This window comes from Dipodomys spectabilis, unplaced genomic scaffold (genome assembly GCF_019054845.1).
Source record: "Dipodomys spectabilis isolate Male_0828 unplaced genomic scaffold, ASM1905484v1 ptg000092l, whole genome shotgun sequence".
Taxonomy (NCBI): Eukaryota; Metazoa; Chordata; class Mammalia; order Rodentia; family Heteromyidae; genus Dipodomys; species Dipodomys spectabilis.
Genome location: NW_024870769.1, coordinates 14542900 through 14593994, shown reverse-complemented (window position 1 = coordinate 14593994; position 51095 = coordinate 14542900). Strand labels below are relative to the sequence as shown.

The 51095-nt window shown below is 46.1% G+C and overlaps 1 long non-coding RNA gene across 9 annotated transcripts; it reads right to left on the bottom strand.

Annotated features, from left to right (window-relative positions):
* Nucleotides 1–9473: 9473 nt before the first annotated feature.
* Nucleotides 9474–38782, bottom strand: LOC122112086. 9 transcript variants are annotated; one of them, XR_006148101.1, is made up of 7 exons: nt 38697–38782; nt 20751–20791; nt 19658–20013; nt 16291–16357; nt 13822–13928; nt 10417–10524; nt 9474–9826 (listed from the first exon to the last, which is right to left on the bottom strand). It is a non-coding gene; the product is annotated as an uncharacterized LOC122112086 (long non-coding RNA). The 9 variants fall into 9 exon arrangements; XR_006148102.1 differs by having other exon boundaries at nt 38647–38779; XR_006148100.1 differs by lacking the exon at nt 38697–38782 and adding an exon at nt 38446–38499.
* Between the last annotated feature and the right edge of the window lie 12313 nt (nt 38783–51095).

The window sequence follows — 51095 nt, the reverse complement described above, 5'->3', positions numbered from 1 at the left end:
ATACCCTGGCCTCTGATTCCCATGAAAAAGCCCCCGCCATGGCTCCAAGTCGAGCTGAATGCATAGACCTTCTTGGCCCTACATGCACGAACAATGCCAGTGAGTATAAGTTGCCATCATCAGAGTCTTGGGCACTGACTGTGACATCTTTTTTTTTTTTTTAATCAGTCTTGGGGCCTGAACTCAGGGCCAGGGCGCTGCCCCTCAGTTCTTCAGCTAAAGGCTAGTGCTCTACCATTTGAGCCACAATGCTATTTCTGGCTTTCTCTGATTAGGTGGTGCAGAGGAATGGAACCCAGGGCCTCACACATGCAAGGCAAGCACTCTCCCACTGAGGCACCTTCCCAGCCCTGACTGTGACTTCTTGAGCAAGGGAGATGTGGACCTAGGGAAGGAGCAGACAGGGAAGGGCACACCTAGGAATCTAGAGGCAAAGGATGCCAAGGTTCTCCTTTCCCTGCCAGGATCCCCGTGGTGGAGGCACCTGTCCACTTCCCTGTCCCTTGACAAGTGAAGGCCTCCCATCTCCACATTTCTCCACATCAACAAACTCCACGTCCAGGCTGCTCTCACAGTAACTCCTCTCCCCATGCGCAGTGGCAGCAGAAAATTCTCAGCCCTAAGAGCTGAGTTGTGTTCATTCCATTCCAGTAGCCCGATCCCTTTGTGCCCTTTGCACCTCTACGTCAGTGAACATGGTGCAGAAATCACTGGCTGTCCATGCCCTCACTGGTCACTCCATGAATCCACCAAGTGAGCCCAGAGATTAGCCTCACATTCTTTTGGATCCCAGGCTGCTAACCTTTCTGATTCTCCAGAAGAGTGGAGAGCTGAGGATACAGGACACTGAGCAAACACCCCACCTCTCACCCACCCTCTCTTTAGCACACAGACCTTGTGGCAGGCAAAGCTGAATTCAGCATCTCACTTCAATGCGTGCATGTGAGGAGCCATATGCGGGAATACAGATGTGTGCCACTGTCTGTGTGGATGAATGTGTGTCCCCTGTGTGTTTCACAAGGGACTCTGTCATGGGTAGGCTTCCAAATAGAGAAGACCTCATCTATGTGTGCACTTGTGAAATTCTCATCCCCATATAGAGCTCAGGTCTTGTTTTTCCTTTTTGTTTTGTTCATAGTTGGCTTGCACGGATTTGAGACAGTATCTCTTGCCTAGGTCAGAGTAGCCTTGAACTTGGTATCCTCCTCCCAGAAGTTCCCCATGCAGGAATGGGAGACCAAGACAAGTGGTTTGCAGTTTGTTCTCTGTCTAGACACAATGTGCAGGGAATTGATCTCTACAAGAGTGCAGTGAAAATGACTAAAACCAGCTCTCAGGATTCTCAAGCATTGCATGGATACAGGGTCCTATGCAGTGTATGACATGCTCAAGCAGGTACTGGGTAGAAGCACTAGGAAAGAGTGGGTGACTGGGGGAGGCAGGCAAGCACAGGCACTTGTACACGGGGTGACATTTAAACCGGAACAAGGGGTCGGGTGTGAACTCAGTAAGTGTTTCCTCATAACCACAACATGAACTGGACAGAGAACAATTGGTTGTGGTTGTGGAGTGTATCTAGTTTGGCTCCTGACTTGCCATTTGGCCCAGCCAGCACCCAGGGGACATTTGCAGAGGTCTGGTCTGAGGCTGAGTTCAGAAGAGGGGACTTCCCGCCATTGATGATGTCCTCTCCAGAGATGATGTCACAAAGGGCCAGGCAGGAGTTGGTGCTGGTTACCAGCACCAATAAAGCTGTGCGGCTGAGCCAGCTGAGTTGTATGCAAAGCTTAGGGGCAGCAGGATGTTCTCCTGCTGTTGCCGGCTTTTCCGCAGAACAACCACACAAAACGAGTTTGATATAGTACAAAGGCGCTGGGTCATCCCTTGTCCCAGTCACCAGAGCAGAACACCACCATGCAACCCACAGGTGAATCAAGGAGGAGGGAAGGTGTGGAGGGGGGAGGGAGAGTCCCCTCACCCACTACCTTCTGGCAGCCTCAGACCCCATATGTGTTGACATTCGAGTGGGGTGTAAATACGTGATTGTGTGTGTGTGTGTGTGCGTGGCCTCAGGTTATTTTCATTGTATGGCCCTGAGCCTTTTCCCGATGTGCTGCTCTTTCATGTTTGATTTGTGTATCATTTCTTCACCCAGTTTGGGTGGGTTTTAGCCCCAACCCTTCCTGATCCCTGCATGGCTGGATACCTGCAGGGAGGCAAAGTGGAGAAGCTAGTAGACCACTTAGTGCCTTCCCTGCTCTTCGGAGATGCTGTGTTTATCCCAGTGTTTCTGGGGACATACCGCACTTTCACGACTGCCCATCACGTATTGAACCTGCTGTTCAATAGGTAAGTGCCACCTCTGATCCTAGGGATGGGCCCATTGGCTAGGCCTTGACATGTGCTGCACCAGTGAGGATCTGCTCGGATCCTGACTACTGGCATCCTAGGACCAACATCCTCACTGCCTGAGGCTGGAGCGTGGGATGGGTCCTGAACAGGCCTGGCCACATCATGACCTTACACACCAGGGAGCGCAGGGCTGTGGGCGGAGCTGGGAGATGCCCCTTCTCTCATGAAGGCCCCCTTCTCTACATCAAGGGCTCCTATGAATAAGACCTCAAGAAAAGCATTTTCCAAATTGACAGTGGTGATTGATGTTCCATCTGGGCATCTTGACCTACCTGAACCTCACTAGGAAGCCTAAGGGAAACACTGAGAGATCCCATGCCCATTGAGATGTGTGTGTGGGAGGAAGCTAGTGGGCTCTTCATCTTGTGTGGGGATGCATTTCCAGACACTTGGCACCACTCAGTGAAAGAACAGGGAAATCCTTGTCATCCTGAGCTCGATTCTCTGCTCAGAGAGACCATTGGGACTGTAGAGGTCACCTATAGACAGTGTGTGTGACATTCTTACGGTGTCTCCTAGATATTGCCGGTTTGATGCTTATGAGGAGGAGAAGGCAGGCGCGCAGGAGCACCTGCAGCAGTGAGTGTGCCTGGGGGAGGAAGGAGGGCATGTGTTGAGGGTGGGTGCATTGGAGAGCTGCCTTTGGGGAGGCCTGGACCAAGGGAAATGGCAGTCACTTGGCTTGAGATTCCTGAGGGAGGGCTTGAGTCCAGGTAGAAATGTGTGCATGCAGAGAGCCAGTTTGGCTTGTTCTGTGCCTGAGCAGGGTGGGAGAAGCTTCTGGCACCATGACCAGCCAGTCCCATTTGCCTACCCTGGGATACCTCAGGGCTACACAGAACAGGGAGGCCCACTCTTCCCCATCATGGACAATCCCCTGAGATTCCAGGGGCCTCAGGGAGTGCTCAAGGGCCAGGATGTGCTGTTTGGGTTCAGTCAGGACAAGACTGTTCACACCTGGCTCAAGACATAGAGGCCACTAGAGGCTGCCCAAGTGAGGAGATTCTGGGTTCTGGAGATAACAAGCAACAGGACAAAGCACTCCAAAGATGACTCGGGAGCATGCCCAGGGACACCATGCGGTGGGTGTGGGTGGGGTGGTTTCATCTGTGATGTAGGTCTAGTCGCATCGCTCGTGTAGACAATGTGTGTAGTGCAGCCAGGTGACCAGGCCCGTTATGGGCTATGGGCATGGGCAGGCCCAGGAGCCCAATTCATACACCTGTGTTTGAGGGGGTCTGAAAGGAGGGTAGGCCCAGCCTCTGACTCTGCTGCTTCTCCCTCTGCACCTAGAGCCTTCTCCTTCATACTGGGCTCCTGGATGAGGGAGTACCCAGAAGACTTCACTGGAGCACCGGACACGTCCTGCCTGCAACACCTGGTAACATATCTACACCTCAATATGCCTGGCTCTGTTGAGGAGCAGCAGGCCCGCCTTCTGCTCAGCCAGCTGGAGCACATGCTTCTCAAGAAGCCAGAGCTGGAGGGTGAGTAGCATGGGCTGGCAAAGGAGAGAACAGGTGTGGGATTCCAAGCTTTGTTCACCTGAAGGCAGCTCCCATGCTACCATGGGGCCATCAACAGGACAGCCAGGGAACCTGGATGCCTTGGCATGAAACCTGTCCTGGCAGGGCTTCCTGGGGTGGAGTCCAGGGACTAGGGCTTCTCAGCAGGCAGGGGTCTCGTGGCTGTAGGAATGACTAAGGGGAAGGAAGTGCTGTAGGGGATCTTTTCTTGCAGCTGTTCCACCAACTGCCAGGCTTTATCAGAAAACCACTGTACACCCACTGGATCCAACACCCTGCGTAGAAGCAGTACTACCATGTCAGTCAGAGCTGGAACTAGCTGTAGCCTCAGAGGCCCCCTCAGCTCCAGGAGCTGCAGTGGAGCTCCAACAAGAACCCCATGTAGACGGATGGTCTGACTCACCCCCATCATCTTTGCCCGAAGAGATCAATCCACCTGCAGGTCAGCCAATGGCCCACAGCCTTGCACCATCTCCAGTACCAAGTCTGGATCTTGACCTGCAATACTCAAGTCTTGTTCTAGTTGTATCAAATGAAGAAAGAGTGGCTGATCCTTCAGTGCCAGGGGCACTTAGCCCAATGGTAGCAATGGCTCTAGAGCCAGCCATTGATGCACCAATACATGCCAGTGATGAGGGTATGCCAGTGCCCACTCCAGAAGCCCAGCTGCCTGAAGGCCAGTGTGACCCAATTCTGCAACCCGCCCAAGAAGGAGACGCATCTGCAGTTCAACCAGAGCCCTCCAAACCTATTGTAGTGAGCAGCTCAGGGCCAGAGCTAGAGGCTCCAGGAGATGAAAGCCTGGAGTCTGTTCTCGGTCCATCTGGGGAGCAAGTGGAGTCTCTGGGTCCATCTGGGGAGCAAGTGGAGTCTCTCGGTCCATCTGGGAAGCAAGTGGAGTCTCTCGGTCCATCTGGGGAGCAAGGGGAGTCTCTGGGTCCATCTGGGGAGCAAGTGGAGTCTCTCGGTCCATCTGGGGAGCAAGTGGAGACTCTCAGTCCAGCTGGGGAGCAAGTGGAGTCTCTCGGTCCATCTGGGGACCCAGCTCCCTGGGAGTGCGTGGAGATGGAGGATGTGCAGATTTCCTCCAGGGGGCCAGCCCGGATGTCCATGCTGGAGTTAGACAGTGATGAGGAGACAGCTCGAGTGCTAGATTGGCTGCCCGAAGAGAAGGCGGATCAGTTCTCCATCATGGCCGTCGTAAGTAGCTTGGCAGGGCTGGGCGTGCGGGCTTTCCTTTGCACCTCTACTGCCACACCTGCCTCAGGGCAGAGTCATGCTGACCATTTATTTCTTCTTTTCAGAAACTGTTCAAAAGACTCATCCCTTACCACCTTTTGAGTTATGTGTATGTACAACCTGACCAGGAGGAGTGTCTGGAGCGCCTGGCACCCACTCTGCTTCCCATACTGGAGCACTGTGAGCAGGTCTCCAGTTGTGTGATCACCACGTGCCTCGGGGACCACAGCATGGAGGCAGCAGAGAGAGCCCAAGTGGTGCAGCACTGGATAGAGGTGGCTCTGGTATGAGCAGGAGGGGCCCAGGGACCCTTCTTCCCTTTCCCACTCCCACCAAGTGGCTGCCTGCTCACTCACAGCCACTGCCTAGCCTTAAAGCCCTCCTCCTACTCTGCCCTCACTTGGGCTGTGTGCATTCCTGCCCTGCTTCCACTGCCATTCCCCTCCCCCAAGCTGTCCCAGTTCAGCCTAGTAACAAAGGCCCAGCCCCAGGCCAAGCAGGGGAGCCCAGGAGTTTCCTCCACAGCTCTCCTCACCCATTCTTCACTCCTAGGAGTGCCACCTACGAAAAAATATCTGTACCTTCTTTGGAATTGTGTGTGCTCTGCAGAGCAGCCAGCTCCAAGGCCTGAAGAAGACGTGGAGATTGGTTTGCAGGTGGGTGCACCTTTCTCCTGGGCAACCCTTGCTTCCTCAGCTTAGCATCCATCTTCTGGGAGCCCAATGGCAGTGCCCCATGGCAGAGACCACAGCTCTATGGCCTTGCCTAGGATTTGCCTACTAGGTTGGGATTCCTCTTCTGCCATACATTGCACAAGGCCCTTGGGGGCGTTTTCCTTCAGAGACATCACAGCTACACCAGTCTGTGCAGTGCTCTTCCAAGCAAAACCACTCTGGGAATTGGGGTGGAGCTGGAGGTTTCCCCTCAAGACTTTGCTCCTAACCATGTGACCTTAGGGTCACAGTGGCTCTCCCTGCACAGCCCTGTTCCCATTAGCATAAAGTCCTGCCTCAAAATGGGAAATCCATTCACACTCCTCCTCTCCCTCCCTCTCCCATCTGTCACCTTGTATCTGCCCATTGTCCAGGGAGAGAGTAGCTGTCTATCAGGAGCTGAGGAGGATACACTGCCAGGAGCAAGTGTACAAGGTTGTATGAGCCCCGGAATAAGATTTGACGCTTGGACGGAGGGGAGGGAAATTTTCTCTCTGATGGAATTCAAGGAGCATATCCAACATAGCTAGGAGAAGCGTCGGTTGTAGACTTGGGTTTGGGACAGATTGTATGGGGAACAGGAGGTCCCTGGGGACCCCGTGGAGTGAGTGGAGGAGGCCACCTGGGTGTCTGAGGAGGGTGGAGAAAGTGACAGGGTTGGGTTGTCAAGGTTGCTGCTGAGATTTCCTGTCAAGCTTCCTCCTGAGTGTGGCCTGTGTTGAGGCTGCCTCTCTACACCCCACCAGCCTGGCACCCCCAAGCCATGCCCTGGCTCTATTTCTGGGTGGCCTTCCCGTACCACGAGGGAAGCCTAGCCAGTCACGTGAGGTCAGGAGGTCCCTTCAGATCAGGCAGCCACAGAAACATCTTTCAGGGGATGCAAATGGCCACATCCACCATGGAGACAGGCCTTGGCATATGCTCTGGCCTGCCCAGGGATACAGTGCTGATGGTCACAGGGAGCCTGAGATCCTAGGGCCCAAGCCATGGCTGTCACACCACCTGGAAAGAGGGGACTCTGGAGGGTTGAATGGTTAGAGGATGAATATGTTCATCATCCATGCTAACTGCTGCCAGGGGCGAGAATCCAGATACAAGACCTTCTGGAAGAAACTCAAGAGAGGCCACAGAAAGCCTCAACAATTGGTGAGTGTGCATGCCTGAGGCCAGGGGCTTTCTAGAAGGAGTAGTTGAGGGGGGTCCCCCGACCCAACCGACCTGTTGGCCCACTCCCTTAATGCCCCATCACACCTGGCCTCTGCTCAGATGGCATGTTGCAGCAATGAGTTGCAGCCACTGCACTAAGGCCTGCACCAGAGTAGAGGAGCAGGTGGAGGGCAGGGCCACAGACCTTGCCCGTGTATCAAGTGCCAGCCCTGGAGGGGCCCAGACCCAAATAGATTTCCCCATTCAGGGCTGTGTCTTTGGTATGGGGTAGAGGGTAGATTATTGAGTAATGAGCCTGTCTTGCCCCAAGTTCTGCTAGATAGATGGCTCCATGGGGTGGGGGTAAGTCTGGGGTTCTTGGAAAGAGATTAACAGGACTCACCTAATGCCACAGGACTATCCCGAGGGCACAGTCCCTTACCTGGGCACCATCCTCACACACCTGGCCTCACTGCACAAAGACCAAGATTCCAAGGATGTGAGTGAACAGGGCCCCAGCCCTGGGAAAGCAGATTGGAGACAAAGAGCCTCTCCCTGCCCCTTGACCTCCAGCAAGAGCCCACATCCTCCCTAGCCCCAGAGTGCCAAGCACCACAGCAATCCTACTTGTGATGCCCTATGCCCTCAGACCTCAGTGCTGCTGATGACATGGGGCCATCTCTCAGAGGGTGGTGAGCAAGGGTGGCAGTGTAACAGCAGGTGCTCAAGCTGACATAGCATGTGTGAATAGCATGGCCTTGTCACTGAAGCCTCAAGTCTCTGCCATGTCCACAGAGAGTTGAGCAGTGAGCTCCCTGTCCTCAGGACCTAGGCCTCCCTGCCCTAGACTGAGAGCAATCCTAGTCCAGCTGTGCACCCAGCCTGCCCTCTGCTGGAAGGACTTGGTAGGGCGGCAAGTGGCAAGGCAGCCTTCATTTCTTAACAGATTTTTTCTTAACAGATTGATTCTTTGCTTTGCAGGGTTCTTGGCTCAATATGAAAAGACGAAGAGAGGTGAGAAAATGACACCTTTCACCGCAGGCAGCCAGCTGTGCGGGTGGTTTAGGTCCTTCCTTCCCTCTGAGGATGGTCACATCTCTTGTCCTCCAGAGTACAGGAGATAGGGCCCTGAGCTGGGGATCTAGGGCAGTTTGCTGGGGATGGGCACTGGACCTCAGTAGAGAAAGGCATGTGTGTTCCGGAGAGATAAGGGTGAAGCCAAGTGACGACCCGAAGTAAGCTGCCTGGCCTACCTTGCCCTGGTCCAGGTCCATCACCACTGTGTCCTTTCTCTCAACCAGGAATTCAAGGTGATGGCACTAATGAAGGAACTAAAGGGCTCATGTCAGGAGCTCCAGGTGGTTCCTGACATGAACTTTGTATCTTGGTTTAACAACATGAACCGCCTAAATGAGTTGGAAAGGTGAGCTGGGGTAGGCAGTGGGGGCAACAAACATGGGAATCCCCAGCACCAGTCCATGAGAGCCTGTTGTCTGAGTCAGCCTCCCACCAGACCTGTTGAAGGAAGGGTGTATGAGCTCCTGAGTCCCCAGGGCCCCTGGGAGGGAACCCTCAGGGTGGAGCCTGCTGTCCAACCAGCTACTTCTTGTCTTAGTTCCAAGCTATCCAGGGAGCTGGAGCCTCCCCGCTGGGTAGTTGTCCTCACCAGGAAAAAGAGGAGCCCTCCCCTGAGGAAGCCCTCCGGAAAGTAAGTACATTGGCCCAGGGGCCAGGGACTCCCCAGGGTCTGGGTGGTGGGACAGGCAGCCTGATGAGCTGGGGCTGCCATCCCACCACCTGCCACACAAGCCTTTGTCTGGGTGGTGTGGCCTGACCTCTGCCCACCTCACTTCCTTCATTGGGGTCCCACGGTGGTCCTCAGAGGATTGGGCATAGGGCTACTTGGAATTGAGCAGAAATGAAGTCTGCCTCAAGCCCAGGGGGCAGTGGGTGTGGGACAGCCCTGTGTGCTCAGGGAAGCCCTGGAATTAAGGCAGTCCCTCCATTCAGTTGCCAGGCTTCAACAAGAGAGCTCAGTGACAATGGCAGCTCCCAGTTGGAGACAAATGAGCAGCTCAGCGGTGGGAGTGGCAGACATGTACCCAGCGTGCACTTGGGCTGCTCACCCAAGCCTCCCTCACACAGCAAACGATTATATCGGTCTGCCCCAAATATCTGCATGGCAAAGATGACAGAATATGAGGGAATCTTGCCGTTCCTGAGCCCCCAGCCCTCCAGGAAAGCTGGGCATGGGGCTCTCTCCTAGCCTGTCCTTTCTTCAGCCCAGATGCCTGGACTCCAACCACAGAAAATCCTAATCTCCAGTGCATGATGGGAAATGCATTGCACAATGCACAAAGACTCAAATGTCACAGTTTACCCATTGGGAAGGGTGGGTGGGTCATTTAGATTAAAAACCTATGTGGAAACACTAATAGTCTGTTAAAACCATTTCTTTACAAGAGCAAGGATTTGGTCGGTGCTTTTCTTTGTCTTTGTTAATGGCAGGGACTTCTGCATATCCTATTCTAAGATGAAATCCTTTCGGGCTTTGAGGTAATTTTTTTCTCTGCAGAATGAGCAAGAGCAGGTCCCGCTAGCAGCTAGGCTTTCAGTCAGTCAGGTGTTCTCATGAACTGTTCCACAAGCCTTGAAATCTGAGTGTTGAAAAGTCTCCTTTGTAACAGCCATCATCTGTGTGGGAAGCTGCTGGCTTACTTCCATGCAGGTAGGGAAGCCTCCCTCAACCTGCTGGGAGGGACTGGAGTCGCCATGCACAACTGCAGGACCCTGGGGGAAAAACAACCTGATGCCACACCAGACCCAGGGCAGTGCTCCAGGGAGGGAGACACTGCTGAACTGCCAGAAGTGCTAAACTCAGTCAAACCAAAATCACAATTCTTACAACCCAAGTACATTCCTAAATCCATAAACACACAGATGAAGCAAAACACAGGGAAACATGCAAAGGAGAAGATACAGATCACAGAAAGCACATCAGTCAAATGCCAGAGCCACTCACAGATTCCTAAGGGAATATAAACCCTCTTCCCTCATTATTTCATTGTTCAAATAATTCTTGAATAGTTGCCCCCCTGGGCTTTTATGCCTGTTATAGGAAGATATATTATCTTTTCTCCATTACACAGTTGAAGAAAGCCATGGCAAGAGCACTTCCCCTTTGTGTTTACTTCACAATACCAGAGTTGCAGTGGACAAAATGTCCATCCGGCCAAGCAGACACACATGACCAGGAAGGAAAATGGGGACTATGCTCCTAGAATCCTCCACAGCAGTAGCAAAGGTGCCCAGCAAGAGATCAATAGAGGTTAATGCACAATAGAGGATAATTGTTGTTTCAATCCTCCACTGTAAATTACCTGCCAGGTGCTTGTGACTAATATCTGCAACTTCAGTGTCTCAACAGCCTGAGATCTTCAACCTTATACAACTGAGATACACGCTGTCATTCCAGATATCCTTGTAGACTGTTGAAACCAAACACAAAACGGTCAAAACTTAAATCTTCATATCCATGGCCATACAGTGATAGATTACATGGTCAGAAATCATGTAGAGTTCAGCTTTTGCATGAAAGCTACATTTCACAAAATGGTAAATTCTATCAGATGCAAGAATAGAATAGTCAACCCAACTTCCTAATGGAATCACTGCCCAAATGAATGACGTAACAGCATCAGTGGTGGATGTGATGAGAGGGGAAACACCTGAAGATACAATGTTTACTTGTAAAGAGAAATGTTTCCTTTCTCCTGTGAGGAGATTTCAGATAGCTTTCCGCTCCTTTCTAATTTTGTCTTCAAAATCCTCTTTTCAAGTGGATATTTTGGTTCAACTACTTATCGTGAATTTCCAGTTTTATTGGATGTTAACCAGAAAATGTGTATCACAATTTACAATCTTTTGGTAGAGTTTTCTTTATAAACAGAAAATGTATTTTGAGATCTATAGTGTATTGCTATTGCATCTACTACAGATGCCCTGTGATCCACTGCCTATAGTAGATGAATTTTCTATTCTTATTTTAACATAAAATATTTTTCCTAATAATTTACTCTTATATACTTTTATATGAGGTTAGTTGTGTGTGTGTGTGTGTGTGTGTGTTTGTGTGTGTGTGTGTGTTTTGATAATGGGGCTTGAACCCAGGGCATAGGTACTGCCCCTATACATTATGTTCAAGGTTGCCACTTCTGGCTTTTTGGTGGTCCATTTTAGATAAGTCTCTTGGACTTTCCTCCCTCTATCACCATTGAACTGCGCTCCTCAGATCTCAACCTCCTGAGGAGCTAGGATTACAGGCATGAACCACCAGTGCCCTGCATGATATCAGTTTTATCACTGTTGTTGACACACCACACCAGTAATTTACTCCCTACTCTTCTCTCAGGCAAAATTGTCATAGCACCTCCTGGTTTGTCCTAGTTCAGGTTAGACCAGGATCCTTTAAATCTGCAGTCAACCATAGAGCTACACTCGCAGGTGCTTGTCACCACACCCAGCTTACTGTCTGAGATGGGGTCATGCTAACAGTTTTATTCAGCCTGGCCCTGAACTGTGCTCCTCCCAATGGTTACCTCCACACTAGCTGGGACTGCATGCATGAGTCATGTTTCCAACCTCATGTAATGTTTTTCGGGCACAGGGTAGGTAGAAGGAGGATGTGAGGAGATGGATAAGAGATTGGTTAGGGAGGGATAATGCATAGCTCCAATCCATGCCTTAGGACCAAGGCCATGAGACTGAAGGGCTGGGTCTCATGTTCACAATGAGAAGCAGAAAAAGCTCTTCCCTTTCAAATGTCCTTGGGACAACCCTAGCTTTTCTGAAGACACAGCTTCAGATGGACTGGAAGAAATACTGGGGTTTCAACACAGAAACCTTTGTGCTTCAGTTGTGAGATGGGTGTGGGCCAAACACTTCATTGACTCCTTCCACACTGTACACAATACAGGAATTCCTGCTTGGAGCTACCTGTCCCATTTCTTCTTTATCATTCTAGGTAAGGGCTGAGCTTCACACTCATTCTGAGATTCAGATGATTCTTTTAATTGTAAAGGTGAAATACAGAGGGATTACAGTTAGGCCCTGAGTCCATTTCTTTTCAAAAGTGTCACCCCTTCCCTCCGGTTCTCCCAGTGTTTGTCCTCATGACTCCCCTTACCCCCCAAGTGATAGAGTTCATTTCCTTTCTTTAGCTTGCACCACTGAGAAGTAATCTCCAAGGAATTTTCACCTACTGTTCCCATTGAAATCACTAGAATATAGTGGGGGCCAGAGGTCATCAGGGACAGAGACATCAAAGTCAGGCTGCAAAATAAAAGGACAAACTGCTTCCTTCAGACTCTTGATTTCAGTGGACTACAATGGCAGCTACAGTGAAAGGCCTGTGAGATCCCTGCCTCACCGTCTTGGGCAAGAGGATGTTATCCTTAAACCGTGTCCTGCTTTGAAAAGACTTTGAGGGATCCAGGCTCACAGCTCACAGACACTGGAATTTCAGTCTGTCAATCACTTTTCTAGCATTGGGAGGTTTACATCTGCAGGGAATGTTAGCATACAACTTTCTGAGCTCCAGCCAGTATCTATGAATACCTGCAACTGAAATTGCTTCAGAGCCCATGTGCTCAAGGCTGGCCACTAGCTTCTGGTGTTACTTAGGAGACAGAAGGAAGTAAGTCATGGGGTCCCCATGGGAAGGGTTGTTGGGACCTTGGCTTTGCCATTATGTCGTTTCTGCTTCCTGACCATCACCAGCTCAACAGCTTTGTCATGATTTCTGCCTCCACACAGGCTCAAAGAAAGGTGGCCAAGTGACCATGGATGGAAATCCATAAAACCTTGGACCAAAAGGATCCTTTTGTCCTTTTACAGGCTTTGGTCAGGTGTTTGGTCACAGCCACAGAAGATGACAAATTAGTTTTGGCCTGGAGTCTGTGAGCTGCTTTTGTGAGCTACACGTGGAAACAGGAGGTAGAAACAATAGGTTGAGGAGGCTAGCCAGCTCTTATCTGCACACTGCTGTGCAGTAGGACTTTCTGTTGTGACTAACATCTCCCAATGCTCTGCAACCCCATAGTCACAGGTGGCTACTGGACACTTGGAATGGGACTGGAACAATTGAGAGAATATTTACCATTATTGGACTTGAGCAAATTTAGTGTTCATAACCCTATCTGGGAGAAAGGACTTGGATAAAGAATGGGTGGAAGCATTCCTGGGACCTTGACCAGAGAGCCTTTAGTCACAAAATTATAGGAAATATCTGACTGTTCCCTTGCAGAAGACAAGAAGTCTGTCACAAAGCACAGAGCCACACATTCCGTTTTATCAGGGTGTCCTTACTTCTAACAGAGATCTCCCCAGAGCTGCAATCTGCTCAACACCATAACATGGATAGGTTCAGAAACACCGGAGGCTCATTTCTTTCTTTTTTGGGAGGAGGAAGGTCCGGTTGTGGGGCCTGAACTCTGGGCCTGAGCACGGTCCCTCAGCTCTTCAGCTCAAGGCTAGCACTCTACCACTTGAGGCACAGTGCCACTTCAGGCTTTTTTCTTTTTGCTTATGTGATTCTGAGGAATCGCACCCAGGACCTTAGGCATGCAAGGCAAGCGCTCTACCACGGAGCCACCTTCCCAGCACCCCCCCCCCCCCCAGGCTCATTTCTTTGGCCATACTGTTTTGCTTTTCTGTCTTAAAGATGGAGCTCCTAAGAATCCCTGGCTATTTCTGAATATACAATAGCTCATTTCAAAGCCTCTTACCTCCTCTGCCATTTGATTGAAGAAATCTTTCTTCCTCTTCCCTGAGCATCTTTGTCTCCTCTGCTTCTATAACTAATCTTGCATTGGGCTGTCTTGCAGAGGGCTATCTATAGATGTGATGTGAGATCACATGAAAAACAAGTAAAAGCTCGTTATGTACAGGCATGACTAAGTCACTCAGGTTTACATGCACATCATGGAAGGACCCCATCAATTCCCTGGGGAAACTAAGCATATGGGATACACCTATAATCCAGGATGTATGGAAGGCAGAGGTAACTGCATTGTATTTGTATACGTTCCTCATTCTTGGAATCATTCTTTGGAATGGAATTTCTCCAATTGAACTTGATGAAATCTGTGTGTGTGTGTGTGTGTGTGTGTGTGTGCGCGCGCACGCGCGCGCGCGCGCGCGCGCGCGTTTGTAATGCACATTTCAAGGGTTATGTCGTTCTTTTGTTTTCCTAGTGAGGTGATGAACCGGCTTTGTTCCATAGCTGACAGACAAAGCAGCCATGGAAATAAAAAGAGCAGCCCCCAGGCAAAAGTAATTATCCCACAATTCCAAAAAGAGTAGATGAAAACAGGACATAAGGTAATATTCCATGAAATAAGATATTAGTTATGATGAATAGGAATGAAATTTATTGGAAAACATAGTACTTGAGAACAAAACTAGGCAAAGAAGAAAAACAGGAGGATGTACAGGAATAAAGTTGATAGAAAGCAGGGTGAGAAGAAGAGAATAGAGAAGATCCAGATAATGTGAAATAACAGCGAAAATAATATGACATACAGCATAACAAAATCAAGTTAAAGAATTTTAGGTTAAAAGATAATGAAGAAGCAATGTAGGCACAAGGCTCCTCAGTTCAAATTCCAGTTCAGACAGATAGAAAGATGAAGCAAGGAAGGAACGAAGGCAGGAATGAAGGAAGGGAGGGAAGGGAAGAGAAAAAGAAAGCAAGAGAGAAAAAGGGAGGGAGGAGAGAGGGAGGAAGGAAGGAACGAAGAAAGATAGGAAGGGAGGAAGGAAAGGAAAAGAAACAGGAACAAAGCAAAGAAGGAAGGAGGAAAGAAGAAAAGGAAGTAAAGGCAGAGGAAAGGAATGATGGAACAAAGGAGGAAGGAAAGATGAAGAGGGGCTGGAAATAAAGAATGAAAGACACCAAAATCATCTTTTGTAGTCACAGACCTAAGGCACAAAGAATCAAGCAAGTTGATGTGAGCTGACAATTATTAAACAGAAATACTATTTGTTACAATCCACTGTATGGTAGATAGTTTTTATAAGTGATATAGGTTGGTGGTTCAAGCAATGTTATTTAGTAAGAATGGCTAGAGTGGTCAGTCAGTTGTGGTTTTTTAAACACAGAATGTCCAAAGCATTTAGAGGTACCCCATACATCACTGCATTTGTTTTATTTTGTTACAAACAAGCTTGTCTCCCAATTATCCGTAGTATTGTAACTTCTCAAATAAATGAAACTATCGTGAGCAAATGTGACTTTCTTTTTTGTTTTTGTTTTGTTTGTTTTTAATTTGCAGAGCTTTTCTACTATTCACATCATCAGGTTTGATCACAGTAACATTATACATTTCTGGGGGGGGGGGGGGAACAATAGAATGTCACTGTCTTGGCTCAAAATCATGATAATGAGAGGTGTGGTGTTTAGAAAGGCCTATTTTCTGAAGTGTGGTGAAATTTGATCACTGAAAGCTTTGTGTGTTCTGTGGTATTTCCATTCCCCAAACTTCTACTTAGAAACAAAGCATGCTTCTTATATGTACCCACAGTGGAAGCATGACCAAGTTTTTAGGATGGGAGCAAAAATAGTGCATAGTTCAGCATAGGTGATCCTGACAGAATTCACATGCATCGCAATTGACATTCACGGCTCATGTAGATCTGAATGACCAAGGAGAGAAACTTCAACCACATCCTCTACAAGATTCAAAGGACAAAGTTACCATCTGTGACTTCTTCTCTATCCATAAGACACACTTCATGGCAAGTAGCTGGATGAGGATGGGTATTTGTCTCAGATGTCTTTCTGAATGAACACACATCCACAGACATACAAACAGAAACCCAGACAGGCAAACAGGCACAGGGAATCCAGTCAGGGCATAAAATTGTCCACTGTTTTCAGAGAGGAAATGATTTTCCTATGGCTTTGGAAATGGATGATGGATGAACTGGAAGTCTACTGTTCCGGCTAGTTGTAAGAGTCATTAGTTCATGGTTTGGGATAACCTTTGAAGACTCCAGACCCAGAGACCAAAGCTACAAGATGGAGGAACAGAAAACAGTGACTTTCAGAGCTGAGATATGCAAAGAAGGAAACATAATCTGAACAGTCCTTCGTTGTCTAACATAAGGGATAACCAGTTGTTTGTAGCTACAAGTATTGTAGTAATGAACACCACTGTACAGGAAAGCTTAGCCAATACTATAAAGATACTTACCAACATATTCCGAATTTCATCCCCCATCATCCCCTCTTAAGGTGTCGCCAGGTACAATTTTGTTATACTGTGAAAGAGAAACACAAATAAAGTATAAATGCACAGGAATATAATAATGAAAGTAGACTTAGAAATTTTGTTTCTAGTAAATACTCATGCCTCAAAAAACCATACAAGGTAAAGGAGCAAAATGTCTTTGATGTCTGAGGCCAAAATGTTTCTGAGAAGTATATATTATATTATTCAAACACCCACTTTGTTCTCAAGGGGCGTGGTGTGAACGAATGTTTCCCAAAGGCATGTATAAAATTGAGATTTGGTGCCCAGCCCTGGTGCTAAGAAGAGCTCATGAAGCTTTTAAGAGGTGAACCCCAGTAGGAGGAAGTTACATCCAAATATTATGTGTGGAGGGAGGCAAGGAGGACATGTGTGCGGGCGGGGTGGGGGAGAGCAGGGAGGCAGCAATAGTGACCGCCACCTCTCCACTCTTTACCCTTCTTAGCTCCCATGAGGTGATGAACTGTTTACCATAAGACACCCACCACCATGTTCTGCCCACCACAGCACCATAGTCAAGAGCCAAAGGACTGAAACCTCTGGAGCCACAACCCCAAATACACCTTTCCTCCAGGTGTTATCTCACAGTGATAAAATATGGTTTAGTGAAATCACATAAATGCAATCATTTTTGGGGGGGGGGAGGGGTCCGGTCATGGTTCCTGAACTCTGGGCCTGGGCGCTATCTCTCAGCTCTTCAGCTCAAGGCTAGCGCTCTACCACTTGAGCCACAGCGCCACTCCCGGCTTTTTTCTTTTTGCTTATGTGGTGCTGAGGAATCAAACCCAGGGCCTCATGCATGCAAGGCAAGCGCTTTACCACTGAGCCACCTTCCCAGCCCTAAATGCAATCTCTTTAAAATGTTTTTTAGGTAACAATTGACAGCATTACATGACCTGAGAACAAGCTATTTCGCCATTATTTCCCACTCTCTGTTGACCAAGCTAATGACTTTTCTCTTAACAAGGAGCACATTTGCACCCTGCACTTTTGCAATGGTTTTGCCATTTAACAGGAGAGAGGAAAATATGAAAGACTTTATTTTCCGAATAAATCAAGGATTCATACTGAATGTGGACCATTCACCATTCCTGCTCCTTATTTTATGCATCTTCTTTTGGCTACTGTCAACAGGATATTAAAGTAAGATGATGATGATGTGAAAATTTGTAAACCCAACTCTTTGGTTTCTTCTTCCAGTGTGTATGTCTTCCTTCAACAGAAGGTGTGGTGGCATCCCCTAGTACCTCAACGAGAGTCATCACCCTACTGGAACAGTCACGGGACTCACCTTAGTCACCCCTGCTTTAAATCTGAGGACACAGTCACCACTGACCTGTATCTCAGCAGCACAAAATGACAAACAACTAAAACAGTCACTTTCTTTGTCATCACCTGGCTACATGAATGTCAAATTCTGGGAATAAAGAGACAAAAATCAGATTGAAGGAGTTAAAGGGTTATAGGATTAAAGCATTAAAGGATTATAGGATTAAAGGTTAAAGTGTCTTAGTCTTTTATAGAGCATCCTGTTTTCATTCCATCCTCATTTTCTACCTCTCTGAACATATTAAAGCAGAATGGAAGGTGGTTGGTGGCACATATGTGTCATGTCTATGTTCTCAGCAGATCCCATATACGTGTCACCTCCATGTATGCCATTAATATGACATAGATGGTATTTTCATATCCCTTTCCTCCCAGGGAAGGCTACCACACTGCACAGTCAACCATTGCCCTGGGGAATCTTCTCTCCACATAGTCATCACCCACAAATACAGTACTAGGGAGTTTGCCCCAAATGTGAGCTGAATGCTAATCCATTCTGGATATTTCCATAAAATACTTGAGGCACAAAAATCAAATCTCACTTCTTGACTAAAGAGTCAAGTAAGTGACACTGGTGTAGCTGTACGAGCTCAATCATCTGGCCTCTCATACATTATATTATCTTGTAAGGAAAAAAATCAACAAACCAATATAATTTGCTTGGCTCACTGCCTGGTACCCAGTAGAGGTGCTCTGCAAATGCTAGATTCCCATTCTCCCATTAGAGATCTTTTGGGTACTAAATTTCCTTGCTTCTAGGTCCATTTATAGTCTTTACAAATCGCTTCTCATAACCGGGGCGCTGGTGGCTCACGCCTGTAATCCTAGCTACTCAGGAGGCTGAGATCTGAGGATCGCGGTTCAAAGCCAGCCTGGGCTGAAGAGACCGTGAGACTCCTATCTCCAATAAACCACCAGAAAACGGGAAGTGGCGCTGTAGCTCAAGTGGTAGAGCGCTTGCCTTGAGCTGAAGAGCTGAGGGACAGCGTTCAGGCCCAGCGTTCAAGCCCCACGACCGACAAAAAAAAAAAAAAAAAAACAAATCGCTTCTCATTCAAGCTTTCTTTCTTTCTTCTTTTTTTGGGGTCCGGTTGTGGGGCCTGAACTCTGGGCCTGGGTGCTGTCCCTCAGCTCTTCAGCTCAAGGCTAGCGCTCTACCACTTGAGCCACAGCACTACTTCCGGCTTTTTTCTTTTTTCTTATGTGGTGCTAAGGAATCGAAGCCAGGGCCTCAAGCATGCAAGGCAAGCGCTCTACCAATAAGCCACCTTCCCAGCCCTCATTCAAGCTCTCTAAAGAATGTGAAGATCACCCAGGAAGAAAGTTGGTTTCCAACAGTCATAAGCAAGTGACTACACAGTGCCACAGCTGAAAAGATTTCCTGTCCCTGTTCTAAGCTCTTAAAAAACTAGTAACACAGGGGAAACTGAGTGCTGGTAGCTCACGCCTGTAATCCTAGTTACATCATGTTTCAAAGCCAACCCAGGCAGTGAAATCAGTGAGACTGTAATGGCCAATAAATTACATAAAAAAAAAAAACACAGAAGGAGAGCTGCAGCTCAAGTGGTAGAGCACTAGCCTTGAGCAAAAGAAACCCAAAGACAGCACTTAGGCCAGGACCAGGGGGAAAAATTACAGGAGAAATTACAAGCTGAGGCAAGAAAACTAAACTAAGTTATCCAGTATCAAGTAAATTCTCTAACCCAGCAATACTTAATTGCTAAAAAGGAAATATAATTTGCTAACAGGATTCAGAAACATACTTAGTCTTGAAAAGAGTAACTATCTTCTTGTAAGAAGTAGTAGGGTTTTAGTTTGCTGGTTTTTTATTTGTTTTTTATTTTTTATAGACCCTATTATTATGGACAGTGAAGATATAAAACTTAATGTAGCATGCTAGGCCCTACATAGAAGAAATCCTAGACTCTATGTACCGTTCTTCAGTGTAAGTATCCCAGATTAAACAATGTGGCTGGCCTACCTTTTCCATGATATACAAGTTTGAACTGTCAGCATGTTGCAGTGCAAAGCATTCATGGTTGGCAAGACACCACCTACAAAACATAGCATAAGTGATCAGAGAAACAAAAGTGTTTATCTTCATTTTTATTAATTGTTGGGGGTGAGCTGAATTACATTCACCATGATTTGAATAGAGCCAGTCTCAAATAGGCACAATGGGGAATCTCTAAACAAAATGACTTTAACTCACCTATTACACTGAGACCAACAGTGCTTTCCTCTTTGAAGTTCCTAGACCAAGGCTACTGCTCACCTTTAAGCATTTCATCTTCAAGGCTTGGGTGGGGGACTTAAACTGTGAGTGGCAACATTCTTCTTTTGAAGAATTGAGGCAGAGAAATGATAGCAAGGCAAATGGCAGCAATTTAAACGTGTGAGAATTAGTACAATGCCAATTGTCACTGAATTCTCTAACTCACAATCAGTCCACTCCATACAGATACTCCATACATACACCAACTAAGTCTTCTCTAACATCCTCATGATATTCTGTTCACAGTTCTGCTTTACAAGTCAAGAAATACCATGCGACTTTGCAATGTACCCTTCCCCAGGATTGTTAGGACAGCCCCGAAGAAGGGGAAAAGCCATGTCAGTCAGTGAGAAAAGTCCACAAAGCACACAATTACCCATGGACTTGTCTGTTAATTCTGCCATCTTCCACAGGGGCCTGAGGGATGCTTTCAGTGTATGTCAGATAGTGTGTATTTAACTCTCAGGAACCTTTAGTCAAAAGGTTCCCTGTTTGGAAGGACAAAAGGAACACAACTGTTTAAAAGAAATAACACCAACCCACTGTACACATGGAGCCAGCCATTCCATGCTTTCTAATCTTCGAGGAATAGGGGAAAGATTTTGGTGGAAAAAGAAGGGTAACTCTCACAAGGTAATTCTTTGTGACTAGGTAGGTCACATGAAGAGTTATGAGTAAGATTTATGGTTATCATTCATTTACAGGATTATGGATAATATTTTATCCCTCCAGTGGAAATACTCTATGTTCCTGCCAAAGTATGGACTGAATGCTTCAGAAGAATCTTTGCAACACTTACCCATCACACACCTCCTTGATTATTGCAGACATGGTTTTTTTCTGCAAAATAACAAAAAAAGGAAACATTGTGAAGTTTCATCTCATCATTTTACATTTTAAAAAAACCTAAAACTTAGCAAGGAGAATTTCCATTAACTCTTCTTAGTTGTGAGTGAACTCTTACATTCTCAGGGTTCACAACCTGCTAGCAAGTCACTACCTAATCTATTAATGATTTATTTCCTTGTGGCCCTTTTTTTCCTATACTTAGCATTAATTGTACAAAGTATATAATGTATTTAATTTTGCCTTGTTAATGTTGAGACAAAAATACATGTTATTCAAAGATCTCCCAGGCAAACAAAAATTTGCAAGTTCAAGGAATAACCAGAATCAAGCAAGCAGCCAACTGGCTTTATAAAGACAAGTTTGGATTCATGAGATTTTTATGAAGAGTGTGGCAAATGGGACATGAGATGTTGCAAAATTGTTCCTGCAGAGTGCACAGGATTCTTCCCCCAAGTGTGGCCCCATTAAATGCCAATCTCACAGCATATTTGGTCTAACACACTGGAGTAATGTGAGCAGGACTCCATGTGCCACCGTGTCAACTGGCGCTGACCACAGCTGTGCTCCGGTCCTCACAGCCACACTTGTGCTCGGCCTGTCCCCCCCGAGTGAAGGAATGCAGCAAGGAAACATTCACTTGCCCAGAGATCTCCAAACTCTTTCTGTTTGGGATGTGGACAGACACTGTCTCCAAGTCAGGGAGGACTGTGTCCACCAAGAGAACTAATCACAGATGAGAAACGGATGGTGAAGACAGGAAGAGAAAACCAAGAAATATAATGCATAGTCTTGGATTTTCAGATATGCCCACCAAGAAAATCATATATATATATATATATATATATATATACATATATATATATATATATATGTATATATATATATATGCATACATAGATACACACATATATGCATATTCCTATCTATACATATACATGTGTATGTATGTGTGTGTGTGTGTGTGTGTGTGTGTGTATATATATATATATGAATGTATCAATGTAGAAGCATGGTCTAACACTGCCTCTCTGACAGTAGGGTGAGTTCACTTCCTAGTTCTGTCAACTTGTCTGTATGTCATCCAGCACTTCCTTACTCTGCCCCACTAGCAATTTCTGTCATGCAAACCGAACTTCTGCATTGCTCAAGGCTGTTGGGAACATAAATCGCTGTAAATTAAATAGGAATTAATTTGTCAAAGTGAAACATCCCAGAAAGGGAGAGGCCTCCTTTTTCCTCAAAGAGCTTTTTATCCCCAGAATCTACTTGTGTGGACACAATGTCACTCCATCTGCTCTACTGGAGAATTCTGAGCACTGTCCATAGAGTCTTCCCCCAGTACCCCTGTAGCTCCTGTGCAATTCCTCAGCTCATTGTGCAGCAGGTGACCTACACTTCGCTACCTCAACATAATCAAGACAGTGTCTGCCTCTGCCCAGAGCTTTGCTAAACACAGTTCCTGAGAGAAGAGAAAACAAGAATATCTGTGTTTTCACATTTTTAATTTATTTAAATATTTTTGTCTGTGTTTGTTTTGTTGCCAGACCCTTTACCTATTCTAGGGTTAAGACACAGACAGGGTACAGACCAGAGGCACATGAGTGTCTAATGTTTAATTATCCACTCACAGAACTGGCCTGTCCACTGGCACATTTATGCTAGCTATTTTCAGACAGTTAATAAATCATCTTTACTTTTTATTCTCACACATGTGTATAATACAGGAGGATTTCATTACTATATTCCATAGATGGACACATGCACTTAGAACAAGTTTGCCCTTTGTTTTATTATCACATTTCCTTAACTGCCTGTTCACAGTGTTGAGAGGGGTTCTTTATGTTATTTTCATCTATAGTGTATGTACATATATATGTCTACATATATAGATATGAATGCATCTATACATAAATGTGTGTATATATGTTTGTCTCTATCTTTCTGTCTATCTGTTCTTCATCTTACACATTAACCCATACTCCCCATTTACATCCCTGCCCCACAACCAATCACCTTTAACCATAATGGGTTAACTTTCATAGATATTCCTTCTAAACTGGGGGGTCTTGCTCAGTGGTACAATATACACTTCTATGCATGAAGTCCTGTGTTCAAAACTCAGCACCAAAAACAGTTACCTATTTAATCCAACTTCACTCTTGTACCCATAAACCATCTTCTATTCACTCACCCCACCCCATTTTCATGTTCTGGTAATCATCAGTCTATTCCCTAGTACTTCAAGACTAACCATTTAGCTTTTACAGGTAAGTGAAAACATGTAGTATGTCTTTTTTTTTTTAAGGGGGATGATTTATGTAATTTAACATACTGTCCTGCAGAACTAATCACTGTAAGTGGGAAGATTCAGGACTGAGGGTTGGAGGGGGCATTCTTGACATCCTGAGTTGGTTTCCTCTACAACAAGAATGGAAGTGGTGACAGAGGTCTATAATGGTACACTCCTTGCACAAGTCCTTGGTCTTAGCAAGGACTGGTCAGCCTGTTATGGCTCTCACTGTGAGCAAAGTGGCAGACTATTAAATGACAGAGGAGTTTTAGGAACAAAACCTCTCCCAGGAGACAACAGTTTTGTACTCCTAGCTTCCAAAGACCCCTTCAGATCACCAGTATGTGGTAAGGTCCATCAACGACTCTCCCATTGCCAAATCTGACTTCTTACACCCTCAAAAGTAAAGCATAAATAAGCAGGCTGGGGTTTGATCTTAAAAAACATGGAAGCCACAGATCAGAAGAGAAGGAGACTGTTGCTGAGGTAGGACAAGACTTTGAATGCAATTGTTCTCCCCAATTCAGCTTTTTAGGTGAGGCTTTCCAGCGCATACTGTGAATTTTAATTAAAGTCTGATTCATAGATACAGAATCAAGTATAAAAAGATGATGTCAGGGCTGGGAAAGTGGCTCAGTGGTAGAGTGCTTGCCTTGCATGCCTGAGCCCTGGGTTCGATCCCTCAGCACCACATAAGCAAAAAGAAAAAAGCCAGAAGTGGTGCTGTGGCTCAAGTGGTAGAGCGCTAGCCTTGAGCTGAAGAGCTGAGGGACAGCGCCCAGGCCCAGAGATCAGGCCCCACGACCGGACCCCCCCCCCCAAAAAAAAGTCAGATGTCTCTGGAGTTCTATTGTATCTAGAATATTCTGAACTTGAATATATAACATGAACAAAAACCACCAAAGTACAAACCTTAGAGACTCAATACAGAAAGATTAAAGAAAAACCACCACAAGGAACGGCAGCTATCTGAATACCTACCATGCAGCTTAGCCAATGAAAATGACGTTAGGGACAGGGCTTGGCCTTAGGGTCCATTTTCTGGTACTTCTATCTGCTCCAATCAAATGTGTGCCCCTCAACCACCCAGACCCTAATCCCAACAATGTTTTCAGAGCTGACCTTGGATTTCCATTCTTGTCTTCTTTCATCAATCAGTTCGTGGATCTCATTGTATTATTCTACGTCTGTGGTTCTGGTTCCCAACACTCTTAAACATCTCACTGTTAGAGCATTTGAACTCTCCTCCATTAACTGATGAAATGTACAAGCATAAGTCATCACACCCAGTTCCCTGGGCCTCCATATGCCCCAGTAGTACAGCAGGTTCTCCCACCTCCCCACCCCACCCCAACACCTTCGCTGGCTCTCTGTGTCTACACTGCAGCCCAAGAGAAGCATGGACTTCTACTTCTATCTTCAATCTCCCCATCCCTTGTCTTGTTATCTGATTTCCTGCCTCTCTCATCTCAACATGGGATGACCATTACAGTACACACGCACACACACACACACACACACACACACACACACACAGCGACTCTGCTGGAAGATGGGGATGCTTCAATTAGATAACGTTATTGAGGTAGAATATTAGTGATTTTATAAGAAGAGAAGATCAAAAGACATCCATTCAGGCTTTCTAGGGACCACTGGAAAGTTCCAGAAGACAAAGCATTACTGTGGCCCCAGAGAAAGAAGGGCTTGTGAGGGGAGGGAGACAGTGGGCTTTGGGATCAGGTCTGTCTCCAGTTTCAGGATGCATAATTAGAACAGGATGGATCTACAGGATGGATAATTACCACATATACACCCTCAGCCACAGCAGCACCCCCAACCCTGAGAGAGCAAAAGGCCCTGGGAGAGGCAGGAGACCCAAGGGCCCAGATTTGCTCTGCTTCCAGAGTGAACTCAGAAGACTCAACTTTGCGGTTGGCTGTGTGTGCTACTTGGCTTCAAAGAGATGCGCACAGCTCAGCCACTCAAGCATCAGGATAAACCATAGCAGCCTGGAAAAAGCCAAGATCAGATCAAGTTTCCACAGCTCCAGTTTCCATAACTCACTGAAGCTCTTGATAGCAACTAGGAAAATAATATGCAATTATAGCTTAGAGACATAAATGACTGAAGCCATGTTGCCCTCCATGTGGATAACCACGTTTAGAACCCTTGCCCCCTCCTGCCCCCGCCCCCTTCTCCCCTGGTGTGGTCAGAGATGCTGTGGTCAGAAGCTTGGGTGGGGGGAGGGAGAAACAAGCAGGCTGGTCAAGGGTGGGGACCCAGGGTACCGATGTGGGCTTGACCCAGAAATGCCTCTGTCCTCTGGAGCCCTGGTCTTCTGGTGTGCATGGTATGCATATGCAGGGCCTGTCTGCCAGCTGTAGACGGGGCTGTCATGAAGACCTCTGCTCTCCTCCTCTGGGGGCTCCTGATGTCTAGGACACTGGGACACAGCAGAGTGACACCAAGACAGTGACAGAGGCCTGTGGGAGATGAGGACACCAGGACCTCTGACCTGACACAAACTGGCCCACAGCCTGAAGCTCTCCCCTGACATGGTGACTGTAGGCAGGGTGTGTCTTCAGCAAAAATGGGGACAAAGGGCAGTCACATGGCAGGCAGGCAGGCAGGCAGGCCTGAGAGCAGAGGAGTGTGCATGGGCCCCTGCCTGGCTCTCCTGGAAAGGCTCTCTATTAATGGTCACAGTGCCTCATACCTGGGCATCAGTGCTTCCTTCTGCAACCTTCGCTGGCTCCACAGGGCACAGGACACACTTGCCAGTCCTCCAGAACACTGGGAGTCACCAGCCATGAGCCTCGGGGTGAGACAGCATGACAAGGCATTTGGAGATCAAGTATAGAGCACCTAGAAATCCTGGAAAGCTCCCAGGAGGAGACCACTGAGTGGCATGCCAGATAGTAAGAGGAGCTGTGGGTCCTGGCTCTTCACTTAAAAAGGAACTTGTTCTCTTCTGCTAAACTGCTTGCTACCTTCCTGATTAATTTTAACATAGGGTGTTGCTTCCTTCCTGGGTGTATACCTGGGCCTGGATCCTCCTATGCTAAGAATCTCATTGTGACTGAGATGACAGCCACATACCACCACAAGTGCTCACTTGAAATGGGTTCTTGTGAATGTTTCTGCCCAGGCTGGCCTCCAACTGTGATCCTCACAATCTTGCCCTCCCACATCACTAAAATTACAGGCATGACCTGCAGTGTCCATCTGCATGACTTTGCTGCCCTTGCTGTATTTTTGCCATTAATATTCATTTTACCCTGCTTTCACCCAACTAGAAATTCTGGGCTCCCCATACTGACTTGCTAGGGAACAGCCTGAATCTCAGCCTTACCACCACACTTCTAAGACAAATATGGAGACAATCAAGGGAACAGGGAAGTTAAAGAGAGCTGCCCCTCCTCCCCCCGCAGAAAAATTCTCCCGCTTTCCTGGGTCCTTGGGATCTCTGCAAGCAATTCCCTACTGCAGCAATTCTGAGCTGAGCTCAGCCTCCTGCTCCAGACAGTAAAACAGAGCAGAGCCTCCCTATCCCACTCCTCATCAGACTCCTCCTCCTCCTCCTCCTCCCTGCCTGCCCAGCTCACCCCTACTCACAGAGAACTGCTTCTCCCACAGAGGTGGCTAACTAAGAAGTAAAATATCTGAGATGCAGCCAGGGTGAGCCAAGGAGTCAGGAAACCTGCAGAAGAAAAGGATTAGAAAACAAATTTGAAGAAACTCAAAAGGTCTTAGAATGGATTCCAAGTGCAATGGAAGAAAATCCTGCCCAGAATTGGATGCGCAGGTCCAGCTTCAAACCCAGGCAGCATCAAGCTTGCACCCAGTCCAGGCCACCTGCCAAGGCACTCCCTGGAGACTCACAATTCCCTTGAGACCCTTTCTGGGTGATGCTTTTCAAAGAGGAGGCCAGGACCACCCAGACACTGGTTAAAACCTGGGTCTCAGTGATATCAAGGTGTTCTGAAGTTTGAGACCCAGAAACCAGGCCCATCATCATTCCTGAATGGTGACCGGGCCCCTCTAAATCACTCTTTTAAATGGCTACTGAAAATCCAAAGAAGACAGGAATGGCTAAGCCGACAATTGTTAAGGCTCTCAGAATAGCAACTCTTCAGTCACACTGTTACTGATGGAAGACCTGGTCAAAGCAGAGAGGTGATCCTATCACTGCCCCTACAAAGAAACACCAGATTCCCCAGGGTCCTTCAACTGAGACCTTGGCCCATGGCCTGAGCCTCCCCTCCTGCCCAAGCCAACTTAGGGATGAAGTTCCCTCACAGAGCCCTCTACAGTCCTGAAAAGCCAAGGCCTGTCCCTCAGAAGCCAGTCACCCACATACATGCCCCTCTCCCCATGAAACCCACTTGCCCTCTTCCCAGACATCCTGAGAACACATTTCCTCCCGCTGCAGACCTTCCTCTCATCAATGCCTTTTCTATAAGGACCCCAGCCTTGAACTTTTATCAATAAGCAGAAGGGGGTGAGGGGCAGGCAGGTGCCAGTGGTTTAAGCCTGTAATCCTAGCTACTCAAGAGGCTGAGAATTGAGGATCCTGGTTCAAATCCAGCCCAGGCAGGAAACTCTGTGAGACAATTAACCCCAGAAAAAGCCAGAAGTAGCACTTTGGCTCAAAGTGGTACAGCACTAACCTTGAGCAAAAACTGAAGGACAGCACCCTGGAAGAAAAGAGGAACTAGAAATGTGTATACTGGAAACAGTGTGTAAATGTTAGTTCCACAGAGATTTACATACAGGGCTCAGATAAATGGCTTTTCAGGACCATAGCTGTGGGAGGAAGACAGAAATCCACCCATTCCACTCTCCAAATATACACCAGGACAACACCTCCCATTTCCATATCTCTTTCTCTCTGTGGCATCTTAGAGTCTGCAATGAAGCTTTTTCTTTTCCCCAACCATTCCACCATAAAAGCCATTACTAAGGAACAAGTGCAGGAGGACATGAACTGCTGCACCAGGAGCTGCCGAGCCTGTAAGAAAAAAAGAATGGAGAGGAGGGGGACCAAGATGGGGACGGGGCAGTAGGGAAACGCCACAGCTCTCTCCAACCAAAAAGAGAGTTCGAGTTCCAACGCTTAATCTCCCCAAGAGACCGACAACAACAAAAAGACGAACACTCAGAGAAAAACCAGAGGTGGAAAATAACAAAAAAAGAAAGAGAGGAAAAGAAGAATTTCAGAACAGAGAAGAGCGAAGACCCCTCCCCCAACCTTTACTGGCCGCGCGGCAGTGCCCCAAGCCGCCGGCCAGCCGGCCCGGCGGGGGCTGCCGGAGCCACAGAGACACAGGGGGCTGCTTGCAGATCACCAGGTACCGGATTGCAGAACAGCGGATCCCCAGGAACAGAGAAACCTACCAGCCGGGAGTCTCCACGAGGATCCCACCCCCACCCCTCACTCTCCACCGGAGCGGAGAGGCTCCATCCCGCCAAAGCCGCCCGGCACCAGCAGCACTACGAAGGGACCTGTCCGCAGACCACCCGCCCAATCACGATCGCAACCACCCGGCGGGGGGCCGCCCAACCCAGCCCGCAACCACCCCAACTGAACTCGGATTGCAACAACAACTGACGACCTACAGGGTGAGTACCCAACAGGGGACAGTGAATCCCTCAAGGGAGACCAGAGCTGGAGGGAATCCCCAGACCCTGACCTAGACTCCCTACCCCAACACCCGGACCACAGGACCCACTAAAACTGGGAACTGTTCGAGAGCTCCACCAGCCGGTGGAGCACACTCTGCTGGCCAGGCCAGAGCAAGAGCGCCCCTGGAAGGGAGCTTAAATGCCCAAGCCAGGAACAGCGCCCCTGGGTCAAGACTACCAACAGTAGAAGAAATTTGAACTGTGTCCTCCAGGCTGCATAACCTAGGTGGTATACACATTAGCACAGGCCTAACGAGCGCGCTCCAGGCTGGGCCCGGAACCAGGCCCGGGGACTGGCGCCTGAACAAAGCAAAAAGGGTCAGAAGTGGGGCTGTGGCTCAAATGGTAGGGTGCCAGCCTTGAGCTGAAGAGCTGAGGGACAGCACCCAAACCTAGAGTTCAAGCCCACAACCAGCCCAAAACAAACAAACAAAAACACATCAGGAGCCCATAGCAGACTCCAGTATTTGGGAGAGTGCATCCAGAGCATCTGATCTTCCCAAGAGCACCCGCAGGAGCAAACACAAGCAGTCTAGGCTGCTCAACCCTTCCAAAGGCGGGAATTGCTACAGCAGAGAGCTGAGAATCCTAAGTAAGTCAGAATAGCAGCTGGAAATAGGCTCCCAACAGAATCCAGATCAGGCACAGACTCTCTCTACCAATACAGAATCAGCAACCAAGCAAAGACAGACACACCAAAACAAGATTGAAGAGCAGTCTCCTGAACCCCCATGCGAAAATCACAGAGAAAAATCACAAGGTTTACCACTACCCAGGACAGCAAGCTCACCTCAAAAGCCAGCAGCCACGCAGGGGAGAGCCCCAGTGGGAGCAAAGCAGGAATGGAAGACAAAAACTACATCCAAGGGTTGCTGGAGGCAATGACTCAAGAAATAAAGCGAGAAATGGATCAGAAATTGAAAGAGCACAAGGATGAACTATCAAAAGATATACAGGACATCAAACAAAAGTTGGATGCAAAAATAGAAGCTGCACAAACCTCAGTAAGAAGTGAGATAAACGCCAAATTAGAGGTAATGCATACTGATCTCACCTCATTGAGAGGTGAGATCAGTACTCTGAGAACCAACATTGAATCCATAAAGGGATCCATTTCCACCATGCAAACCACAATAGAAGCCACGGTCAACAGAGTGAATGAAATGGAAGGTAGAGTGTCAGATACAGAAGACAGAATACACCAACTGGACCAAAAAGTGACAGATATGGAAAAATCACTCAAATTAAACCAAAGGGAAATTCAAGAGCAAGCAGATAATGCTAAAAAATTTAACCTTCGCATAATCGGAGTGGACGAAGGTGAGGAATTCCAGAGCAAGGGAATGCAACACCTATTTAACAAGATAGTCAATGAAAATTTTCCCCACCTCAAAAACGACCATCTTAACTACATCACAAAAGCTTATCGAACACCCAACAAGCAAGATCCCAGGAGAAACACTTCTAGGCACATTATAATAAAAATGATGGATCCGAATAATAAGGAAACAATCCTGCATGCAGCAAAAATGAAGAAGGAGCTATACTACAACGGGAAAAAAATTAGAATCACTGCAGATCTCTCCACACAAACAATGAATGCAAGAAAAGCCTGGGAAAGCACCATACGAGCCCTGAGAGCCAATAACTGCCAACCCAGACTGATATACCCGGCAAAGCTAGCATTCACATTCGATGGAGAACTGAAAACTTTTAATAGCAAAGAAAAACTAAATGAATACATAAACATTAAGCCAGCATTACAAAGAATTCTAAGAGGGGGGACACAACCTGAAGAAAGCAACCAGGAACTGGGACCTGCCCCAAACAGGCATTACTCAAAGTCTAACTGAGCAAGCACAGGAGGAAAGGAAAGAAGAAAAACTTAGGAAAACGGAATGGCAGGGACAACAATGCATCTCTCTATACTTTCTCTTAATATAAATGGGCTGAATTCGCCAATTAAAAGAAAACGAACTGAGGACTGGATCAGAAAACAAGACCCATCCATCTGTTGCCTTCAGGAGACCCACCACTCAGCCAAACATACAAACAAACTCAGAGTGAAGGGGTGGAAAAGGATCTACCAATCAAATGCCCCCAATAAGAAAGCAGGTGTAGCTATCCTGATATCTGACAAAATAAACTTTTCATTAAAATCAGTACAGAAAGACAAGGACGGACACTACATATTAATAAAGGGAACAATCCAAGAGGAGGATATAACCATCATCAACTTATATGCCCCAAATATTGGTGCACCCAGATATGTTAAACAAATGCTCTCAAACTTACAGAATAAAATAGATCCCAATACGATAATACTAGGAGACTTTAACACGCCACTCTCACCAAAGGACAGGTCTACCAACCAGAGGATTGGCAAAGAAGCTACCGAATTAAGTGAGGCCATACTTCAAGCGGAATTAACTGACATCTACCGAGTATTTCACCCTAAAACAACACAGTACACATTCTTCTCAGCAGCTCATGGAACTTTCTCCAAAATAGACCATATCATAGTTCATGCAAGGAACTTAAGCAAATACAAAGGGATCGACATAATCCCCTGTATCCTATCTGACCACAGTGGAATCAAGCTAGCTCTCAATAACAAAGCATACCGCAGAAATTTCTCTAATACATGGAAATTGAACAGCACACTCCTTAACAAGGCCTGGGTAACAGAAGAGATCAGAGAAGAAATAAAGCATTTCCTAGAACTCAATGAAAATGAAAACACCTCACAAAGAAACTTGTGGGACACAGCAAAAGCAGTCCTGAGGGGCAAATTTATTGCCCTCAGTGCCCACATCAAGAGAATGGAGACAGACCAAGTAAATAATCTCATGTTGCAACTAAAACAGCTAGAAAAACAAGAAAAAATGGGACCTAAAGCTACTAGACGAAGCCAGATAACCAAATTGAGAGCAGAGATTAACCAATTAGAAAATCAGAAAACCATAACCAAAATAAACCAAACAAAAGCTGGTTCTTTGAAAAAATAAACAAAATTGATGGCCCGTTGGCAAGATTAATTAAAAAAAGAAGAGAGGAAACCCATATTAATAGGATTAGGGATGCCACGGGAAACATCACAACACGTACCCAAGATATCCAAACAATTCTAACAGACTACTTTCAAAAGCTATACTCTCTAAAGGAAGAAAATCTGGCGGAAATGGATGCATTTTTAGAGAAATACAAGTTACCCAAACTGAGCAAAGAAGAAGTTAACCAATTAAATAAGCCAATATCCTATAATGAGATACAGGAAGCTATCAAAAGTCTTCCAACAAAAAAAAGCCCAGGACCAGATGGATTCACAGCAGAATTCTATAAGACCTTTAAAGAAGAACTAATACCCATACTCCTCAAGCTCTTCAGAGAAACAGAGAAGGAGGGAGCTATCCCAAACTCATTCTACGAAGCCAATATCACACTCATCCCCAAACCAGGCAAAGACCCAACCAAAAAGGAGAATTACAGGCCAATCTCCTTGATGAACACAGATGCAAAGATCCTTAACAAGAGTCTAACTAACAGAATCCAGAAACACATTAAAAAAATAATACACTATGATCAGGTAGGCTTCATCCCAGAGACACAGGGATGGTTTAACATACGTAAGTCAATAAATGTAATCCAGCATATCAGCAGAGCCAAGGTCAAGAATCACATGATTATCGCCACAGATGCAGAAAAGGCCTTTGATAAAATTCAACATTCATTCATGCTAAAAGCTCTGGAGAAAATAGGAATAGAAGGAACATTTCTAAAAACAATAAAAGCCATTTATGACAGACCAATAGCCAATATTATACTTAATGGGGAAAAGCTACAACCAATCCTCCTAAAAACAGGAACAAGGCAAGGATGTCCACTGTCTCCACTCCTCTTCAACATAGTCCTAGAACCCTTAGCCAGGGCAATAAGGCAAGAAAAAGACATTAAAGGGATCCGCATAGGGAAAGAAGAAGTGAAACTATCCCTTTTTGCAGACGACATGATACTATACCTCCACGATCCCAAAAACTCCATCCCCAAACTTTTAGAAATCATAAGTCACTTCGGCAAAATAGCAGGATACAAAATAAACCCACAAAAATCAGTTGCCTTCCTATACACTGATAACGCACAGGAAGAGAGGGAAATAAAGGGAGCAACCCCATTCACAATAACCTCCCCAAAAATAAAATATTTAGGAATTAACCTAACCAAAGATGTAAAAGAACTATTTAATGAGAACTATAAAAAGTTAAAGAAAGAAATTGCAGAAGACACTAGGAAATGGAAAGACCTCCCATGCTCCTGGATAGGCCGACTTAATATAGTAAAGATGGTGATACTTCCAAAACTAATATACAAATTCAATGCAATTCCTATTAAAATCCCAATGACGTACATCACTGAAATACAGAAAACAGTCCAAAAATTTATATGGAACAACAAAAGACCTAGAATAGCCAAAACAATTCTAGGGGATAAAGACAATATGGGAGGGCTATCCATGCCGAACTTCAAACTCTACTACAGAGCTATAATCACAAAGACAGCATGGTACTGGCACAAAAACAGACCCGAAGACCAATGGAACAGAATAGAAGATCCAGATATAAATCCACAGGCCTACAGCCAGTTGATATTCGACAAAGGAGCCAAAGACATACAATGGAAGAAACACAGCCTCTTCAACCGCTGGTGCTGGGAAAACTGGGCAGCCACATGCAGAAAACTAAAAGTGGACCCCAGCCTATCACCATGCACCAACATCAACTCAAAATGGATTAAAGACCTTAACATTAAACCTGAATCTCTGAAACTACTACAGGACAGAGTAGGAGAGACACTTGAACTAATAGGCATAGGAAGGAACTTCCTGAACAGAGTCCCAGGGTCACAACAAGTTGGAGAGAGACTCGACAAATGGGACTACCTTAAAATAAAAAGCTTCTGCACAGCTAAATCTATCGCAACTAAGCTAGAAAGACAACCAACGAATTGGGAAAAAATATTTACCAGCAATATATCAGACAAGGGGTTAACATCCTGTATATACAGGGAACTCAAGAAACTAATCCCTCCCAAACCTAACAAACCAATTACTAAATGGGCAAGGGAACTAAAGAGGGACTTCTCAAATGAAGAAATAAAAATGGCAAAGAAACACATGAGGAAATGTTCATCATCCCTGGTGGTGAAGGAAATGCAAATAAAGACAACCCTGAGATACCACCTTACCCCAGTCAGAATGTCCCACATCCACAAATCAGCCAACGACAAATACTGGAGGGGATGTGGAGAAAGAGGAACCCTATTACACTGCTGGTGGGAATGTACACTTATACAACCACTTTGGAAAGCAGTCTGGAGGGTCCTTAGAAAGCTAAAGATTGACCTCCCTTACGACCCAGTCATACCACTTCTAGGCATCTACCCTGAACAACAGGAACCAATATACAAGGACACGTGCACCTCCATGTTTATTGCAGCACTGTTCGCAATAGCTAGGATATGGAAACAACCTAGGTGCCCCACCACAGATGAATGGATCCAAAAATTGTGGTATCTATACACAATGGAATATTATGCAGCCATTAGAAATGACAAAATAATGGCATTTGCAGGGAAATGGATGGAGCTAGAAGGAATCATGTTGAGCGAGGTAAGCCAAGAACGAAGAGACAAACGGTACATGGTCTCCCTGATAAGTGGATGCTAAATCCAAAAGGTTAGGTGATACGACAAAACTAACAGGACTTAAGAAACAAAGAACTCCCGCTCATCTGGTTGAATCACTACTAAATATCCCCATGCTGCTGATCACAAATATGGTATATAACATGTGAACACTGTTATATATTACAGACTGTGGTAGACAATTTGCTCCAGGGAAGTTAGAATGAACTTGTGACTTTGAAATTATGTAATCATTTAATCACAATCAAAAAAAAAAAAAAAAAACCTCGGGGAAGGGAGGGAGGGAGGGGATGGTAGGGGGAAAACAATGGAGGGGGTAACAATGTTCAAGAGGAAGTGTACTCATAACCTCACTCATGTAACTGTAACCCTCTGTATAGTAGCTTTACAATAAAAAATAAATAAATATTAAAAAAAAAAAAGAAAGAAAAGAAGAGTGGAAGGTGGAAAAGTAGCCCAGCCAAATACCAATAATCAGAAATAATGACCAGAAAGGGAATGAGGTCAGCCTCTAGCACAGGGCCTTTTGCAAAGTACAAGTTGGTATAATTCATTAACCTGGGCTAATGAGCTAGACAAGGTCTATACACTTAGAGCCATAGTCATCCTCCTTTTATTTCTCTATTTTTTATGCTGAGAGTGATTTCTAATCTGGCTGATAATTTGATGAACTAGCTCAAATGAGGGAAGAAAGACTAACACCTTATCCCCACCCACAGTCAATTTCAATAATCTCCTACCTACTGGAAAGTTCCAAGTGCTTCAAAGTGTAATGGTACACCAGGCATGGGTGGCTTATGCCTATAATCCTAGCTACACTGGAGGCTGAGATCCTTAGATCTCAGTTCCAAACAGGATAGGCAGAAAAGACTGCAAGACTCTTATCTCCAATTTACTAGCAAAAAGATGAACATGGAGGTTCCGCTCAAATGACAGAGCACCAGCCTTAGTAAAAACTAAGCAAGAGCATAATGCTCTGAGTTCAAGCCGAGTATTGGCAAGTACAGGTGTGTGTGTGTGTGTGTGTGTGTGTGTGTGTGTGTGTGCATGCGCGTTCACACACACACTCACAGAGTGATTATAACACCTGAGAACAAGGGAGAGTATCTTACCAACATCCATTCTCTCCCTCCAAAGTAAAACTACAATAAAACAGCAGAATCTCAGGTTGTTTCAAGTAGAAGTAGAGGTAGGCCTCAGTTTACCAAGGCTTTTACCTGAATACAAACCAACTGGTAACAGAATGCATTACTCCAGTTCTTTTCATTTAGAAATGACTGTAATTTATCCTGGCCTATATGTCAGCAGGAAACTTCTGCATTCTTGAAGGAATTACGTAGCAAAAATAATGAGTTGAGATTTTAGGAGGAGTGATGAAATAACCAATGTGGATCTTTAAGTGATTCTGGCACCATATCTGAATTAAGAACCTGAGTAGAAATTACAAAATGATTAACAATAACATCAACAGAACTGGCCAATAGGATGCATTTGGGGCACTCCATTGGATTACATTAATCCACCTCAGCACCAAAAAGTACACGGCTCAGACCACCTCTGTCTGAGAAAAGTAATAGCTTAGGTGGAGGGAGATCACTGAATTACCCCAATCATCCAGCTGGTATACTCAGAAACAAACTTGAACCCTTATTTAGCTTTGACTTCAAAGACTCCTTCTTTTCCTATTCCCAATATCCAATCAATCAGCAAATCCTTTAGTGTTCTTATCCATACTTGGTTGTGAATATCAGGAGCAAATGTCTGCCTCTCCTGACCCATCCAGCATCAGCACATGGGGTGTCAGATGGGCAGTCCGGGAGGGCTGAACTGATTTCAAATCACATTTGCACAGCAAGCACACTGCTGGATTTATTGATTGACTGACTGATCTAGCAGAAACCATGCTGTTTACCTGGGTAGGCCTAGAAGACAAATTCACAGTTCACATTGGTCCTGGCCTCTTCCTGCTGGCTATATTATCTAATCTATCATCCTCCACTTTGGGAGAGAAGAATTCTCAGGGAACTCTGACTGCCTCTTTCCCTCCCCTAAGATCCATTAGCTTTGTTTCCCACTCATTTCAAATGCCCAGCTCCCAGCAGAGCTGGCTCGGGCTCTTCCAGACCGCCTTACACTACTTGTAGAATTCCATGGGCATGTCATCTTCCTTAATACTCAGATCAGTTGTGAACTTCCTCTACAAACAAAGACTTTAAACATACATTTAGTATATTTAAATATTGCTGTCTTTTAATAGGTCTTCCTCTAATTCAGCACTCAATCCTATGCTCCACATGAGTCCTCTGACCCCAGAATATACAATGTAATCAGAACAACTATCACATGGCTGACTGGTTCGATAAATACATGATGAATACATGCTGCATGATGCATGGATGATGAAGAGATGATAGATGATGGATTGGTGGGGTAGCATATAGCTCAATTAATATTTATATGAATTATAAGTACATAACTCCCTCAGCCAGACCCAGAGGTAGCAAAATAAAGGATGCAATAACAGACCAAGAGTAGTTATGTGTTTTCACCCTCCAAGGAAATCACCTCCTGGCCCCTCTCTTGTCTGAGATTCTAAGGGAGGAGGGGGCAAGTCAGTAGAGAGTCTGAAAGAAGAGTGGCCACCAACAGACAAGGGTCAGGCTTCTCATCTGCTCCAGATGCTACAGTCTTCTCTGGGTCTCTTTTCCTGGTGAGCCTCTCCCTACACAGGCATCTCTGCAGTCAATAGACATTTAAGGAGCACCTACTTAAGGGTGCTCCATAAGCTAAAGACGGAATCCATCCAGTGTGTAAACATTTTAAGGTGTTTTCCTCTAGAAACCTGCCCTGCTGGAGGAAGGCCCTTTGGCAATAAGCCAGGCTGCTTCTGAAATCAAAGGCTCCTGACCCTCCTGGCCATCTTCAAGGGGCCCCTGGACAGACAGGATCAGTGGGAGGGGAGACGCCCTCAGCCACACTTGCACTGGCCTCATGCTCCCACGCGCGGCTCCCGATTTTGTCGACCCCATGCTCAGCCCGGGACAGGAGGCATTACTCCCTCAGCCCTGGAAACCGTCCCAGGGCCACCGGGCCATGCTCTCCGCTCGGGCGCCAGTCCCCTGGCACTACTGCCTCGTCCTGCGGGGTGAGCCAGGCGGTTCCACGCCTCCCGCCCGCACCCCAGCGGGACCCCCGTCACATCCCCAGGAGCGGGAGTTTGCGGGGATCGCAGCTGTCCACGGCGCCCCCGGCGCCCCCACGGCCTCATCCACCGCGGCCGCCCGGTACGCGCTCCCGGGGCGCTTCTCGGCTACACACAACCACGAGCGCGGCCCAGCCCCCGCCAGCCGCGTCCCGGAGCAGCTGCTGCAGCTGCGGACTCTGCCGTCCCGACGCCCCGCGAGCCGGTCCCGGTCCACACGTCTCGCTGGGGTCTCCGGCCCTGAGGCGTCCCGGGATACCGCACCGGCCCGGGCGCCCTCTCCGCTGATCACCCGGCCCCTGCCCGGCTCCGACCCCCTCCCCGTCCGCCCTGGAGCCCCCTGCCCGCCATCCCCACCGCCCCACGCCGGTCCCCTCCCGCGCACCCCGGAGCCCTCCACGCCGACACCCGGTCCAGGCCCCTCCCCGCCGGCCCCGGGAGCCCTCTCCCCTCCCGGCCGGCCCCGGGAGCCCTCTCCCCTCTCCGCCGGCCCCGGGAGCCCTCTCCCCTCCCCGCCGGTCCCCGGAGCCCTCTCCCCTCCCCGCCGGCCCGAGGTCAGCGACCCCGCGCGTCGCGACGGGCCCTGGGTCTCCGGACAGCGGCGGCGGCGGCGGCGGCGGCGGCGGGGTTTTCCGGCATCCGGAGCCTCGATGACCCCTCCCCCCGCAGTGCACTGAGGCCCCGCGGCTCTGCGGCCCTGCCGGGCGGGTGGCGAATCGCTGCTCCCCGCCGGTCCCCCAGCTCCGCTCGAAGGGCGCACGCACTCACTATGCGGGTCGGGAGGCGCAGCGGCTCTCACCTCCTCTTCCTCCCGCCTGCCGGCCGCAGCCTCCGTCTGCACCTGCGCAGAGCACCTCGCGCCCCACCCCCCCAACTCCCGCCAACTCCCTGTCACGCCCGCCGGGCGTTCGCGTCCCCGCCCGCCGCCCACCGCGCCGAGGGCAGAGCAAGACTTCCCCACGTCCCCACCTCACACAGAGGGAACGGCCACAGCCCGCGCCCAGACTGCGCGCACGCACCGAGGGCGCAGGGAGAAGGCCGGCCACCGTCCACCTCCGACCACGGGGCCGCCGGGGCCGCCAGCAGCGCCTGCAGCTCTGCACAGGCTTCCATTCAGCCTCGCACTCGGAGACGACTGCGGGGCTTCACTCAGCTCCTCCCCTTCAGCAGGGCAGAAACAACACAGAGCCGGTTGTCCTGCGTGTGCTCAGTCACTGGAACGACCAGCATGTCTCTCCACCAAGCAGCGGCCTCCTGAAGTTTGCACCTTCCATAGAAAACCATGTGTTCCCCCCACCTGCCCAGAACTGGATTTAGGGTAAATTCTTTCATCCAAACAACCTATTTTCAAAGCAGTGAGGCCCAGCCTAGCTGGCACAGAGGAATGACAGCTGCTGGAACATTCAGGAGAAACACCTGTGCTGTGCAAATGCAGAAATCCCTGCTTCTCTGGAAAAGGCCCGGGTGCTGCCTAGACTTTCTCTGCTAATGATGAAGGTGGTAAGGAAGCACAGCCTTGAGGGATCAGAGTCTAGGGGAGAAGGCAATGCTCTCTGTCTTTCTCCCTCTCCCTCTCTTTCTCTCTCCTGCACACTCCTGCACATACACACATACACACGATTTAAATTTTAACCCTGTTTGCTAGCCACTATTGAGTACTTGAAATGAGCAGCGTCCTGAAAAGTTTTGTAGGTGTAGAACAAGCCTAAGGTTGAGTGTAAAATAAACAGAATGCAAGCTGGCTGAACTTATTTTCATGTTGATTCTATCATTTCAGTAACTGAAAATGCTTACAATTTGGAACTAAAAGGTCAACAGAGTTAATATATCAGCGTAAGATATAAATACATAGAATTTAAATAGATTTCCTCAGTTATGTTCCACACATTCTGATGTGTTACTAGGAAATGGCAGTGATCAAGGCCCTGAATATAGGGAGGCAGGCTTACCAGTGGGAATGCCTGAGTCCAAGGTAGCTGTAAGCCAAGTACTTAAAGTAGGAAGATTCTAGGAAAAGAAAGGAACTGAATAGTAATACCATAATAATAACCGTCAACAGAGTGGCTAAAAAGGACAAGAGAACATTTTCTTTTATTTATTTATTTTTTTTGTTGGTCGTGGGGCTTGAACTCTGGGCCTGGGCGCTGTCCCTCAGCTCTTCAGCTCAAGACCAGCTCTCTACCACTTGAGCTACAGTGCCACTTCCAGTTTTCTGGTGGTTTATTGGAGATAGGAGTCTCATGGTCTCTCCTGCCCGGGCTGGCTTTGAACCGAGATCCTCAGATCTCAGCATCCTGAGTAGCTAGGATTACAGGCGTGAGCCACCAGCACCCAGCGAGAGAACATTTTAGAAGCAACCAGTCAGTAGTAAGTTTGCTAGTGGTACAATGAGATGCATGAAGTGAGCAATATGCATCTGGTCAACAGCTGTCTAGCTAAGGCTTGCAGAGACCTCATCTTCAGTTCAGCTACCTGTGAGCCATCAGGTGGTGGGACTACTGTAGTCTACCTCCCTGTAACTCTGCCCCAGGCAATCAAGATGGCTTAAGTAGCATCCTTGTTTCATCCCCCTTCTCTGTGGTCTCTTGGGTGAAAACGAGCAAGTGTCTCTCCCCACCACCACCACCACCACACATTAGGTTAAAAAACAAACAAAAAGTTAGATACCATGTGATATCCCAGTGGAGGATTCTGGGGTTCCTGCTGCCAAAGGGGAGAAACAGCATTCTCCAATCCTCAGGTTCATTCCAATATTAGCAATGCTCTTAATGCTCTTAACAGTACATTTTCCAAACCTCATTTTCCTGATGAAGACATTTAGACACACTGTCGGGTGTCCTGAAGGAATTCACTGGTGGTCAGGAATGTCACTGTAGGGTGGACAATGTCATGTTGTTATGGATAAGGGTTCATCTCACCACCTGGCTGATGAATATAAATCCTTGCATGCCCCTAGGTTGTTATTCTATGCAAAACAGCAGGCCCAGGGATGAAAACTAACCCCCAACTGCAAACACTGCACAAAGACAAAATGACTTAACTCTGTAGAGGTCTACAACATGAGAAAACACTCAGTAAAGGTGAGCTATTGCCAGTGTCTACGCCAGTCTGCTAATACACACTGATATGCAAGAAACATCAACAGAGTTGCAAAAAAGAGCAATATCTGCCCACTCTTTCCACCTTGCTGTCTTCAAGTTTGTGGTAGCAAGGAGCCTCCCACTGAGGAAACACTGGGCATGCACAGGGTGCCAAGGATTCAGTCATGTATCGTTGATGCGTGGTTCATTTTTCTATCATGCCACCTTTCAACAAATGTAAAATTTCCACTTGATCATTTCAGCAAAACACATTCACTTTTCTCTTGCTTTCAGAGCCCCACTTGATTTTTTGGAAGCAAATTTTCATAAATGAAGGCCAGGGAAACAGACACTCAGCAGCTGATACAAGGATGTAGACACAACTGACCACAGGCCAGCGCTGCCTTGAGTGCCTGCCTCCACCCAGCTTCAGAATGGGCACTGGGAGTTTCAACTTCTGTGTTTGAATTTTTTTTTCTTTTTTTAGTTGCACTGGGTCAAACCCTGCCTGCTAAATCCACAAGTAAGGCAGACTTACTATGTCAGCCTCTGTCCACTGCAGATTTAACAATCCTGTCTCAGTACTGGTTGGAGCCTGGGACATTCAGCCATGGGGTCCATGTATTGTACTGGTGGGAAGCAGACTCCAAGTGGACTGATGATCTGCACCTTTAGTCAGACAACTTGGGCAGGGCCTGAACAGATGGCCCATTTTTATGGACACTTGAGTGTATAGGTAAGTTCATCCCAGATCTCCTCTGTAGGACCCACCCATATCAGTCTCCTGTTGAGAGGAAAAAGAGAGCAAGTAGGGACAGATGACTAGAGAAAGATCTGAGGATCACAGTTTGAAGCCAGCCTGGGCAGGAATGTCCATGAGACTCTTGTCTCCAATTAACACCAGAAAAGCTTGAAGTAGAGCTATAGGTCAAGTTGTAGTGTAATCACCCTAGCAAAAAAAGTTCAGGGACATACCTAGGCCCTGAGTTAAAGCCCCAGGATTAGCACCAAAAAGAAAACAAAAAAAAAAAATGTGTTTTGTTCATTGTGGATGGATGGAGAGGTATTTAGATTTAAACAGGTCTTTACCCTTTCTGGGGATTCAGAATTTTAAAATGAGTAGTGGGACATTAACAAAATGTCACCATGAAACTCCTTAAGTGCACAACTGGCCTTTACATTTTTAATCAATGATGACAGGTATTGATCACTAACAAACACTCATTCACAATCTATTAAGTAAAAACACTTATGGGGCTCCAAATAGGACCCATGTATTTAATAATACATTTAGTAAATAGCTTCAGAACTCTGCCCCAGCTCACAGTCAGGTTCAATCATGAGTTTGTTCCACTTTCCTGTGTTGGAAATAAGGCTTCCCCTATCTGTCCCAGTTCTCATACCTTGGGGGGAGAGAGAGAGAGACAGAGCAAGACAGAGACTGAGAGGAGACAGAGAGAGAGAGAGGAGACAGAGAGAGACTGAGAGGAGACAGAGAGAGAGAAAAAAAAAACAGTTCCAGGAAGCTATTGCACCAGAGATAAGTCTATGCAGCAGGCACCTGCATTCCTTTGAACAAGCAGGGAGGCAGAAAGTTCTGCTGCAAGCAAGCAAGCATTTCTTCACTGGTCATTCACTACTTCAACATGCAGAAAATGCCTTAAAGATAACTGCTAGCAGGGCATAAGGAGGCCCCAGGACTGACAAAAGAAACGTGGCATATGCTCTTCTATCACTTCCATTCTAAGATGATAGATTCAAATGGAAACAACAATAAGGAATGCAATATCTGGGGAAGGAGAGCAGATTGCAATAGATAGCTGCCCTCCATGGGCTCCTCCTGAGATGAGGCCTGAAGTTCAGATGAGTAAGGCAATGTGAGACTCAAGCAAGGAAAGGAAGTAGATTGGTGATAGGGAGGATTCTCAGCAAACACATGCCTTTGTAGGAAGTCTATAGAAATCGCAGTATAGGAGGCACCTTGAAAGTCAATGTTAACAGAGGACTGATGGTTCATGCCTATAATCCTACACTATGCAGGAGGCTGAGATCTAAGAATCACAGTTCAAAGCTAGCCCAGGCAAGAAAGTCCATAAGACTCTCATCTCCAGTTAATCACCTAAAAACTAGAAGTGGAGCTGTAGCTCAAAGTGGTAGAGTGCTAGCCTTGAGTAAAATGGCTCAGAGACAGAGCCTAGGCTCTGAATTCAAGTCACACAAATGGGAAAAAATCAATGTGGCTGAAGTATGAGAATACCAACACAAGATAAATAAGAGGGGCATTCAGAACCCCAGATTTGGAAGCCCTGGAGAGTCATCTCACAGAATCTGAGCACATTAGTAGGTTTTCCCGCTTGTTCTGTGCTTCCACTGAAATGTTCTACACTAGGGAATCTGCTGGTCAGTTTTGTTGCTAAGGCTGACTATACTATTGGGCAGAGAATGGATTAAGGCAGAGACAAAAATGCATGTGGGAAGAACAGTGCTTTATTCAGCCTGAGTCTGCACTAGCAACAGTCCATAGACTAGATGACTCAAACAACATAAATATATAACTCAAAGAAAGTTATTGTAAAGTGGGGCTGAAAATAATGAAAAGCTGTCCTGCCTCAACTGAAGGAAGGGCTGGGACAATAAGAGAAATTCAGGTGTGGTCCAGGAGATAGCCATGTGGGATGGAGACATGTACAAATGAGCAAGTTTTTCTGTTTCTGTGTTGGCTGAAAGGAACACTGAATTTGGTCTGCTTTCTTGGCACCTGAGACCAACATACTTACACCTACATCTGCACCCAAGTCAGTGACCTGCACAGGAAATGAAAAGGATGACACCATTCTTGTTAGACTCCTGGTCCTCTTTGTGGCACTATTATCCTGAATTCATCTCCAACACATTCCCATCATCTGCTTCCAAACAGAAAATTATTTTGTGTACTATCTCCACCCCTTCTCTCTAGTTCTTTCACTATACTGTTGAACAGAATGTGTTTTTACCCAGTGCTATACCCATTGTCTAATCCATCTGTTCAATGGCCAGTGGCCAAGAAAATTGCACTGATACTTTGATGGAAAGGATAACATTGATTAAGATGCACTTTACTCATAAACTCGTATGTTAAATTGGAACCTTCTTGCATAACTACTTTAAAGTAGTAATAGAGTCTAAAATTGTAATAACATAACTTTAAAAACAAATACAAAACATAAGAATCCTTCCAACCTTACAATGAATGCCAACAGTCTTATCATCCAGTCTTATCAGAGAAATTATGCAGAATATTTCAAGGCCCATGTATTGGAGGGCACAGGATGGAAATCCTACCTGTACTTGTAGCCATGTGACCTTGGACATTTTTTGGTGTTTGACTTTTCTTCTGAGACCTAAGATGAGGGATGTTGGGATTAGAATGCTTCTCTGAGACAGAGCTGAGCACATACTAAATGCCCAAAAGATGAAGCCAGTGGGAACAGTGTTTATAATTGCTACTAATGTATTGTAGGATAACTCAGGTAAAAATCTTATTCAATATGTCTCTTGTAAAAAGTATAGAAATAACTTGTGGGCAGGGAAAGGAGGAGGAAATTGGAGGAAAGTGAAGGAAATAGTGACATTGTCCAAAAAAAGAAAATGTACTCATTACCTGACTTATGAAATGGTCACCCCTCTGTACAACAAACACCTTAATAATAACAATAATATTGTATATTTTTCAAGTGTAGAAAATACTAAAGGAAAAATAAAGCTACTCCCCATCCCATCTCCAGCTCTAGTTCCTTGCAATCAATACATTTAATCATCCTATTTTGAATTCATTTAATGATGAAATGCCATGGTTCTATTTATATGTTCTCACTTTATTTACTTCATCTATTACCCCTATCTTTCTCAATTCTCTTTTCTTTGATCATATCATCGAATGTTGTTTATTGTTGGATTTTCTGTTACCTGAATTTTCTGATACCAGCATTTCTGTGACTTAACTTTTCTGTCATTATTCTGTCCCTGTGGGTTTTAAAAAAAAGAATCCCCAGGCACAAGGAACATCCTCTCCACAGGACATGACAAGATTTGGTCCTCATAGGCTTTCTTAGACTGTCAGAGACTTGTCTGTATACCTCCATACATATGACCCCTTAATGATGTTACAAATGTCCCAATGGACCTGGGCAGAAAAAAAAGGCTCCCAGCCTTGCAAGGGTGCAAATTCTTCTTCCACTTTCTCTATTCTTTCTCTCAACATACTTTAATGGGATTTTATGCAGATGATTATCATTTACATTTTCCAATCATCTAATTATTTCTTTCTAATTACCTCTGTGGGGTGCTATATGTACCATTTTGGTACCACATCCCTGAGTACCCAAGGGCTGGGTGGTTTAGTCACCTTTCACCTCTGGCTGTTCAGAGGTCTCTGATGGGGGTCTTGCAGCTCAACTCCTCCCTATACCCACTACTGCTTCCTTCCGGCTTTCTCAAATATAGCTCTTAAGGACACTCGAAGTCAACCTCCCATGTGTCAGCCTGTCTCAGAATCTGTTTCCTAGGAAACCTGACCTAATACATCCACTTTTGTTTAATGGATGTAACCTCTTCTATTGCTGTGAGCTTAATAAGGGCACTTTCAAATTTTCACCCTGTTAACTCTATTTCATGATGACTTCTCTTCATTTTCTGAATCTCTTCAACCTAAGGCAGCACCCACTGAGTTTAGTGCTCGTTCAATTTCAGTGGCATTTATGGATTCATTCCCTTCTCCATGTTTATTAGCGACCCTCAAAGAAATCTCTTAGTCCTTGGTTTTGTCAAGACAGAGGAATCTGTTCTCTAATGAGTCTAGAATTTGGGGCATGACTGAGGAAAGTCAAGAGTAAGGAAAAACCACTAGGTTGTGTTTTTTGTTGTTGTTTTGCCTGAAGGCAGAATGCTTAAATAGCCTTTTATATCCATAAGCAAAATGTTTTACACACACACGCACCCATGTGTGTGTGCACGCTCATGCACGCGCACATACATGAATACACACACATAAAGAAGGGAGGCCTCCTTTTAGAAAAATACACTATGGATTTGAATATAAGAAAGGGGTAGGTCACATGAATAATTGAGGTAAGAATCTCTTTCATTTGCATATTCATCATGGAAAATAGGAAAGTTTTGTAATATTTGGGAAAAATGGGCTGGGAAGGTAGCTCAGTGGTAGAGCGCTTGCCTTGCATGCCTGAGGCCCTGGGTTTGATTCCTCAGCACCACATAAGCAAAAAGAAAAAAGCCAGAAGTGACGCTGTGGCTCAAGTGGTAGAGCGCTAACCTTGAGCTGAAGAGCTAAGCGACAATGCCCAGGCCCAGAGTTCAGGCCTCACGACCAGACCCCAAAAAAAAAATATTTGGGAAAGATAATTCTGTAGTTTATTCCAAAAAGACTAATTATAAGGGAAAAAGAATTCAACATTCAGGCAGGCAGTCTGTTTGCTATGTTGCTTTTTAATAAAGATAAATAATAAGGAAGCACTGTAGACACTAACATTCCTTGTCTGAAATTTTACATATGAAGACACAAAAATGAAGTAGAAAGGGTTTCTTTTACTGAAGTTCAATTCCACAGCAACCCGAGGAAAGATCTTTCATTATACCCATTTTATAAATGAAACAGCCCAAGAGGTTCAGTGGCTTGCCCAACTGATGGTGTTATCAAATGGCAGAATGGAAGTGTAGTCAGATTTCTCAGTTCCAAGCCAGTGACGGTCACGCTGCAATAGCATCATACAGAAATCCACCCAGTCTGGTGGAGACTGCAGAGGTCTTCCACCCAAAGTCTGTCACATGACTAAACTGGACCTGGGAAAAGAATCTTTGTTGTCACTGGGCACTGATGGCTCACACCTGGAATCCTAGCCACTCAGGAGGCTGAGATCTGAGGTTCGAAGATCAAAGCCATCCTGGGCAGGAAAAGCCGTGAAAATCTTTATCTTCAATAAACCACCAGAAAACCAGAAGTGGCACTGTGGCTCAAGTGGTAAAGTGCTAACCTTGAGCTGAAGAGCAGAGGGACAGCACTCAGGCCAGAGTTCAAGCCCCATGGCTTAGCATCATGACTGGAGTCACAGGCGTGCATCACTCTATCCCACTTCCCTCCATGGAGATGGGGGGGGGGGGGTCTCAGGGATTTGCTTTGCCCAGGCTAGCCAGGTACCAAGACCCATCCAATGTCAGCCTCCCATCTAGCATGGGATGACAGGCATAGGTTGAAAGGGGTTTCACAATCTTCCTTGCCAGGGCTGGACTTGATCCATAATCTTCCCATTCTCAGCCTCTCAAGTAGCTATGCTTACAAGCATAGCTTACAAGTGTGAGCCACCAGTAGCTACATCTTGATGCAATCTTTTAATTCTTCGAGATTTTGATCACTAATCTCTCTCTTTGGGGGAAGATTACAGGTATTGGGGCTTGTACTCAGGGCCTTGCTTAGCTTAGCTTAGCTTTCTCCATCAAGGCTGGTGCTCTACCATTTGAGCCACAGCCACAGATAAGAGTCCTGGGGGGTGGGAAGGTGGCTCAGTGGTAGAGTGCTTGCCTTGCATGCCTGAGGCCCTGGGTTCGATTCCTCAGCACCACATAAGCAAAAAGAAAAAAGCCAGAAGTGGTGCTGTGGCTCAAGTGGTAGAGTGCTAGCCTTGAGCTGAAGAGCTGAGGGACAGCGCCCAGGCCCAGCGTTCAAACCCCATGACCGGACCGAAAAAAAAAAAAAAGAGTCCTGGGCTGGGAAGGTGGCTCAGTGGTAGAGTGCTTGCCTTGCATGCATGAGGCCCTGGGTTCGATTCCCCAGCACCACATAAGCAAAAAGAAAAAAATCCATAAGTGGCGCTGTGGCTCAAGTGGTAGAGCGCTAGCCTTGAGCTGAAGAGCTGAGGGACAGCGCCCAGGCCCAGAGTTCAGGCCCCACGACAGGAACCCCCCCCCCCAAAAAAAAAAGAGTCATAAACCTTCCTGTCTGGGCTGAGTGTAAATTGTGATCTTCAGATCTCAGCCTCCTAATAATCAGTAATCCTAATACTCAGGATTACAGGTCTGAACCACTGGATCTCTGTTAATCCCTAATCATTCTATAAACCAGAATCATCTGAATACTAGTCTCCCATGCTAGCTTCAAATGTTGAATGAAATGTCAGCTATTCTTAGTTCCATTGTGTAGGATAGACCAGAAGGTGACAAGAAAGTAATGATCAGAAGGCCTCTCCCCCACTCCCCCACTAGCTATTACAACTCATTTATTGCCTAGAGCTAGTACTCCTTGGTCTGTTGATGTTCCTCTGATTGCTTGACTTTGATACATAACACAAACAACTTAAGGGAAGAGTGAGAGGAGACAGATTCTTTTCTGTCATGGCTTCAGCCTGTACTGGTAGGCTTGCTCCATTTCTTTGGGGCTGAGGTGAATGAAAGTATCATGGATGGAGGCACATATGGATAGGAGGCTGTTCACCTCCTGGCTGGGGGATGGGGTTGGAAAGGAAGGGAAAAAGGAAGAGAGAGAGAGAGGGAGAGAGAGGGAAGAGGAGAGAAAGAAAGAGAGAGAGAGAGAAAGAGAGAGAGAGAGGGAGGGAGGGGGGAGAGAAACAGGTCTAATCTTCAAAAGCATCATCAGGCTCTGAGTTCAAGCCCCAGGATCAGTGCACAAAAAAAGAAAGAAAGCATGCTCTGTTTCGATTATTCGCTTGAATAACTTTTCCAATGAAAACAAGATGAATGCAGATCCATAAAACTTGAGGGAGTGGGGAGCCAAGACCTAGATAGTCACTTGATGGAGAGTTTAAAATTTTAAGTAGAAAGTGCAATTTCACAACTGTGGTTCATTGAAGCTACTGAAAATTTAAAAAAACAAAACAAAACAAAACTAACCTGGTTTTGCAGGTGGGAGTCAACTTTAAATACATGTAGGGAAGTATGTTTTGAAAGGGCTCCACTCAAGATTAAAAACTTGAGTCCAATGCTTTTATTTTATTTTATGTTGGGCTTGTTCTAGGGCTTGAAATCAGGGCCTGAGGGCTGTCCCTGAGCACTTTTTGCTCAAGGCTAGCTCTTTACCACTGGAGCCATACCTCCACTTCCAGCTTTTTGTTGGTTAACTGGAGATAAGCATCTCACACAGACTTTTCTGCACAGCCTGGCTTAAAAGCCAGGCTTTTATGATCCTCATATCTCAGCCTCCTGGGTAGCTAGGGTTACAGATGTAATCCATGAGCACCCAGCGAGTTTAATGCTTTTTAGCCAATAACAACGATGGATGTTCTAATGACCATCTGAGAAAAGAATCTTATTTATAGCAGTTCCATTTGACCAACATATACATTGCCTCTGAGTTAAGAAGAGAAAATAACAAAGAGATTACATTGGATCTCCAAGAAACCATCATCTAATTAAAGACAGAAAAGGTATGCAAATCACTGCCAATTTAGGATTTAGAAAAATTGTTATCCTAAGACTTAAAAGAACTGGGGCCAGGTGCTGGTAGCTCTGAGCTACTCAGGAGGCTGAGATCTGAGGATCCAGGTTCAAAACTAGTCTGGGCAAGAATGTCCTTGGGACTCTTATCTTCAATTAACCACCAGAAAACTAGAAGGGGTGCTGTAGCTCAAAGAATCTGAGCACTAGCCTTGAGCAAATTTGCTTAGGGACAGCACCCAGGACCTGAGTTCAAGCTCTATGACCAATTTAGAAAAAGCTCTAACTAGAAGTTTGCCTTAAACTCATTTTCTGATGCATGTTTTATTGAGTGTGCATATAATAAGAAAGATTTCTGATAGTGAGTTTCACAGGACAAACAACTGTGACTCCTTGGGAATTGGCTTACATCTTTTTTAAAAAATGTATGTAGGCATTGCATTAAATTTTAGTTTATTTTACATCTTTTTTAAATTTATGTAGGCATTGCATTAAATTTTATTTTATGTTTTAAATGAATAAATATATGCTTATTTTAGAAAACACTAAAAATTAAAAATAAACAAAATATAAAACATCCCATATGTGTAACATGCCATACGTTAAATATAAATCTTTAACAGGCATTTTGAAAAGCACAAGTAGAATGATACCATGAACCTAAGGTTGCTTGCTGTGTTTTGATTTTTTTTTTTTTTTGGTCGGTCGTGGGGCCTGAACTCTGGGCCTGGGCGCTGTCCTTCAGTTCTTCAGCTCAAGGCTAGCCTCCTACCACTTGAACCACAACACCACTTCTGGCATTTTCTGCTTATGTGGTGCTGAGGAATCGAACCCAGGGTCTCATGCATGCAAGGCAAGCATTCTACCACTGAGCCACCTTCCCAGCCCCGGTGTTTTGATTTTGTTACTGGGTTGCTATCTTTATGTTTTAAAAATAAAACAGCAGAATCATCTTCTATGAATATTCAGCATGAAAACCAATTGTTTGAATCATCTTTACATGAAAGGTGAAATTTACAAAGCTTTTCCTTTCTGTCATAATCACCTTAACTCCTGGCTTTTGTAACATAATTCTGTTTGTGACTAAGATTTCTGACAAACAATTTTTTTTTCTTTCTTTTTTTTTTTTTTGCCAGTCGTGGGGCCTGAACTCTGGGCCTGGGCGCTGTCCCTCAGCTCTTCAGCTCAAGGCTAGCACTCTACCACTGGAGCTGCAGCACCACTTCTGGCTTTTTCTGCTTATGTGGTGCTGAGGAATCAAACCCAGGACCTCATGCATGCAAGGCAAGCACTCTACCACTGAGCCACCTTCCCGGCCCCCATAAACAAATTTTTTTGGCATATATATTTTCTTTGTAAAAAATATTATTTTTATTTTTATTGAGATTTGCTTTTGGTTTTTGAAGTAAATTTTCAGCATTTGTTTGAATTCAGTGGTACCCCCTCTTGCCGCCTGTCTCAGGCACAAAAATATATACTCTTGTTAGGTGCAGGTGTCTCATACCTGTAATCATTGCTACTTGGGAGGCTGAGATCTGAGGATCCTGGTTCAAAGCCAGCTGGTGCAGAAAAGTATATGAGACTCATCTCCAAGTAATCTCCAGAAGGCCAGAAATAGAACTGTGGCTCAAGTGCCAACCTTGAGCAAGAGAAGTTCAGAGAAAGTGCCCAGTCCCAGAATTCAAGCCCCAGGACCAACACAAATACATAAATAGACAAATAAATTAATATATAAATACATTGTTGAGTCTTCACTTTCTCTTTCACTTAACTGGATTACATAACTTTCTTAGAGCAAACAAAAACAATTTTTTTTGATTGTGGTAGGGATTAAACTCAGAACTTAGCCCTTGCTAGGCAGGTGCCGTGCCACTTGAGCCACACTCCAGCTCAGATTCA